This window comes from Lacerta agilis, chromosome 10 (genome assembly GCF_009819535.1).
Source record: "Lacerta agilis isolate rLacAgi1 chromosome 10, rLacAgi1.pri, whole genome shotgun sequence".
Lineage (NCBI taxonomy): Eukaryota > Metazoa > Chordata > Lepidosauria > Squamata > Lacertidae > Lacerta > Lacerta agilis.
This window is the reverse complement of record NC_046321.1, coordinates 30,417,690-30,475,852: the sequence shown is the minus strand read 5'-3', so window position 1 is coordinate 30,475,852 and position 58,163 is coordinate 30,417,690. Positions and strand designations below refer to the sequence as shown.

Sequence of the window (58,163 nt, the reverse complement as noted above, 5' to 3'; positions counted from 1 at the left end):
ATTTTAGAAATAATGTGAAGCATCTTTTCCCCAAAGAAGTCTACGAACATGCAGCTCCACCTTGCTTGAAAATGTGAGCCTCTCTCTCTCTCTGCAGCCTTTCCAGCATAGGGGAGAGATACCGATTTAGGTTTTGGTGAGAGAGTCCAGTGCCAGCAAAAGGTAATTTTGAGAGAAGCCACCTACAGATGAGCAGAGATTACTCATAGGGATGGGTTGTGCCAAACTGATTGCCATTTATGATCTGCAACTATAATCCCTAAATTTCCCCTCTACTGTCTGCAGGCCTCCTGTATCTCCTGTGTATTGTTCTAAAAGAATGCATTAAAGATTTGGCTCCTTTTATATCATTTTGATTTGTTACAGAGAGACTCAAATAATGTAAGGGAACAAAGCCCACCCCGTGTTCCAAATACCTTGCAAAGGTTCAGAATTGATTAGATTGAAGCCAGGTTAACTGGGCATCATCTGGCTTCTCTATTAGCTCATTATTAGATGTTACTTTACCTCTAGCAAGAAGATCTCTCATCTGATAGATGCGCCTCTCCAGTTTTTTTAAAAATTCTCCATATCTATCTTCCTGTCTGAAAGACAGGTTATTTTAACAGCAGAGTGAAAACAAGGAATATATGTACAAGGCTCAGGTATAATTTACCCTTCAACATTTTGTATAAATCTTATGCAATGGCTCCCAAGTACTCTCCCTCTTTCACAATTCTGTCCCAGTAAGATATTTTTAAATAGGAATGTGTGGGACGCGGGTAGCGCTGTGGTCTAAACCACTGAGCCTAGGGCTTGCCGATCGGAAGGTCGGTGGTTCGAATACCCGCAACAGGGTGAGCTCCCATTGTTCGGTCCCAGCTCCTGCCCACCTAGCAATTCAAAAGCATGTCAAAGTGCAAGTAGATAAATAGGTACCGATCCGGCAGGAAGGTTCGAAAGCACGCCAAAGTGCAGTTTGAAAGCACGTCAAAGTGCAAGTAGATAAAATGGCGTTTCTGTGCGCTGCTCTGGTTCCCCAGAAGCGGCTTAGTCATGCTGGCCACATGACCCAGAAGCTGTATGTGGATAAACGCCGACTCCCTTGGCCTATAGAGCGAGATGAGCGCACAACTCCAGAGTTTTCCGCGACTGGACCTAATGGTCAGGGGTCCCTTTACCTCTTAAACAGTTCTAAAGTTACTAAGTGTGTGTTTGAACAACATGCATGTCTTCAGCAACTATTCCTACCTATGGGCACCACAACCCAACATCCATTGATACAAAATGCAGCAGCTGTATCTTAAGCTTACTGCTTCTAATGAAAAGTACACACAGAATACAACATAATTTGTGTTTTGCATGGAGTGTACAAGAGTTAATTTCTATGATGTTGGTCTGCCATAGTATAAACAAAATAAGGTGCTACTGGAAGTAATTTATTTTATCTTAAGTAAGTTAAAGTCACTTTTCTTAAAACATTTCAGTAGGGAAGGGTCGGGCAGATCAAAGCACCCAGGCATCCCGCTAAGTAGGCGGGTCACCATAGGGACGACCTGTACCCGTTCAAAAATTCCTCTCACATTAGCAGTGAGGACCCGGGCGTCACCCCGGATCATTATTTTCCTTACTCATAAGTTTAAGGCATAAACCTTATCTCTGCAGCGAAGGCAGGTAGTTGAACGCAGCAGCTTTCCAAGTGAGGATGAGCAAAACACAGCGAAGCCATGGGACCACACCAGTCGCGAAGTACAACCTGACGTTCTCTTATCCGGGGCGCAATTCGTCAAACAAAGACAAAATCCCCCCTAACGGGTGCAAAAACAACCCCTCGCGCGGCCACCGGAGCGCATGCAAATGAGCACTCGCGCTGCGAGGGATTATGGGAATTCCTAAACCCTCGCGAAGTCCTTCGCCAGCGTCGCGAGAAAATCCACTTCCAGTGGGAAGGAGAGGTGGGAGGTTGCGGAGGGAGAGGGCGCGGCGACACCGGAAGCAGTTGGTTCTCACGTCCGGGCTTCGGTCGCAGCGACTTGTCTCGGGGCCTAGCGACAACATGGCGGACTTGTCTCTGGACGAGCTGATTCGGAAACGCGGCGTCAGTGTGAACACGAAGGGGAGGTGAGCCGTGCAAAGAGACTGGCAGGCGGAGGGCGGAGAGGCCGCCATTTCCCTGCGAGGGCTTCCCTTCCCCCCACGTCGCTGCCCAGAGGCGGGATCCGTGCTCTGCTTTGGCAGGATCCGGCTGGGGATGTGCACTCGGTGCTCCGATTGGTCCGCTCTCCTGTCAGTCATCGCCCACTGGAGCGTTCGGTTCTGCTTGGCCGTTATCGGCAGTGCAGTGTCCGAAGCCGTGTCTGTGGGTTTTGCCCCATAGACGTGGGTCTGCGTGGAGAGGGTGCAGCACCCTCCTTCCGCAGGTCACTCGGCGCCTTTATTGTACTGATTCTGGCGCTTTTTCCCTGAGGGCGGCCCAAAACATTTTGTGTATTCTAAGTGGGGCATCTTGTGTGCTGAGATGGGACAGTATTTGTTTCGAGGTGACAAACTATGCGCTATGGCATACAACCAGTAACTGATTGTTGAGACTTTTGGGGTGGCTTTGTGCATTGGGCCACCCCTGCTTCTTCGCCTTGTGCAGCATACAAAATTATTGGCCTTTGCTTTTCATACTGCCAATGTTTCTGTTCCTTAACTCTTCTCTTTTTTGCTACTTTTACACTTCCTTTGACATGCAAGGCGATCTACAGCTTCTATAAACCATTGTTCTATTATAAGATTGAGCCGTTTCTGAAGAGGATGGTCTGTTGTGCCTTCGGTTGAATTCACTGCTGGATAACACAAGTTAAATCCACAAAATAGAGGGCATGCTTTAGCATGGGAAATGTTGCTTAAGTAACATTGCAGAGAAATATGTCTCATTGCAGAGCATTTAGATAAATAACTTGACATCTTTGCTTACCTGCAGGGAAGAGGTCACATCTTTATAATGTTGCTGCCAAAGGCCACCATTAGATTTTTAGCTAGCTCTGCTAAAGCTAAAAAGAAAAAAAAAATCAAATCAGACTTCCACACTCCCAAGGGAACAGGCGGCACTCACCTTTTGTTCTGATTCTTAGACAATGTCCACCAGTTTGAGTGAAAACACAGAAGCAAAAAACCAGCCAACATGTTCTTTTAAAATATAGTTAAGAATTAATTCTGATTTGCCCCTTTTCCCTCCTATAAAAGCATGTTTTCCATTTCCTATCAGGATGTTCTATTGTAATTGAAATGTTGCTTGGTAAGCTGACTAGATTTCAGTTACATCTCTTAAATTCCCTGTTATGTGTATGTGTATATTCAACCCTGTATCCCATTTCAACCCATTTTAACAATATTCCATCATTTTGGTGTAGTACATGCATTCTTCACAAACACAGATCTATGGTTGAAATGTGAATTTCAAATTTTGAAAGCTATGAGGGGCAAGCAATTCTATCTCTTACATATTAGTTGTTTTCCAAAGGAATGTATGTATATTAGATTATCCTTGTCAGTCAACTTGTATAATAACATAGGATTCCATTGTTGGCATTTCAGACGTCTTAGTGTCTTCCCTTTTCTGTCACCAGCTCCAGCCTTCTCTTGCAGTTCAGATTTTAAAATCTCTGAACCTTCAATTTGGCCTCTTCTGTCACTTGGTGGAACTGTTGTGTTAGATCATAGAATCGTAGAACTATAAAGTTGGAAGGGACCTCAAGGGTCATCTTGTCCAACTCCCTGCAATGCAGGAACCTCAGCTGGATCGTAAATGACAGGTGGCCATCCAACCTCTGTTTAAAAACCTCCAAGGAAGGAGGGTCCACCATCTCTCGTGGGAGTCTGTTTAGTCGGAATCCATGTTTACTCGGAACTTGAATTCATTGGTTTGGGTGCTAGCCTCCGGAGCAGGAGAAAACTGCTCCAGCCCTTTAAATATGGAAGATGGCTATCTTATCTGCTCTCAGACTCCTCTTTACCAGGCTAAACATACTCAATACCCTCAATCATTCCTCATAAGGCTTGATTTCTGGACCCTTTATCATCCTGGTCACCCTCCTCTGCACACAATGCAGCTTAACTTCTTAAAATGCAGCAGTTTGTTTGCTTTTAACACCTGACATTTCTGTTCCAGGCTGAACACAAGGCCATTATTTGGTGGTAGACCTCGAATTGGAGTTCAACAAACTTTTCTAAGCAGATCTGCCCCAAGTGTTGGTTTTCAGAGGACATTTGATGCACGACAGAAGATTGGCCTTACTGATGCCCGACACAAAATTGGCGTGAAAGATGCCCGGGAGAAACTGCTTCAGAAAGATGCCAGGTTTAAAATCCAAGGGAAAGTGCAAGACGCCCGGGAAATGCTGAATTCCCGAAAGCAGCAAGTGACCAAAGTTGTTGATGCCAGAGAGAAGATCAGTCTGAAAAGGAGCGCTCCTAGTGCAGCCATTGTGAAAGCTGCTGTGGAAACAGTTGCCCCTGCCATGAAGATCACAAAAACAATTCAAGTAGGTTATAGTCAGTATCTCTGCAGTCTATTGTTGTCTCTCCAGCACTGTTCTATGTTTTGGCAGCTCCTGGAGCACTAGTTGCATGTATTTCAAGGGAAACAGTTGGGGAAAGCATTAATGCAGCATTATATCAAATGTGTAATACAGAAAACGAAATCTATGAATCTGAGTTCTGAAATTCTGCTTTGTTTCATAATCTGATAATTAAAAGTAGAGATCTTAGTTCTTCCTTTAAGCTTTGAGTATGGCATCATGTTAAAACAAGGGATTTCACTGAAATCTTTAGATGTTAATGATGTGTCTTTCTCTCCCCATCACAGCAGAAGGCTGCAACTCCATTGCTCACTCATCCTGCATGCATGAAGGTCAACATTGTGAACAATCACACAAACAAACAGGTGCGTGCCATTCGGTAACAGAGTGGAGTTGTGTTTAATATTTATTTCATTTATTTCAGTTGCTTCCAGTGAAACACCCTGAAGTGATTTTATGTTTGATTTCAGAGATTGGCATTATAAATTAATTTAAAAGTTTTGCTTGCCTTATGTAATATGTTCACAGCCTACAGGCTGAGAATGTTATTTGCATCCATTCATGCAACTCACAGGTTCCCATATGTATAGTATCTTGCAGTGACAATTCACAAAGTGAATTTGCGGTGCCTTTGGATCTTACCCCTACATTCTTGTACTCGCTTACTACAATCCTTTCAGTACTTAGGAAATAGCATTTTTAACTTCTGATCTCTATGTCTACCTATTTTGATGTTATTGGCCAATCTTGTATTATCACAGTACACCTGCACAGGAAAGAAATCCTGTTTGCTCTGTATGCCCCTGGCTAATCTTTCATGTTACAAAGTTGTTGGGCAGATTAATGCTTAGAGGGATTGAGGAGACTCTGGGCCAAACTGAAAATTATGGCAAATGTGTGTCTGCATGTAATGTAATTTTTTTAAAAAAAATGCTAATTGCCACTAATTGGGAGGGATGCAGATTGTGATGGGTGGGGTATTTAACCCATCCCACACTGTGATCTTAAGGAAATTCCCGCTTTTGAAGCTGCTGTTTACATTGGGAGTAAGGTTCCACTGACTCCTGTGGGAACTTTCTGCACAATGCAAATTGTAGCAGGGGAGGGAATTTCACTTCAGATGATGACAGGGAGGAAAAGGTTACATTCCTCCCACATGGCACAATCCTGATCCTCACCCACATCTGCACATGGATATTTGCATTTTAGAAATTGTGCATGTTAAATGCAAAGGTGCATTTAATATCATGTTTAGATTGAGTCTTCAAATTTGAGTTGAATTGAACAGCCTGAGGTTCCTGTATTACAGGGGGTTGAACCAGGGATGCCCAATCAGTAGATCGTGATCTACTGGTAGATCCCCAGCTGATCCTGGTAGATCATGGGACCCTTATTGTGTACAAAAAGTTATGGGGGGGAAAGCTAAAAAAACTGTGCAATCCTCCCCCCAAAAAAGCTCAACAACTCTGGGCACTTCTCTCCTAAAAAAAAGCTCAACAATTTTGGGCAATCCACCCACCCTATGCACACTCCTCCCTCCCTCCAATGACAATGACAGTTTTTTAATACTGGGAGTAGATCACAGTCTCTTGGGAGTTGGATATGCCTGATCCCTTCCAAATTTACAGTTCTATGAATGCTACTTAAGAGTCCTTTTTATTTTCACGTCCTGGTATTATGATGCAGCAAATCAGAGTGGCTACATACATGTATTTGCTGGGGCATATATTCAGAAAAACCTATTAGTAAACATGTATAGAACTGTTTAAGTGTATCAGTCTAGAATATCTGTTTTACATCAGCAACCAGAAACCTCAAATCAACCACTTGCCTTTATGTGTTACTTGGGTTTGTTTGTTTGTTTTTAGTCCCCGTATGATGTAGAAGATGATGAAGAAACTGTATCTCCCCTTCCTAATAAGCAAATGAAGATCACTGCCACAAACAGCTTTCTGCACAGTGCGGTAAGGGTCTGTCTCATTAGCTTCTCCACTCCCTCTACTTCCCAGTGGACATGTACTTTGGTTGTTTTGCATGTGCTCTGTGCTTGTATTGCCTGGACTTGCTGGTTCCAGGTTTATGGTATTCTTGCATTCTTTTACCCTAGAGCAGGACAGCAGATTGCTGGCCCCTGGGCCAAATGTGTCCTATAACAGATTCCCATCCAACCCATGCCCCATAAAGTGAGCTGTTGTGGAGGAATAGATCTCTGTTTGCATCCCAGCAGTCTGCTCTGTTTCTGTGCAAGGTGCAGAGAAACAAAAGAGATGGGAAGTTAGGGAGGAAAGGGGTTTCTTTGTCCACTGCCAATAGTGGCCCTTGTCCACTTTCCCCCATGGAAATGGGGCTCTTTAGAGCTCCAGCATCCCCCAAGCTACTGCTTGCACCTGTACCAAACAGAGTGGCAATAGCCTGCACTACTGGCAAAAACAAACTTGCTCATTCTCCTGCTCTTGGGTATGCAGTTAGTCTTTCTTCTCTTTGCTCAGGCAAACGAGTAACTGAAACTGTGTTGTGTCATTTGACTTTTTCTAATCAGAACAACTCATCCATACTAATCATTTTCAAAGCGTTTCATGGCAGAGTGTTCTGTAGGCTAAATGCATTGCCTGTCTTACATAGGGACTTTATTTTATAAAAGAAAGATAAATAATATTTTATTTACACTATCTGTAGTCAGGCTGATCATGTGCCCTTACTCTTGTCCTAAGCTAAACCTCCAAAAGTCCCTAGGCAATGGAACTGTGCCACTGGGATTAATAGGAATACTCTGGTTGAAATAGAACCTGGATTGCTGCCTAAATTTGATATTCTGGATTTAGGTGTTTGTTTGTTTTTTAAAAAACAACTTTGAAATGGACAACTAAAATGGTGTGCAGCAATCCAGAATGGATTTATGCTGTGACGTTAAGGGGTATGGTATTCCGATTTTATTTATGAGTAAAGTACCAAATAAAGATGACACTTCCAGCACATTATCTCACATTTTACCAAGATAGTAGTGACTACCTTAAAACTCTGGGTGGTTTCTGCCGTTTTTAGACCCTAGGGACCTAGTTTTTGAAAGATTCTTTCAAAGTTCTTTAGCTTATGTCCACTTACTTGAAGTAAAATCCATTGAATGCGGTGAGACTTCTTTCTAGATAAACATGCATAAATACTCTGTTAGTTCATCCTTCTCGTCTTAAACATTTCTTGCATACGTTATGATTTTACTACATCACAGTTTCTCTTCTTCTCCAGACAATTAATAAAAGCTTCGTTAAGGGTCTTAGTACAGATCCTTATTTTCCCAAACTAACAACCTGATTAGTTTGACCTGATTGATCAAAAGTAGTTGTGCAATGATAAGGTGGGATGGGGGGAGTTTTCCTAACTTGTAAAATAGTTAAAAGTTAATAATGGAATGTACTGTCTTTACACAAAATATGAAATCTGTTTTCAATACTTGATAATTCAAGTATTTCTAACATGCAACAATTAACCAGTGTGCACAAATACTAAAAGGAATTTTTGAATGCATTAGCTGACTTCAGGGGCTGAATAGTCTTCTCTACGTCACATTGGCTTTGTTTCTAAGGTTAAATGTTTATGGAATGGGAAATCTTGCTGGGTAGCTGCTGCTTAGAGGAGGAGGAATTAGTTCTGCTTCTGGCATTTGCAGTATTCAGGGATTTTGGTTCTCCATTTACGTAGGCTGGACTCAGTGGCAACAAGTTCTCTCTGTCAAAGACAGTCCCCCTCACGAAAGTTGTGCAGAATGATACCTATACGGCCCCCACAGCTCCACCATCCCCCATCCGGACAAAGGCCCTGACAAACATGTCCCGAACCTTGGTGACCAAGGAAGAACCCCCCAAAGAGCCACCACCAGTTGAGGTGAGTCAAGGAAACAAATATCTTTTTGTGGCCACTACAGCTTCCTATTCTGGATTTTAATAACAAGTAGAAGAACAAACCCTGTTCGAATACAGCTGAATGGAAAAAATTCTTTCCTTCTTCCAGAGAAAACGGTGGAATTAGACATGGTAACTTGAAGAACTGGTAGAATCTGAAACCCATCTGCTTCTCATGCTTGCTGTGCAGACATTTGTCATATATGATTTCTTGTTGAAATATTCTCAGAGGTTAACAGAATCTACCAAAAACAGTAGAAATTAAATTCTGAAGGCTTGATTTTGCTGAATCTTATCCTTGTCTTTTCCCCCACTTCCTCAAAGCCCTGTTTACTTTGATCTATCTCCCTGCCCCCCATGCCAGACTGTATGCATGTGACGCATTTGTCTGTTTTTTGGCAGCCGGCCTTCAGCCCATTAGAAGGTACTAAGATGACTGTGAATAATCTGCACCCTCGAGTCACTGAAGAGGATATTGTTGTGAGTACTGTATATTGTTGAAATCAGGGATTTGCTTGTGTCCTGTATCCGTTTTCTACCCAATGTTTATAAAGTACAATAGGATATGTGCTTTCTTGGGAGAACCTGGAGAATCTTAGGTGGTAGCAGTAAGGAGCTAGGTAGATGTCTGCAAAAGCTCCAAGACGCCTAAATATCTTCAGAAAAATTAATTGACTTCAGAGCAATCTAACGACTTTGAGGCGAGCCACTCCTGTGTGTTTCAGAATTGCTCTCCTGAATGAAGTCCTAGCAGGCTCCATTGTGTTCTTCACACAGTAGGAAAGTTTCCAAAGTTTGTGAAATCCAGAACAGTTTGCAGGCAGTGCTCTGACGGCAGGTTTACTGTCACATTCCCTCTGACTTTTGGTGTGGGGGAAATGATCCCAGTTAGCTTTAGTTAAACTGGATGTTCCATTGCTCTACATCAGGCATGTCCAACTCCCAAAAGACTGCAATCCACTCCCAGACTGCAATCCACTGGCAGTGATCTACCCATTGTCATTGGAGGGAGGAGGAGTGTGTGTTGCCCAGAGTTGTTGAACTTTTTTTTTAGGAGAGAAGTGGGGGGGGGGGAGGATTGCACAGAGTTTTTGAGCTTTTTGTATGATGTCAGCTGAGTGACATATGGTTGTGGCCCAGGAAGAACAGCAGAGCAGACCAAATATGGGAGGCTGAGTGGACCTATCTTACGAAGTGTGCATGCACACAAAAGCTCATACCAATAACAAACTTAGTTGGTCTCTAAGGTGCTACTGTAAGGAATTTTTTTATTTTGTTTCAACTATGGCAGACCAACACGGCTACCTACCTGTAACTAAAGCTTTCCCCCCGTAACTTTTTGTACATGATAAGGATCCCGCGATCTACCAGGATCAGCTGGGAATCTACCAGTAGATCACGATCTACTGGTTGGACATCCTTGCTCTACATGTAGTTTTCTGAGGATATACGGGACGTTAGGAATGCAAGGACTTCTTCATGTAATGCATGAGAAACTTTAGGCATTCACTCTCACAAGATGTGATTATTAGATCATGTGGCTTTTAAAAAGGAGCAGACATAGAATAGAAATAGAAATACTTTATTGTCACTGTACCACATGTTTACATTGAGATTAAATGAGCCCCCCCCCAAATCTCTCAGTCCTTGTTACACTCTATGTGCTGTCATACAACCACCGACCCCGAACGTCAGCTGCAATGTTGCTGTCTTCCACTCAGCAGCCTCATGGCCCACAGGTAGAAACTGTTCTTTAACCTGTTGGTTCGGCTTATCATGCTACATCTCCTGCCCAAGGGCAGGAGATTAAAAAGGTGCTGGCCAGGGTGTGAGTCATCCCTGAGAATGTTCCTTGCTCTTCTGAGGCAATGGTCTTCTGTGATAACATCTAGCGGACTCAGGGGACAGCCCATGATGTCTTGTGCTGTCTTCACCACCCTCTGTAGGGACTTTCTGTCCATGGCTGTCAAACCAGCGTACCACACCGTGATACATTATGAAAGAACACTTTCTATTGTGGACCAATAGAAGGAAAACATTAGTTGTTGTCTAACATTGTTCTTTCGCAAGACCCTAAAGAAATGAAGTCTCTGTTGGGCCTTCCTGACCACCTAGGCTGTATTGACATTCCAAAAAATTCTTCACTAAGATGGACTCCCAGGAATTTAAAGGAAGAGACTTTCTCCACACACACACACACACACACACACACACACCCGCCCGATGTACAACAGGGCTAGTTCTCCTCTCTTCCTCTGAAAGTCCAACACCATCTCCTTTTTCTTGCCAATGTTTAGGTGCAGATTGTTCTCTGAACACCATGTGGTTACCTTTTCAACCTCCCCCCTGTATGCAGATTCGTCTCCACCTGTAATTAAACCCATTATGGTGGTGTCATCAGTAAACTTAATAATTGCAGTAGATGGGTCGGATGAAATGCAATCATATGTGTACAACGAATACAGGTATGGACTTAGCATGCATCCCTGTGGAGTGCCAGTGCTGAGCTTCAGGGAGGTAGATGTAACAGGCCCGATCCTCACTGTTTGTGTCCGGTCTCTCAGAAAGTCTTTAATCCAATCACAGATGTTAGAAGAAAGGTCCAGGTCTCTTAACTTTCCATATCTGTGGGATGTGGCTCTAATTGTGGATAGCTACATTGAACCTCAATTTATACTATCTTTTGGGTAATAAAGTACCTTCATACTCTGATTCTATTACCTAACACATGGATTATTGTGGGGTGGGAGTGAGGGAGGGACCTCTGGCCCGCAGACTTAACTAGGTCCACTCAGCCTCCCATATTTGTTCTGTTCTGCTGTTCTTCCTGGGCCACAACTACATATCACTCAGCTGATACCATACAAACAAAGCACCTGCTGCAAAGGAATAATCAGGAGCCTTGGAGTGTGTTCCCTATGTTCCTTTGCAAGTGTTGTTTGTGTTCTACACTGTTCAGATTGGGTGCTGAATGCAAGCCATACTGCTTTCACCAGGGTCAGAGCCACCTGACAAATGACATCAGATGATTGACAAGAGAGAAGCCTGGGTTATTGGTCAATAGTAGCAGATGGAGAGTCAGCCACAATTTGAACTGGTCCTGTGGCCAAAAAGTTGTTTCCCATCCCTGACCTATATCTATCTGACTGTTGTTGGAAACAGAAGGCTGGACTGAGTGTTCCTCTGTGTGCTCCAGCAAGGCAACTTCTGTGTTCTTAATGTGTGATAGTTCAAATATCAGAGTTGGCAGCTGTGGCCTTGACTTCCACACTAAATTCCACACTAACAAGAAATGCTTACAATCGCTGATACAGTAGCAAAGATGGGCTAAGTTAAATAAAGCTATACTGTACTTTGCTCTTTCCTCAGGAGTTGTTCTGTGTATGTGGTGCCCTAAAGCGAGCCCGTTTAGTGCACCCCGGAATGGCTGAGGTGGTGTTTGTGAAAAAGGAAGATGCCATTACTGCGTATAAGAAATACAACAACAGATGCTTGGATGGTGAGTGTGAACCTCATGCAGAACACAGAAATGTTTTACTTCCCTGAAGGTCTCAGATGGTACTTCTTCTGTGTGTAAGAAGTCAGGAAATGTATCAATTAATTATTAATGACTGCCATGAGGGGCTGAGCAGTTCTTAGACTATTATTGTATCAGGTGTTTAGAAGACACGAAATTTGCTCATATTGGAGTGAGAGAGATATTGCAGGCACATAGATGATAACTTGCCCCTACACCAACTTGATATACAGCAATACCAAATTTGTGAGAATTAATGCTATTGAGAAACTGCAGAGACTTTGCTGTTTCAGAGTTTGTGTAAGTAGTTAGGGTATTGACATGAGGAGGGATATTGGTTCATTTTGTCCTTATTTTTATTATGTATTTTGTGTTTTTATCTTGTATTTCTTTGCTGTGACTGCTTTGAGCTTTGCAGATGCAGGGCAGTATACAAATTTAATTAATAAAAATAATGTATCTCAGAATAGAGAAGCTTAGGCTCAAACTGTGTATAATGGTGGCAAATCTGTGGATTCAAATCCAGGGATCTTGTTTAATGAGCAGAATGGATGCACAGTGAAAGAACCTATACCACTTTCCTAAGGTTTAATGCTTGTTTTTGTTTTTTTGTTTTTGTTCTTTTCCATCAGGCCAGCCGATGAAATGCAACCTTCATATGAATGGGAATATCATCACATCAGACCAACCTATCTTGCTGTATGTGCATATGGGTTTATGTTCATAAAACTGTGGTGTAACATTTTTGCTCCTTCACAAGGTGCCATATAATTTTTGTACCCAAGCAAAATACCAAACAAGAGTTTGTTCATATTCAGATTAAAGCTTCTTTACTAATTTTCCTATATATCCAGCACTGCTGTTCAGATTATCATCTGTATGAACAGTTGTTCTTTCATTCAAAATATGGCAGTAGGCTTCTCCCAGCCTGTAATTGCTTGCTTAATAATCAGAACAGTTTTGATTCAGCAGTGTAAATTGATCTGCATTTCACCATTTAACAATTACTGATGGTGGAGCTCCCTGGGGTTCTCTGTTTTCTTCTTCTTTTCCCTTTCCATGACTTTTTATACCTTAATCTGAAATCCTGAAAAGTACACTTGGCTTAAGCTAGCTATCCAGGCAATGGATGTTAATTGCTGAAAAGAGTAAGCTCTGCTGCTTGACTTGACACTTGTTCTGTTGTGAGGCTAAATAGTGTATCTCTTGTTGTTCTCCCTAGTCGATTGAGTGACACCCCCTCAGTGAAGAAGGAAGGTGAACCACGTCGGACAAGTGTAGGAACCGCCTCAAATCCACCAGCTGAAGTGGATCCTGACACCATTTTAAAAGCACTCTTCAAATCCTCAGGGACCTCCGCCTCTGTGCAACCTACAGAGTTCAAAATCAAACTTTGAGGAGTGGCAGGCAAGGAATGGACTGGAAAACTTGTTGAGCGTGGGAAATAGGGAGACAAGTGTGGGAACACAACCGATGTTGTGTTTGACCATGCTGAAACCTTTGTTTTTCTACAATTGCTACCTTCCTGTACAGTAGTGTTCTCCCTAATGTATGTGTTCTGTTTTCATAGTTGGAGTTTTTGTCCACATATTTCTAATGGAATAATCTTCCCTCCCTCCAGTGATATATCACCAAGCTTAGAACATTTAACTCTTTTTTTCTTTGTTTCAACCACCCTACCTGTATCCAGCCAGTGAAAAGTGCAGCTAGCAAAGGATGTGAGTAGCATCTGTTTGGCACTTGCACCCTTTGAGTGAGAGATGAAAGTCCTTTTTGCTTTTTACTGATGATGGACTGCATTTCCTTTTCAATTCAACTCTCTCTGTGGCGGAGGCCAGGATTTGGTAGCGGTTTTATCTGTTATGAAATTGTAAAATTAGTGAAGGAGAAGCAGCAGCAAATGTTCTCTTCGTTCAGCAGCTGATGAAAGGGACTGTGAAGGCAATGCAAATAGGTATAGGCACAGGAACATAGCACGTCTTACACTTCATCATCTTCCTTTGTCGTCGTAATAATCTGCTAGTGCACTGAGAGAAAGAAGCATGTGCCCTGGCATTGGTGTACTCTTCAGTCCAGGAAGTCTCACAGATGCTCTCTTTGTGAGAATGCATGGGCTTTCTTTCACTTTGTATCATTTACATTGTGTTTTTACTATGAAATTATGTATTGGGCAAGAAGAAAGTGTTTCTGGCTTCAGCAATCACTTCTCATGCCTGATGCCTTAGAAGCACTGCAGTGAATATTGGTCCTCATTCGTTCAGTCCTGACAGATTCTGATGCACCACTATGTTTTATAGCACCTACACCTTTCTTGGAAGTTAATGACACCCAAATAAACTCCAGTGATAAACCCCTAGGAACTATTTCTACAGGGCATCTGTTTTTACCCTAAACTACCTTATCCCCGAGTGTAATAGTCAGGAAAAAGTCCAGCCTCCTGCTCTCTTGGAATTGTCAGTTCAGTACTCTGTTCGGGCATGACTGCTGCTACTGTACAGCACTGTTGTTTATTTTTCTGCACTGGGAAATGGTGGGTGTCTCGTAGTTCATATAGAGGAGAATCTACCTATCGGTTTGGCATAGAACAGGGATAGCAGGAAAATGAGTTGCCTATAGCAAAGCAAGGATGATTTGTTTTTTGGCCATGCTGAATTTCCTCTGACATGCCAGTCTTTGCTAAGACAAAAACATACTTCCTTTTTTTAGCAACCCATTTAGTCCAGTGAAAATGGAAAACTGACAAGGGTTAGGAATTAATTGCATTGGTTTTATACTAAATAAACATGCAGATACTTGTATGGGGGCTTGCATTTTATACTTCCAGCTACAAGATGAGAGCATTGCTGTTTATCTGTGCTAAAACCCTGCAGTGTAATATATCTGCTTTCTTCCATTGTAGAACCTGGTGCTCAGTAGATTCTACATTCCTTTTGCTCTTTGTTCTGTACAGTTTCTTAGTTTCATTTAGCAGTTACACACGTTATGTCACACAATAAACCTTCACAACATGGAAGGCATTTGCTTCCCAATGGGTTGTTTTAAATCTGAATTACTAATTTAGGACCGATCATAAGTTCACCCTTACTGGGGTGATGTGCTTATGAACAACAAATGATATTTTGTGTAGAACTGCTGTTCCCTGTACCTGTGTTTCATTAGCAGTTGGTTACAGGGGAAGGGAAGGTTGGGGCTGGAGGACATTATGTATTATGTTTCTGAATAAACGTTTGTTATACAGAACCTGTATTTTGCCCTGCCTTCTTGGGTTGCAAGGAAATTACTGATTAGTCAATAGAGTCCTGTTGGTTTTTCACTTTTGGGAGTGCCTGCCAGCAGAATCAAATAATAAAGCTTTCTGTGCATTGTGTCTTTTAAGGCTGCTGCTGGGGGCTGCCATGTTTGAATTCTCTCCCATGGAGATGGGAGGGGAGAAGACCCAATTTCCTGACATGCTATTCTTTATGTGCAGAAAGATTTTTTTGTACGGAATGTTTTAGAGGTCATGAGAGAATATCAGTAAATAAGAAAATAAGAATATCAGTAAATGAGAATATCAGTAAAGAAGAAAGCAGGATTATGTGGCATAAAAATAATATGCTATTTTGTCTTCTATGGAGCTGTTTTGTTTGACTATAGACTTCTATAGCATTTTGACAGGTTTGTCATGTCCTCACTCATCTCTGTTAAAAGAAGAAATGAAATAGAAAAGCATTAAAAAACAGACATGTTACAAGGCTGTTTTGATCTAATAAAAAGACTTGTAAAGGTTTAAACATAGTGGTTCTGAGCATAGCAAAGGGACAAACTGAATGACAATATGATTTACCATCTATATTTTTAGCTGGTAAGATTTCTCATTACTCATTAAGATAGCTGTAGAGATTTCACCACCACCACTTCGTATGTTTTAAGTTCAGCTGTACTACTTGGGAGAGTATGTGAGGAAGCCAAGGTTTAATTCAGAGGTTCCCAAACTGGTCTGTGGACCAGCAGTGGCCTTTGATCTTTGTTCAAGTGGCCTTTGGCATGTCCGCATTAAGTTTTAATTGTATGCTATTGCTTATATTTTAAAGGGACAAGGGTGGCGCTGTGAGTTAAACCACAGAGCCTAGGGCTTGCTGATCAGAAGGTCAGCGGTGCGAATCCCCACGATGGGTTGAGCTCCCGTTGCTCAGCCCCAGCTCCTGCCCACCTAGCAGTTTGAAAGCACGTCAAAGTGCAAGTAGATAAATAGGTAGTGCTCCGGCGGGAAGGTAAACTGTTTACGTGCACTGCTCTGGTTCGCCAGAAGCTACTTTGTCATGCTAGCCACATGACCCAGAAGCTGTACGCCGGCTCCCTCAGCCAGTAACGCAAGATGAGCACTGCAACCCAAGAGTCGGACACGACTGGACCTAATGGTCAGGGGTCCCTTTACCTTTATTGCTTATATTGCACTGCAGTTTGGATGCAAAGTGCGATGCAATAAAATACAAATGAAGCAAAAACAACAACAACACAATTTAAAAGTATATAGCATCTAGCAAAGCACACTTAACATCAGGCAGAAAAAACCATTAAATTGCCAAGACCCTCAGCGATTTTCATGGCGGGGGGCGGGGAGCCACTGGCTTAATTTGAATCTGAGCTCGGGTTTGGCGCCTGTTCCCTGGGCGCAGCTGTGACCACCGAGCAAAACGCGAGGATGCGCGTGAATCTAAACTCGGCTCCATCATACCGATGGAGCTCCTGCGCACGCGCACTTGAGAGAAAACCCCGCTGAACCCAGCATGCTTTGCTTCCCAGCAAGCTGGCATAGGATTGCGCTGGAGCTGGAAGGGCCGCGCTAAATCGAAGAACGATTTAGAGAGTTGAGGTTGTGGCTATTTTTCATAGCACCCAGACCCACCCCCCGGGAATTAGGACTATCTCCTTCATGCCGCCCACACTGGAAACCCTGAAGAACTACTCCTCCCAGAAACCTTTGCGGCTGTCCGTCTTGGGCTACCAGATGACGTCACTTCCCCCCGTCCGCTAAGATGGCGCCGTCCGAGAGGGCGCGTGGGAAGGGTTCCGAGCCGGCTGCTCCCCTCGGCTATGCGGGTGAGCAAACGGAGGGGAGCGGGGTCGCCGGCATAGCGGTTCCTCCGGGGCCGCGGGGGGGGGCCGCTAGGGGGTGGGCTCGCCACCTTTCAAGGTGTCTCCATGGCTCTTCTCTGGACTTGCAGGGCGACCTCCGGGCTCGCTCTCCGTGCTGCCGGTCTCCTGGCGTCTCCCAGGGCTGCAGCCGCCCTGCCTTCCGCAAGGAAAACCGCACTCGCCATAGCTCAGGCGTTTCTGCAAGATTTTTGCCACTAAGGCACGAATCTCGGTGAGGCGGCGACGCAGAATTATGTACAGTATTCGAAGAGCATTATTGGGGTGTGGGGGTGTGTGTTTGTGCCTCCTATGGGGAGCTCCGTATAGAGAAATTCGGATAAATTATGGAGAGAAATTCGACACTTTATTATTGGATCTGTGACTAGGCAACAGGTTCTCACACCACTGTCCCCAACTCCCCCCCAAAAGTAGCGTTAAACAAGAGTGTTTGTTCTTTCTAACTCGCTTCACGTGGAGGTGTGTGTTTTTTAATAGTTTTTGAATGTTTTAAAGCACAACCATACTGCATGCAAGTTGATAGGCCAGGACGTTTCTGCACAGGTAGCTGAGCTTTGGATTTGATTGGGGGGGGTAGGGTCAGGATCTGGAAGAGAAATGGCGTTTTGCTGCAAAATGAGTGGTGCTTTGTATGTGGGATTTTGGGTTGGGCAAACCCAACTGCCCCATCTTTGGTCTCCCAGGCCCTAGTCCAACACTCCACACCATGGGGTGGATTGCATGTTTTTTTTTTTTACTATGAAAGATGCATTTGGGTGAGGGAAGCTGAATCCTCTTTCTGAACTGTGCTCCATTGCTTCAGGCACTTTTGTGCCAGTACAGCTCCAATGTCTGGAGTGAACAAATTTGAAGAAGAAAAAGACTGAAGTGATGCAGCACAGTGACATAAGGTGAAGGAAGAGGGCTTAGCTGCAGTCACCCACACTCACTGTTACTTTGCCCCCATTCACTTGTAGACACACCAATAAACAAACATTTCTAAACGACATTGGCTGGGTAACATGATTAGTGTCTGCAGGCTGTTGTCTTTGATGTATCCAAGTGTCCTCCAGGTTAATAGTTATTTGCTCCACAATTTTCCTTTTAGCTGTTCCAGTTAAGTTCTCTGAAGAGCATCATTTCCCTCACTACCTCTATGTAAAGGAGCACAAAGTCAGGGAGGACACAGATGTGAAGAGACCTCAAAACCGCACTCTTTTTGTCTTGAATGTTCCCCCATATTGTACAAAGGTGAGTTTATTGGGGGGAAGGGAAGGGCCCCGGTGACCTGTAAACTTGGGACAGCCAATAAGACAACAAATATTGATATTTAATTCGGAGAGCTGCGGAGAAAATGTAGAAGAGAGAGAATGGTGAATCTGTGTGTTCTTCTGGCTTGGATAACATGTTTGCTATTTTTAAAAAGCATATCTCAAAAATAGTAGACATACACAGCTCATAGGTTTTGGGAAGACTAATCACTGGCTATTGGATTGCATTTGAGTTATCTATCAATGCAAAAAATTACCAGGGACAGCTGCATTATCCTAGTTGTCGGGTGTTCTTAAAATATAGGCTATATGAGTATCTGCATAGGAGATTGTAGTTACTGGCCTGCAACTGGTTGTTAGATGTAGATGACTAGGTAGGGTATGACTGAAGAAGCTGCCTCATACCTAGTCAGACCATTTGTTCTATCTAACTCAGAAATTGTCTGCTAGGTAGCTCAAGAGTTTCAGATAGGACATTCCCATCCATACCCAGAGATGCCAATAGCTAGAGACCAATGGGATGAAAAGGAGGCAGAAGTTAAAGCTTATGTAAAAGAGTTAGAATTGCTTTGAAGAGGATAGTTAGGTTAGGATATTAGAACTCTTATTAACTATTCTGTACTTATGCTGGATATTATGTTCTATAATAAATATATGTTGAGATATACTAACTGTATAAGCCACCCAAACACAGATAGTTAAATCTCTGTTAGTATATATCACCCAACATATCTTGTGTGGATATGCTCAATTAAGCATGCAGATGTGGCTTGGGGAACCTTTGGCTCTCCTGATATTGTTGGACTACAACTCCCCTCATCCCATGCTGGTGGGGATTGATGGGAGTTGGAGTCCAACATCTGGAGCATCAAATTTTCCCCAGCCTTGGTGTAGAGCAGGGTTTCCCAAACTTGGGTCTCCAGCTGTTTTTGGACTACAACTCTTATCATTCCTAGCTTGCAGGACCAGTGGTCACAGATGATGGGAATTGTACTCCAAAAACAGCTGGAGAAACCCTGGTGTAGAGGAATAGTCTTCCTGCTCTCTACGACGCAGTAGGTGGTGGCAGCTTGAGGGAGACTCTGCAGACCAGGCATAGGCAAACTCGGCCCTCCACATGTTTTGGGACTACAACTCCCATCATCCCTAGCAGGAGTGATGGGAGTTGTAGTCCCAAAACATCTGGAGGGCCGATTTTGCCTATGCCTGCTGCAGAATAACTGTGAGTTAATTACCAAGTGACCTTCAGGGACCAGTGCCTTGTAGAAGAACCCTGGAATGTGAATTAATGTTTAATTAATATGTGAATGTGAATCAACAAGATTGGTAACCCTTCCTAGCTTCCTGTTCCTCAATTATTACTACTTTTGCCATGGGAAAGAGAAGTTAGCAAGCCCAAGTCCTTAAAGGAAAGGGGCAGAACAGGGCATACTGTTGAGGGCATTAAAAGGTGGGGGCGGTTTTCAACCAGGAAATGCCAAAGTATCAAGTACAGATATTAGAGAGGTACTGGTAACTAGCCCGTGAGAGGGAAAATAATGGGGATGATTTCAGGTTTCAGGAAATGACCCTCTTATAGCCATGAATTGTTCTGAATTTCATTTTGTTGCTTGAAGGAATGTTTGTCCAGGCTGTTCTCGGGCTGCTGTCCTGTACGCTCCGTGGAGATGTGTGACAAGCCAAGTCTGGGAGAAAAGAAAGAAATGCCCAAGACGAAGTTTTTCAACACAGAAGCGCTTCAGGTAAACCTTGAACCCTTGAGCAAGGGTGGAATTTGGAAAGGTGGGTGGGAATGTAGCATTTTGGGGGTGGGGGGAAGCACTCTTAAGAAAAGGACCAGAGCTAATGCTTGACTCCCTGTTACAGCAGCTTGGACTTCATTCCCTGCAAGTTCAGCCAGCCTTGCAATTTGATGCCTGCCTGTGTGTCAGGCAAAAAGGCTGCTACTTTAACAATACCGAACTGCACTGTGGAGTTTGAACATACCCTCTCCCCTTTCCCAAGCAATATAATGGGGAAAAGGCTTTCATCAAGGAAAGCAGGCAGTGCACATGGCATTTGTTTCGTGGGTGCGTGTTCAGCTCTGGAGGCTGTGCACGGCCCTCTTTGCCTCTTCCATGTTTAAAAACCCAGCAGCACACATTCAGCTGGACCCAGAGCTGAACCTCAGAGGCAGCATGTATGGCTGGCTCTCTTTTTTCATGTAAAAAGAGATGAGGGAAGGGAGTGGGGAGAGCAACAGGGATGTGTTTTCCCCTTTGAGTGGGTGTTTCAGTGGCTGGCTAAACCTCTCATTCTTTGGATTGTATGTCAGTGAAAATAACCCAGTCCATAATCATGGGCTTCTTGCTTTGTAGGGGTTCAAGGTTGCTTATGTTGTGTTCAAGAGTCCTGCTGGGGTGCAGGCTGCCAAGTCCTTGTCAACAAAAGACCCCTTGGTGATATCTTCCAAAAAGCACCCTGTGCAAACGGGCATTCACAGTAAGTTAACCACAAATGCCTAGAAATTCCCTCTTTCTTCCTGGGCTGGCCTTCAGGTGTGTAAGGATTTAGTTTGTGGCTGGTGGAGAAATTTGAGTGTTGTACAGGCTGGGCAGACCAGGCTTCAACTCCCCATATGGCCATGACGCTCACTTGGCAAATTTCTCTCTCAGCCTAACAATCCTCATAAGAGCTGCTGTGCAAGATTTGGGATAAGTGTAGGGTGGGGAAGAGCTACCCTGAGCTCCTTCATGAAAGAATTGGACAGAAATAGAATACTGATATACCAGCCAGTGTACACCATACTGGCTGTAAGTTTCAACAATGTATGTGCATGTGTGTTCGCACACTATTCGTACAACACTTATGTAGGCCACACACACTCACCTCACTAGACATGCAGTCACTCAGCACTTAACACAGAGAAAGAGAGAGAAGAAAGCAAGCATTTCCAGCCCTCTCCAATCCATCACTGGAGTGAAGGTGAGGGAAATGCCTGCTACTCTTAAAGAGCAGGCAGAGGATTTTATCCATGATTTCAGCACAGTGGTGCTTGGCTCTAAGCTCACAGATAAACAATCCCTCTGCCTGTTCTTTAGAGAGGATTCTCTCTCTCCATCTCAGATTGCTCTCTGAGGATCAAGCGGAGGACTTTATCTATCACCAGATCAGTAGACCAAGAGCAGGTGCTGGTGGATCACTTCCTGCAGCTTGCCAGGCTAGATCTGGGCCGCAGGTTAGCCCCCGTTTTATAGCATTGTTAAGGACAGCACTTCCTGTGAAGCACATTAAGGTAGCAGCAGCATGTCCCAACTTAAATGTATGGGCATGGAAGGAATCTCCTTTTCCAGAGTCCAGGGGCAACCTCAGAGTATAGGGGAAACTGGGCCTTGTTATAACAATAGGATTGATTTCAATAGGCCTTTGGCCAATTAATATCCTACAGCCTTTTAAATGTATCTGTGGGAAGGAGGGGTATTGTTTTGTTGTTTTGGTTTTACTACTTGTGTTTTATCTTTTATTCTGTGAACTGCCCTGGGATCTCTTGATGTAGGGTGGAATATAAATTATGTAAATAAATAGCCAAGTAGCAAGTGGTTTGTGCAGTGGTATTTGGTATTTCTTAACTGTAGGTGCCTCTAGTAGGAACTGTCAGTCACCTGCCAGCAAACCACTGCTCATTGACCTGAGAGAACAGGGTTTGCCATCACAGATAGGCATTCAAGTCCAGCATGCTGTCATTCTTACAAGTAGTAGTAATTGAAGTTTGATCTTGTTGTCCCCCACTGTTGAGTCCCTGGTTTCAATTGTATTAAGAGGGCCTCTAAAGTTTCCAAAATTGTGTTTTCTTCTTTTGGTGTCTTGAACACTTTTTGCACTGAAAACTGATTTATTATTTTTTTGTTTTTATCTCAGAATGGATTGCTAGATATGCAGCTTCAGTTGTGGATCCTGCTGAGCTCAAGACAGAAGTGGATGCTTTCATGCAGGCCTATGACAAGAAGGTTGCAAAGGTATGCATTACTGAAAATGTAATGGTATTAGCAAAGCATGCCCTTCCCTTGAAGGGTCCTTTGGATTCATCCTCAACTGTCTGGGTTATGATTAGCATTAGCATTGACTGGGTAGAGACTCAGTGTGATGTAGTGATTAGAGTGCTGGACTAGGACATGGAAGACTAGAGTTTACATACTCAGCCATGAAGCTCACCTGGTGTCTTGGGCCACTCATCAGCTGATGAGCAGGGATTAAATCCTGCTGACTTGGCTGCGTGATCCTGTTCCATGTTGGGAACAGGGTGTGCAGCCAATGCAGGAGTCAGCCCTGTTCTCCACCAGTGATGTCAGCTGATGGGTGGGCATGCTTTGAAGGAAATGACCTTGTGACCCACTGGTGGGCCAAGATTTGTCTGTTGGCTGGAGGTTCCCCACCTCTGGGGTGAATCTAGAATTGAAATGTTGAATGGATCACATTGTCTATATTTCCAGGTTACTGATAACACAATCCTGCTTTCTTCAGAAAGCCCTTTTCACATGGCAAAAGGCTTCGCACTGGGCTCTTTTGCTCAGGGGCTGTGAAATTGGGCAGGGCACCTTCTGAATTATAAACAGCATTTCTGAGCTCGGGTAGGTCTGGGTGATGTATTGATACATTGTCCAAAACTGGATTGAAGTCCGTATTTTGATATTGGGTTTCATAGTTATTGACCTGGCAATATATTGCAAGTCTGTGTGTGTGTGTGTGTGTGTGTGTGTGTAAAAATCACAATGAGGGGAAAACAGTGAAGCTAGCCAATGCCTTAATAGTCATCCTTATTTCAGACATTGTGATATATTGGTATATAGTGATGTTTAGCTGGTGATATATTGCCCAGCCTTACCCAGGAGGAAGCTGTGAGCTTAAAGCAGCCTCTCCTGATCAGACGTGAGCTTGCTCTTTTTATTGATGCAGGAAGAAGCCAAAGCTGAGAAGGAAGATGGCATCCCGGATGAGGAAGGGTGGGTGAAGGTGACAAGGAAAGGTCGAAGGCCTGGGCTCCCACGGACAGAGGCAGCCAACTTGCGGGCGCTGGAGAGGGAGAAGCGCAAAAGGGCACGCAAGGAGCTGCTCAATTTCTATGCTTGGCAGCATCGTGAGACCAAGAGGGAACGTGAGTCATATCCTCTTCATCTGCTTTCTCAATTCTGTGGAATATTTGATGCAAGAGAATGTCATCTAATTTGAATAGCATACCGTATTTACGTGAATCTAATGCGCAACTCAATTTTCAAAATCTTGAAACCAAAAAAGTATTTGCTGGCACCATTAAATCTTAACACACACCCTAATTTTTGTGATGTACTTTGGCCAAAAAGTGTGCATTACATTCGAGTAAATATGGTAATGGTATTCTTTGCCAGCTTGAATGTTGGTGAAAATGTAAGAACATCTGGAAGGAGCATAGTTGGCTGTTTACTGAACAGTTGTTTTGTGGAAGGGCAGATTTTTAGCTTCCAGCATTCTTCTGAGTGCTTTTATTTCAACAGTAGCATGTTCTCATTACTATGCTTGCTCAGCAGATGTCTGCAAACTTCGCCATTTTTAGGTATCAAACCATCCCAGAACTTGAACAGTGGGGAAAGTTAACTCAAATATGCTAGAGGAGCTTTTTCCTGCTGTGACACTGGTTCTTTCTCTGCCTCATCCAGCCTCTCCTTTTTGTTTTTCAGACATAGCTCAACTGAGGAGGAAGTTTGAAGAAGACAAGCAGAAAATTGCTCTCTTACGGGCGCAGCGGAAGTTTCGGCCCTACTGAGTTGCAGATCTACAGCTATTCTGAAAAGAAAGCCACAGTAAGAAGTTCATTGCTGGGATAATTTTGACTTTTTCTCCTTTCCCCTCTAATATCGCCTGGAGTGTGATGGATGCAGCAGACAGATGAGGGTTTGGAAATTAAATCATCTTGTTTGCTCTGACGCTGTAACAATGACAGTTCATAAGCTGCCTTCTTCCTCTGTGAGGAATTCTAAGGCTGCTGTTCAAATGAAGCAGACATGTAAATATTTGTTTTTATATTTGTGATATACATCAGGTTTCTTGTTCTCGTCATCTTCACCAATACACGACTTCTATGTAGGTATTTTTACTGAACAATTTGTGTGCCACACAACCGTCAAAGAACAGCTGCTTTTCTAGCTTGTACAACCCCATAAGAACCTTGGAAAAGCAGACCTGTCAGAGGCTTATTTTGTGAAGCCAAAAAGAACATCTCAGTAAAATTTCTCCTCCTCTATTAGTCCCCTCAACCTGTATCACCAAACAATAAATTCTTTTGCGAGATCGAAACTGTTCAGAGCATGGGTCGATAAACTAAGGCCTGCAGGCTGAATCAGGGCCAATTGCCTTCTAAATCCTGCCCGTGGACGGTCTGGGAATCACCGCATGGATTGCTAGCGTGCACGTTCTTTCCTTCTCCATCCCATGGCAGCGGCAACACTTCCTTCCCTCCCTCCTGGCTTCTCCCCGCCCTGCCTAGAAGAGGAAGGGGGCTGGGCTTTGTTGGTGTCAGCACCTCTCCGGAGCCCTTTCGCGTGCCGCTCATCGTCCCGCCACCAGCCCCTGCCACTCGCAAGACACAGGAGCCGCGTTTGGCTGATCACCCCTCTCGAGCAGCTGCCATTTAAAGCGAGCCCTTTCACGCACCGCTCATCGTCCCTCGTTCATTCCCCCCCCCAAAAAAAATATAGTCCGCCCCCCCACCCCCAAGGTCTGAGGGACAGTGAACCAGCCCCCTGCTGAAAGGACCCCTATCTTAGAGGTATTTTAAATTATATGGGGGAAAAGGTACCACTCCTACAAGTGCAAGCTGCGACAAACTTAGTTTTAATACCTAAACTAGCATGAGTGGCTAAAATGTTTCCTTCACTGAACTAACAGTTGTTACCTAGTTAGAACACCAGGTTCTGGCCCAGAAAATCATAATCCAGGACATGAATTAACATTTTAAGACAAATCCACTCACCCAACATATGTGTATCTGGACTAAGGCACTCATGAAGAACTGAATCTGACTGAGCCATTCAGTAGAAACAGAACAAAGAATGGTTCGTGCTAAATGTCTGTGCAAGCTGCCCCCACCGCGCCACAAGGTAGTTGTGCAAGATGCTCTGCAGGTAGTCCCATGGCATCCTCCTCAGGACTGATTCTTTCTAAGGCATCCATCTGTTCTCTAGGAAGGGTTAGTCATGATGGTGGAGGTAGGCACTGCTTACAGGCTGGCTCTGGGTTTCTGGTCCTTATTTAAGAAGGTGTTGATGATCCCGGCCACGACTTGGGGCTCATTCAGGTGGACAAAATGATTGCCAGCAACTTCCACAAATTGGTAACGCTAAGAACAAGGGAGAATACAGTGAGAGATGGACCATGGGAAAGAAAACCCAGAAATATGGAACAATGAAACTTAACAGAAAAGCTGTTAAATGCTAGGAGTAGGGAATTGTAATAGGGGGGCTAGATTAGTCCATCCAGAAGCATCTACAACTGGCAGCAAAAGGGTCAAAAGCAATTCAGTAGCTTTATTGAACATTAACCACACCTGTGTTCAGTGCGGGCTTAAAGACAATATCACATTCTGTATCTCACATGCAAGCTCATTTTGCATAATTCTGCTTCAACTCCGGGGGAGAGGCAGAGAGAGGTAAGGAACCTCTGCACACTGGAAATGCTGCTCAAGCTACCCTGTTCTTTCCTCTCCCTGACCCCTTCCCCTCCGTTTTAGTCCACCTTTCCAAGCAGGAGGCTAAATCCTGGTCAGCCAAGGCAAGCAAAAATAATGATGCATTTGGGGAGCATCGCAGAGCACAGGAGACATGCTCCTTTCTTTCTTTCTCCCCTGTCATTGTTACAATCTCCACACAAGGGATTTTGACAGTTGGGTGGAGCAACCTGCCTGTCAATCATGTGGCATCAAGTTGTCCTGACCACCTGTCAAGGTTGGCCAGCAGGAAGAGACCAGAGGTTCCCCAGGCCCACTACAGCCCCTTAAGCCTCTCTCATAATGGGGGGGGGGGGTGTATCCAGCTGTACTACTGCATCATTTGCCACCCTCCCTCCCAACTGAATACATGGAAACCCCAAGCGAGAAAAGCAGCTGCCCAGCAAAGCCAATGCAAAACAGCTCGGAGCAAGTTTGTGTTCCCTCAGGAATTGCACTCACCTCTTTTAGGCTGGTCCTGAATGCTTCCTCAAGTGGCTCTACAAAGTATGGGGTGCTACCTTTAGGAGGATTGGTAAAAATCCCATTTTGTGCTCTAGAATAAAACAATCAGCTCTTAGTTCTGGTTGCAAATAAGAACACAAAGTTCAAATAATCTGCATGATAGAAATTTCCCAGAAATAGAAGAGGGTGCTGGATATTGCATTAGTTTTGTGGATAACCTGAACTGATCTTTCTCACTTGTACCATTGAAAAAAGGATAGACTAGATTTGGGGTGTATAAGGTGTTACAGTAGGGATAGCACTTCTGGGGTATTTTGTTCACCTTTGGTCCCCACCCTGCACTCAGTTCTCATCTGGGCCACCTAGAAGCACGCAACAGTGGTCACAGTCCAGAAACTGGCTGGCTAAATCAGGCGAGTGCAGCTGCTGGGTCTCAAATCCTCAGCAAGTCAGGAACTTCCCCTGCATGTGGACAGGCTCTGGCAGATGGAGTGGATGAGACCAATAGTGGGTCCACCGGCAAGAAGGTGGTTTTTGCACGCGGTGCAGAGAGAAGTGAGAGGCAGGTAGGGCTTGTCAACCTGGAAAGGGAGCCATCTGGGAGAGGGGGGAAACTGATCCTAAACCTCCGTTGCTTTGCAGAGTATCTTCTGGAGATGAACAGGCTAAGGAGCAAACCCTGCGCAAATCCAGAATGGATTCCCTAAGACGGCTGGATGGTGCCCTGTACGCCTCCTTCCGGCAACTACTGCAGCCAAGCTGGTGCCAAACGTATTGCTCTGCTTCCCTTTGGACCACATTAGTGAGGCCGAGAGGGGGGACGTCATCTGGGCAGCCCAGAACCTCCATACACTGCCCAGGGTTGTGCCACGGGAAGGTCACTTAAGTGCTGCTAACACAGCAGTTTGACTTCACCCCAGAGGTGCACTCCATTGTCCCTCAAGACAGACGGATGCCAACAACAAACTAAATTGGCTAAACATGTGGCTAAGCTGGTATTTACCACAAGCTCAATATATTTTCATGATTTTTAAAGCAGTGGTGCTTCGCGGACCCAGGTGGAAGTAGGCCTACTGACAATAGTAGGACTTTATTGGAAGTAAACGTGTAAGACTGCACTGCACTTCAGTACTACTCTGCAACAAGGTTTAGGCACTACAGGAGTGCTCTAAGGAGGACTGATTCGGTCTTATGCTTGGGGCTGATCAGTGAAGCAATCCATTTTTCTTCATTCTCTGCCCCTGACCTTTTCCCCTCTCAGGCAGATCTAGGCACTGGTTACATCTGCATGTCACTTACCTGATCATCAGTATATCAGCCTCGATTTTCTTCAGGATGGTGCAACATTGATCCAGAGACACAAAACTGCTGTTCTGCTGCATATTGATATAAAATGACAAATAAGGAACATAATTCATCTAGTCTGTTTGACTGGCTTAGCACGCAAGGGGTTTCTTCTAGAACCTGATAGTTTTCATGCATTCCTGAAAATCAACCCAATACTACGCTGCCCCTTTATTCTGTATTGGCGGAGAGAAAGTGGAGCAGGTCACCCCACTTTACTCTCTGTTGCCAATCAATGGGCAGGGGGGCATTAGGAGGTGCTCCACAAATGGCATTGTTCTTGCCAATACCTGGCCACAGGTCAACAGTCTTTTGGTCCTAAGGTGATTCACAGGAGACCCACTGAAATACCAGTTGTCTACAAAAATGAAGAGCCCTACGGAGTTAGCCAGAAATAGGTGGAAATTAAATATTCCCATGTTCTGCAATCTAGCCAACAGGCTCTCACTGCAATTTTTGTGACAAATGAGGAAACTAAGGTTAGAGGACCAACATAAAAGAAGCTAGCCCATGCCTGAGCAGGGCTCTGCTCTAATTTATGTACCTCCAACACCCTTTGGGTGGGTGAAAAATACAGGGGGAAACATTCAACAAAACTAGATCAGAACTTACCACAAGGACCCTTAAATCTCTGTTATAAACCAAACCTAGAGAAAGAGAAGAATCACATCTCACATTTTGTACAACTTTTTTTCCTGCAAACTTTCCCCCAGCTTCTTTCTCAACACAGCTGAGGGGGACGGATGTTATTCTATAAATGGTAAGTTTAACTGGCTGTCACAATTAAAATTTAAATACGTGGAAAGAGGACTGCAGAGTGTTCTGTAAGAGGATGCACAACTCCTAAAAGACCAGGTTTATATTGGTGGGGGCAGGGGGGTGTCTCCTGGACACTATGGAAGCTTCACAGGTGGTGTTGGTGACTAAGAGTGCCTTTTAGCAGCCTAGGCTGTTTCATCATCTGTGACCCATTCTGCAGAAAGTGGACCTTGCCTCAGTGGCACATGCCCTGGTTACAGCCAGACTGGACTGTATGGGGCTGCCTTTAAACATGATCTGGAAACTTCAGCTGGTACAGAACACGGCACTAGGATGTTTGTGGACAACAGGCACTCAGAGCATATAGCACATATTCCATTTCATTTGCATTAGCTAACTGTTTGGGCAAGGTTATTTGAAGATGGGCCTTAAGAATGGCCTTGCAAGGACCCGCTCAGAGATTGTGGCCAAAATCCACCAGACTGGCGAACCCTCAAGACTGACATTTTCAGCGCCTAAGAACTCCCTCCCATAAGTAGCACCTCTGGACTGAAATGGGTTTTAACTTAGACCTTGGTAAACTTCTTAATTTCAAACTGCTGCTGTTTTTAAATTTTGTAATTTGTTTGCTTTATTTGTATAGCTTTTATGGTTTCAACAATCCCTTCATAAATTGCCTTGGAAGGCAGCATGTCAGTACTATCATACAAACAAGATAAATTCTGAATATTTGGCCACAGAATGCACCACTGATTGTGCTAGATCATTTTAGATCTTCAGGCAGAGTCAGACCACTGGCCAGCTAGCCACTAGTGCAATGGGCAGCAGGTCTCTAGTGTCTCACACAAGACTGCAACAGTCCCCTGGCAACAAATATGCCAGCTATTAAACCTGAGACCTCCCATGTGCTTTGCCACCAAGCTCTGCTCCCCTAATTGCAGGTTCGGTGAAACACAACCAACAGGCATCTCTTTGTATCAGCCTCTTACCTCCTGCCACCTCAGAAGCCCCTCGCTCCATCAGTACCTTGGCACTCTCTTCTGTTAGATGGCTGTTTGCTTCCAATAACCTAGGCAAGTCAAGCAAAACATGTACAATTTTGCCAGTAAGATGAAGGCAAGAACTGCGTTCTTGGTAATGCCGCCACAACTAACCCTTATCAAATGTTAACCAGCCACATTTGTCCATCCTGAATCTATGTTCAGCTCTTGTACAACACTGATGCCTTGTACACTTCAGAAAGCATTCAATGGTGATGCAATCAAACTGGACTTGAGAAATCACTGGTATGAACCAGGGACACCAGTTATGTTCCTTTGGGGGGGGTGACGAAAAAAGTGGGTGGTATTCAACCAAGTTTTACTCAAGAGTGGAACCACTGAAATTAATGAACATGACTAAGTTGCTAAGTACCTATGTTCTGAACACCATTTCCTTGGTTGTCTTTTTTTTTCATTCTAATATCTTGGTTTTGATTCTGCAAGGGAGCCAGTATGATGCAGTGGTCAGAATGTTGGAGACAAGGGTTCAAATCCTCACTCAGCTGTGAAGCTCACTGGGTGACCTTAGGCCAGTCACTGCCTCTCAGCAATAACCTACCCTCACAGGGTTGTGGGCATTAAATGAGAAGGAGGAAAATCATGCACACCATCTTGAGCTCTTTGGAGAAAAAGGCACGATATAAATGCAATAAATAAAATAAAAGAATATTTCCTTTTTCAGAATAATGGATTTGGCAGCTATGTTTGGCAGGACCCCCAGGGACAAAACACCCAATGGTTGCCAGAGACCAAAGAAGGGAACTCACCTCTGAAGGGCTGCTTCAGGACTGCGTACTTTGGGGGAATGGTACTTGCTGGTCTCAAAATTCAGCAGTTCCTCAATTACCTCCCGCTGGGACTTGCAAATCTTCTCCACTTCCTATAAATCAGACGTAGTCATCTGCTTTCAGAAGTCTGTTACACCCAAAGCCCCTCACAAGGTATACAAAACAACATTAGTATTAGCTTCTTGGGAAGGCAAGACAAAAGTAAAGGAATTTATAAGCATTAGCTCTTTCTAGGTACCCTGACACCACTAGGCCTCACTTCCAATGCCATGGTGCCTTCTGACCTCACCTCTAAACGTGAGAAAGCATCTCTAGGGGTAAACAGGAACCTCGGCTTCTTTTCTGCATGTAATCCTGGGCCCCTTTGATAACCCTGCCAACAAGAGAGCCAACAAACAATAACAGAGCCTGGGCGATGGCTTTTGTGAGAGGAAATCCTCCTAGGAACGAGAGCCAATTAAATTCCCTGAAAGTCACACACAAATGTGTCCTGATTAAGCTTATGTCATTCTGTGCAACCAGTAAACATGGGACAGGACTAGGGCTGGGCGGTATATCAATATATCGTCCTAAAGCAGTTTGAAGTCCATATTGTGATTTTTGGTTTCATAATTTTTGACCTGGCAATATATTGCGAATCATGATGTGTGTGCAAAAGTCACCTTGTGGGAAAAACTGTGAAGCCAGTCAATGCCTCTACCTAGTTCCACCCTTATTTAGCTCGTGACATATCATGGTGTTGAAAACCAAATATCGCCCAGCCTTAGACAGAACACTGCTGTATTAGTATAATAGACCTCTTAGAGACCCCCGAGTTATAGATCAAATTCTTTGTATCCCATCACTGGCACATGCAGTTGCTAATTTTGGGAGAGAAATGCTTTTTGTCTACACATTTTGACTGACCCCAAGATTGCCACGAGAGCTGGGTTAAATCACATCCCAGAAACTTAAGCATGCAAGTTTGCCTTTCACCCACTGCCTCTACAATTGCAAGAAATACTTTCCAGCTGGAAAAAATATCACTTAAATTTTAATTAAATGTTTATTTTATATATTGCTCTGCCTCTCTCCCAGTGCAGGAGCCAAGATGGCTCACAAGATATATGAAAACATTTACTTATCTATTTTCCAATTAAAGCCAGCACTTAAAAGACCTAAAAGTGGCAGTGGTAGAAAAGTATCATCATGTGGGGAGGTAGCAATCACCTTTCCTCATTGCTGCTTTTCAGTAATTAACACAACTCTGGGAATGGCTCTTTTCAAAGTTAATTTATCCACTGGCTGGTCCTAAATCTACACGTGATGCTAAGCCTGAACTGTTGGCTCCTCCCAACAGATTCACAGAATTGTAGAGTTGGAATGAATCCAAAGGGTCGTCTAGTCTAAACTCTTGCAAAGCAGTAATCAGAATAACCACGGATTTCCAGTTTCTTTGACAACATATTCAGAGCGTTGTGCCTCTCTTCTTTGCAAGTCTGCCTCATAACTCTGGAAATCTACAACACTAAAGGAAAGGGGTGTGAGTTCCCTAACAAATGGATAATGACTGCTGTACTTTTCCGTGTATTAGACGAGGTTTTTCCCCTCAAAACAAACATCAAAAAATGGATTCTTATCTCATTATAAGAATCCAAAAAATGGATTCTTATCTCATCAAAGACATTGGATTCTTATCTCATTATACATGACAAAGCTATTTTTAGCCATCTCACCCCTTGCTTTTTCCTGTAAGACCAATTGCAGTCGTTAACAGTCGTCAACAGGTTTTCCACACCTATCAGCCAATCGCTCATTCCCACTACCCTTCTGAGTAATACCCCTCCCCACTCTCTCACTATATATAAGGGTCTGGTGACTTCTTTTTCAGTGTATCTGAAGAAGTGTGCATGCACACGAAAGCTCATACCACAGAGCCTAGGGCTTGCTGATCAGAAGGTCGGCGGTTCGAATCCCCGCAACGGGGTAAGCTCCCGTTGCTCGGTCCCTGCTGCTGCCCACCTAGCAGTTTGAAAGCACAACTAAGTGCAAGTAGATAAATAGGTACCGCTCAGGCGGGAAGGTAAACGGCGTTTCCGTGTGCTGCTCTGGTTCTCCAGAAGCGGCTTAGTCATGCTGGCCACATGACCCGGAAGCTGTATGCCGGCTCCCTCGGCCAGTAACGCGAGATGAGCGCCGCAACCCCAGAGTCGGACACAACTGGAACTAATGGTCAGGGGTCCCTTTACCTTTACTATCATATTGGGATGTGGGTGGCGCTGTGGGTTAAACCACAGAGCCTAGGGCTTGTCAATCAGAATGTCGGTGGTTCGAATCCCCAGGGGTCCCTTTACCTAAGGTGCTACTGGAAGGAATTTATTTTATTTTATTGTTTCGATTATGGCAGACCAACACGGCTACCTACGTGTAATCCAAAAATGGGAGGGCGTCTTATCCATAGTCAGTGCATTTTGGTGTCGTGGGATTTGTTGCTTCCGCTAGCCTGAGATAGTCAGTGGTGTTATTAGTGGCTGCAACAAGGGCTGGCGTGGTTTTGCTGCTGCTGCGGCTTCTGGCTGCAAGGGAGCAGCTGATAGGCGGGTTTTGCGTGCGTGCAGGGCAGCGCAGATCTGACTGGTGAGTGATCTCCAGAGACAGTGTGTCCCGCGTCACAGACTGGCCGTCTCTGCGGCCGGAGGTGCCCAGCAAGGGCTCGTCGCTTCCCACAGCCCCAGCATGAGCCATTCCCTCTGTGGGGAGCCGAAGGATAATATAATAACGAAAAGGAGATGATCTGCACTCACTGCCCTCTTCGTCCTCTGCCTTTGCCGCCTCGCTTCGCCTCAGCTGTTGCTGCCGCCACGGCTGCCCATTGCCACCTTCATGTTCTTCTCCCCGCACCCCTCCCCCACTTCCCTCAATAAATAAGAAAGCGTGTGAGCAGCCCCAGTCACCAGCGAGGAAGGCAGGCAGGCAGGCAGCAGCACCACCACAGAGCAAGTCAGTCCGTGGCTGGAGGGGGAGGAGAGAACAGAGGGCGGGAGTCACCTCACAGCAACGCAATGGCGTCCCTCCTCCTCCCCTTCCTCGTCTCGGGCTCTGCTGGGTTACATTGCTGCCTGCCTGAGGGAAACAAGGGCAGCAAGAAGAGGGGGAATGAACCGGGGGGGAGCCATTTTCTTTCGTTTGCGTCCCCAAAAATAGGGGTCGTCTTATAGATAGGGGCGTGTTATACACGAAAAAATACGGTAAGTCATTGAAGCAAATAGCAAACAATTTGCACTTGCCCAAATTGCACGGGGGGCTGCTCAACTCACATCAGGGTTCCAACCCACACCTGTGATTTTAAAAATTGCTAATTACATAAATTGTGTTTAGCGTCCAGCCTAGGCCTGAGTGCAGCGAATAGTTGTGGTGCTGCATCTACAGCAGCAGCCCTGGGCACTGTCAAAAGGGCACAAGTATTTTGTCTAACCTACCTGCCATGTACCCACTAGCCTTCCACCTTATAAAGGAGGGCAAAGGTGGGCTGCCTCCCATATGCCCCACACCAGGCTCAACACTACCTCAAAAATAACCACCTTCTATTAGCAAGTAAACTTATATAGCTTCTTCAGTTCATGCCATTTTTTTTTTGCAAGGGTAGGAAAAAAAATAGAATTTAACCTGAGGTGCAGGATAAAAACCATAGGATTCCACCAGGATCAGCTTGTCCACCAGTTCGGGGAAAATACAAGAGAACTAGGAAGACAGAGGGGAAAAGAAAGGAAGTTTAGCTCGTTTACCCCAGGAACAAAAAGTGTAATTTCTATCACCTCTGTCTAGATAGCATTTCTTATTCTCTTATGTGTTTGTCACAGAAAGAAACTGTGTTTTGAGAAGAGACATTTCTATACAGGTGAGTTCTGCAACAAAATGTTGCAGTGTAGAATACTCCTCTGGAGGATGGTCTAGTCTTTGTCCACTTCCTTTGGTTTTCTATTAAACTTCCAACAGCCAGACAGCATTCCATGCCTACTGAGCATGTTCAGTCTTCACTGGGCTATTTTTTATTTTTAAAATCCCTCTCCTATTAAGAGTTTGTTTCCTAAATATGTTTTTGTACTTCTGAAAAGCTGAGGGTCTTGAGCCTGCCAACCCGTCCCTCTTGGAGATGGATGGTGCCCGTTTGGCAACATAAAGACCAGCACTCGGAGAAAGGAGATTGCTATCAGTGTAGATAAATGGGACCCACAGCACAGTGTTGCAGTCTATGGTGCTGCTGTTCAAGATCCTAGCCCTTCTATTCCTACTTCGCCACCCCAAAATTTTCTCCTCCACCCCAACTCAGTCAGCATGGTATGGCCATTCAATTCTCATTGGGCTGTTCCGGGGGGGCGGGGCGGGGCGTGTCTTGTTGTTTTTCCTTTTTCTAACACACTTCTGCAAACCACAGAATTCTTCCAAGCCTTCTGATATGTTCCTCTTGTGTATGGATGGTGTTGTTCTTGCTACATAATCAGTGGCACTCAAACCCTGAACACTGCAAATAGAGGGAATAATGAAAATGCCCAGAGAAGAATATACTCACCATGCCTGCAATACTCCCACCTGTAGGAAAGAAAAGGAAGTGGGGTTTATATGAACACAGAGTATGAACCACACTGACCACCCATATAGTCCAAAGGGTATAAACTGACCAGCAATGAGAGAACAGGAACATAATTTGATAAGTGAACAAACAAGGAAAGGGGGAGGGGGAGAGGTGCAGTGATTTGCCAAAGAGAAAGAGAAATGGCAGGAAGCTGAGGATTCACTTATGTGTGAGAAACACCAGCTTCCTCAGGGGACAAGAGTCACTTACCCAAACTGTGGCCCATAAGGGTAAACCGATTCCATTTCATTGCTAAAAAGAGAGAGAGAGAGCAAAGGAGAGGCTGAGTTAAGACCAGATAGCCCAGGTTTCACAAGCCCCCAGGCAATCAGCAGCATCACAATATAAACATTAGCCACATCACCGCTCAACTTGGTGCTTCTAGATATTCTGCACAACTCCCAACAGCCACAGCTAGAAATCATAGTGCAAAACATCAGGAAGGCACCAGGTTGGGGAAAGCTAGTGTAGGCTGTCACAGGCAAGAGACAGGTAGGTCGCCATGTTGGTCTGACGCAGTCGAAATAAATTTAAAAAAATAAAAAAATTGTCCAGTGGCACCTTAGAGACCAACTAAGTTTGTTCTGGGCATAAGCTTTCGTGTGCATGCACACTTCTTTACACCACTTCTTCATATAGGTATGTGAAGAAGTGTGCATGCACACGAAGGTTTATACCCAGAACAAACTTATTTGGTCTCTAAGGTGCTACTGGACAATTTTTTAATTTTTTTATTTATTTCGACAGGCAAGGGAGTCCCTCTAAAAGGGAATGCCTGATTGAGTTCTTTGAAAAACAGGCAGCTAACAAGCTGCACAGGAAGAAATGGATGTTCCTGGTTAAAAGGGGGTGGGGCTTAGGAAATGGTTACGGCTGCAATGGGAGCCAATACCCTAAATTACACTGGGAATGTTCATAGATGCTCAGCTCAAACAACAAGGCTCTGTCCTATGCACAGTGGCTGTGCATTAGCATCTGAGAAGGGCATTCACAATGATTAACTAGGGCACTATTTGCCTTCCACAACAAAAAAACAGGAATGATTTCAAAGCTCAATGCCTACTAACCGGTTTTACCGAACTAGATTAAGGTGAAAGGTTTCCACCTACTCTTGAGAATTGTTAAACTGAGAATTTGCAACCTATAAAACTGTAACTGTGTGTATGTGCCAGTTTTGACTAGTGCTTTATTTTAGAGGCTTTGGAGCCTGTCTAATTAAAGCAAGGGCTACAAAGTTTTATGTCTGGCCTTGAAAGTGGGTTGGGGAGAACTTGCTGGCTTCGGTTGACCAGGAAATGTGAGAGAAACTGTCTTGAAAGCAGCCAAGAGATCCAGGCCACTGAGAAATTCAAACTGCCTACAGGCTACAAACAAATCCAACAGGCTCACCTGCTGCTACCCTGCGCACGTCACCCACATAATCCAAGAAGTGATAGACTGCCCCAGGTGGGCGGTGGGATGACAGGCCGTGTCCTGCAAGATCAATGGCCATGTAGTAACAATCTGAAAGAGAACAAAGGGAAGAGAAACAAGTCAAGTGCCAAACCACACTCCTGTATAACATACTACAATTTCATTGTATTAAGTTACTTGTGCACCACAACTATTGTTAGCCAGCTGTTTAAATAAAGAAATAAACAACACAGAACCCAATGACGAATCCTACCTTTGGGAAGTAGGGGGATGAGCCTGTTGAAAGTGTTTGCATTGTCCAGCCATCCGTGCAAACAGAGGACAGGGCGGCCTTGTGGAGATCCCCATGCCTTAGCTGCGATGTGGCCCCAGGGGACCACTAACTTCATCTCTGAGATCATGTCTGAAATGAAACAACAGAAGTGTCTCCTGGTGATGATAGTGTTACCAGAGAAGGCAGCCTCACCTATGTCTCATAACCCCTGGAGACACCAACGCTGATCAGTGTGGCATAATGGTTAGTGTGTTGGACTATGACCTGGGAGACCAGGGTTTGAATCCCCAATCACTGGGTGACCTTGGGCCAGTCACACCATCTCTCAGCCTAACCTACATTGCAGGATTGTTGTGATAATAATTTGGGGAGGAGAACTATCTGCACCACCTTGAGAGAAAAGGTGGCATATAAATGTAATAAACAAACAAACAAAAAGTCGATAAACAGATTCTGGCCCCGTGCATCCAGTCACTGAAACAAATATATCAGGTAGTGCAGGTTTGTCTGGCTGGCTGCCTCCCCCCCCCCCGAAAGATTGTAAAGACTGTGTTTTAAGGGAACATTTGCTAGCCTGCTACCCTCCAGATATTTTGTAATGGCTGCGACTGACAGGAGCTGTACTGTAGTCCAAAACACCTGGAGGGTGCCAGGTTAGTGACGGCTGTTTTAGGGCATGCTTTTAACATTATCTCCCCACCTCATGGAACTGAGTGCTACATGGTGCTACAGTTTCAAGTCATTCTAGTTTTTCAGCATCTATTGCTTGCGATCGTTTTATGAGCCCTTATTGTATATCATATACATTAAAATACTTTTTTTTTCCTTCCCCTGGGAGAAAAAAAAAGGGTGAATGAGAGAAAGCACGCAATGAGAAGTGAACTGACAACTGATCCTGAACTTTCCCCTCCAATGGTACAATTGTCTTGGGATGTGGTTGCTCCACTGGTTACCCGGCACCCCACTGCGGTCACGCATAGTTCCCATTTGGTCTTTGCTCCTGTCTGGCTTCTGATCCAGTAGCAGGGGAGGTCAGAGTGACCCTGCTATCATGGTTAGATCAGTTCCCAGTGAAGTATGGGCTTGGGACGGTCTGCCCCTAGGGATATTTGAAACCTGACAATGATTAAGGGCTTCTTGACTCACTGAGTTTCTGCTGCTCTTCCCCAAAGTTCCAGAAGCTTCTCAGCTGATTGCCAGGCAGAAGATTAGCTTAAGGTCAAAGGCTGACCCACCACACCCCAAGAAAATGTCTCTGAGCAAGAGGAATGGTGCTTGCCTTTCCTGCCTCAGCCAACATGAGCCATCATTCTTTTACACTCACCCACTGATGAGGGCTACCAAGTCCAATAACAATGATGATGATGATGAAGGTTTTATTATTTATACCCCACCCATCTGGCTGGGTTTCCCCAGTCACTCTGGGCAGCTTACAGAACATATAAAAACACAGTAAAATGTTGCTAGTAACATCTAAATTTATGGAATGCTGATTGAACACTGATGACATTTCACAAGTCTCAATATTCAGGGTCTTATTCTCAGTTTGCAGTGCAGCCTTTGCCCTCAAATGGTTTAGATATGTGTGTGTGTGTGTGCGTGCGTGCACACACACACACACACACCACAAACGCCAATAGAAAGCAAAATTTACTGCACAATTAACCATTTGGAAGGCTTTTCAAGGCCGCCTCAAACCAAAGCCTGGCATTGAGGTGGAACCTTTAGGCGTCTGTTTTGCCCGGGCTCACCACTCCCTTCTCACAAGAACCAACAGGTGGGAAACAAGACCCCTGCTTCAAACACCCAGTATGTTTACGAGCACAATTCAAAGTGTTGGTGTTGGACTTTAAAGCCCTAAATGGCCTCAGCCCAGTATACCTGCAGGAGAGTCTCCACCCCCATCGTTCTGCCTGGACACTGAGGTCCAGCTCTGAGGGCCTTCTGGCGGTTCCCTCTCTGCAAGAAGTGAGGTTACAGGGAACCAGACAGAGGGACTTCTTGGTGGTGGCGCCTGCCCTGTGGAATGCCCTCCCATCACATGTCAATGAAATAAACAACTATCTGACTTTTAGAAGACATCTGAGGACAGCCCTGTTTAGGGAAGTTTTTAATGTTTGATGTTTTATTGTGCTTTTAATTTTTTTTGGCAGCCACCCAGAGTGGCTGGGGAAACCCAGCCACATGGGCGGGGTATAAATAACAAATTGTTATTATTATAAAAAGCAGCCTAAGTGGAAATGGTATTTGTAAGTCAAGGACAGTATGCACTCCCTCCATAGAGCACAGCTGACATCAAAGCTGAGAAATCGTGTTGAGGGACCTACTTAAGCCCCTGCACATGTCCCTGAGCTTCCTCTTTGGGCCAGCGCATCAGAAACCCACCCACCTCTCCCTGTATTTAGGGCTTGTGCTTGACCTTGCTATGCCGTCATGTGTCGCCTGTCGTCGGGACGGGGCACAGCAGGAATTTTCCCCACTTGGCCGATTGGCTGGTGCCATTTGGGTTTCGCCTGCTGCGTAGCAAATCATCACAACTTGTAAGGTTGCAGATAGGCTCTGGTTCAGGTGATGGGGTGGCAAAACGCTCTAGCCATCCCTATGCGAAGGGTATTCCATTAGAGGAATCCAGGGACTCATTGGTTTGGTTAACCCTGAGAGGGGTTGTGCCCGTGCCCGAGTCCAGGGGACATCTGGGTGGTGGACTAGCCTGACCCCACTTTCCGCTGTCCCAGGTGTTCACCCCAGGCTGACCTATGCTGGTGCCCTGGGTCAGCGCTACCTGTCACGGTACAGGGAGCTCGTCGAACCAGAGCCTATGCAACCACTCACTTTTATGTAATCAATAAAGTTGTGGCCTAAATTCTGCCAAAAACCAAACCAAAAATCTGCGTCATGTGTGAATTTATTTAGGGGGTGATTAAAAGGTCTAAACACGCAATCAAGTTTAACTGCAGATGCCTAAAAGTTACCAATAAATATTTGAATCAATGCTATTGCATCAGTACTTATATAGTTATTGTGCAAGAGAGGAGGAAAATGAGAAGATGAGGCAGCCGCAGTTTACCTGCTTGAGCTCCCTTTGACCTCTCACACCCTTATGCAATGCAGGATACAACATCGAAGGACTACTGACTAACCTACTTTTACTGCACGCATTCTGTGCCCGTATATCCTATTAATTTTCTTAATTAAGCTTAATTTCTAAAACAAGCCCACTGGGGTCAGGACTATCAATAAAGCGCAATAAAGTTATGAATCTGTACCGGCGAGTGGATCCGGTGGCAAAGGTCCGGGTCCGCCGCTGCACATGCTCAGAGGCACCCTCTTCTCTCCATTGCGTCTCACACAGAGCCCCAGCATAGAATTGTCGAGTCAGACGCGGTGGACTTTGCAAGAAGTTGTGCAGCCCGCGGGCCTGCCTGGCTTGCCGTCACCAAGGGACGCCCCGTAACAATCCTGAACACTCAAGAATGCGCCTTAAAGGCTCGAAGAGTGTCTGTTGGCGTTTTCCTACTAGAAATACAGAACTGGACAGGCCCACGGAGGGGACTTTCTCCCGTCTCCAAAGCTGCTGACCCAGCGCCAACTCTGTCGAGCATTAACGAAGTGGAAGACTGAAAACTCTGCTTAATAATTAAGAGGGGAAGAGTAACGGCGCGAAAGTACGAGGCACCGGACCCGCAGGAACCGCTGCAATGATCCGGCCAAGTCACTCACCGCGGGACGCAGATCTCTGGCTTTCAAGCTGTGCGAAGAAAAGCAACTCTCTCTCTCCCCCTTTTCTCCCCCATCTGCAGCTGCCGGAACCAGAGAAAAAGACTTCCCTCTGTGCGGCGAGATGCAAAGAGCAAGCTTGCAGCTCTTAAAGGGACCGAGCGCTCGTTCCTTCTGCCCTTTCCTTGCTCTGCAATCCCTTTGAATGCTAGGAATTCAGGAAGCGCCCTGTGCAATCCTATGCAAGAATTAAATCCTATTTTCACAGCGCCAGCTTGTGCATGTTTACTTGGAAGGAAGCCCGATTGTGCCCAATGGGGCTTACTTCCAGGTAGGTTTGCACAGGCTAAGACTGCGTAGAGGAAATCTCATTGAACATTGCCAAACTTGCTTTCCAGTAAATATGATTGCGTGGGGTTGCCTTGTAAAATCTAAGTTGTAACTGGGATGTTCGATCACGACCACGGGCCTGAAAGGAAGCTGGCTTATGAAATGGTGCAAGGAGAATCATGGGTTGAAATCAGCATTCATCATGGGTATAGCTTGAAATGTGCAAAATATTTTACCATCGTTTATATACCAGTATTTCCACTGTTTTGCGCTGTCTGTCACATGTACAACTATCTGCCTGTTGGACAGAAGCTGTGTGTGTCCAAGGTGCAATGAGTCCCTGGCTCTCTACGAATAATTTTGTTCCCTTGAGCTGACCTGGAAAATCTGAGAGGATGGAGGATGAGGCCTTTGGGGACGTTATAGCTACCTATTTAGCTTCTCTGACTGAACTAAACTGCTGCAGCTTGGATACTATCTGTTTCCATCCCTGATACTGGGTACCCTAGCATTCACACACCTGGGTGTGTGCCTATGCATACACATTGTTATCCCTATAAGCACTGCATCCAAAACCTAAATTTCCTGGATATATTCAAGCCTTCTTGTCACAATGAGAGACATTTTGCTCGTAACAAAATATATTGAAGCTAACAGCTCCAATGGTCCAATGTAGCCCCCCCTGGTGGCCACTGCAGGTGAGTTCAGCCTTGAAAGTTGAATAGAATACTGTATTGCTGTCCCGTTATAATTGTTGTTGTTCAGTCGTTCAGTCGTGTCCGACTCTTCGTGACCCCATGGACCAGAGCACGCCAGGCACGCCTATCCTTCACCGCCTCCCGCAGTTTGGCCAAACTCATGTTAGTAGCTTTGAGAATACTGTCCAACCATCTCATCCTTTGTCGTCCCCTTCTCCTTGTGCCCTCCATCTTTCCCAACATCAGGGTCTTTTCCAGGGAGTCTTCTCTTCTCATGAGGTGGCCAAAGTACTGGAGCCTCAACTTCAGGATCTGTCCTTCTAGTGAGCACTCAGGGCTGATTTCCTTGAGAATGGATAGGTTTGATCTTCTTGCAGTCCATGGGACTCTCAAGAGTCTCCTCCAGCACCATAATTCAAAAGCATCAATTCTTCGGCGATCAATTCTTCGGCCGTTATAATTAGCAAGCAAAAAGTGATGGGAAACAGCAGGAGTCACTAAGGATTCATACCAGCTTCCAATCCACAGTGGTACAGTAAAAAGGCTCCATTCTCTTGTTTGCAGCAAAAGCCATGTGGCCAGTGAAACATTTTCATTTCTGAGCTGGAGTTGTAGCTGCCAACTTTCTTCTAGCAGTGCCCTGGCCTGCTGCCTTTAACTGTTGTGTCATCAGAAGCAGATGAAATGTCCTCTACTTCTTGTGCATGCCAGGAAAAGCTTTACCTTCTGAATTCCTGTTGGCACAGAATTTATGGTAGGGCATATGAGCCTGGCCAGAACGAAGACTGCGGACCAGTGTGGAAAGTAGTTATTGTTTCTCCTATTCACATTTGTTTAACACAAATGCATGGTTCCCCACACTTTTTGAGAGGAAATTGTGACAAGCAAGGCTTGGTGCAAACACAGCTCTAGCTTAATAGTCCATAGAAACATCACCTGTCAGGCTTAGCCGGCAAATAATTGAGAGGTTGCCCGACATTGAATCAACACTTGAAAATCTAAATCAATCCTAGTAAAATTCATTTGCAAAGATTATTTTGAATGGATCAGGTGTGTGTGCTGTATTTAGCAGCTTTCCCATGAGACCCAAGTTCCACTAAGTCAATCAGCTCTTAGTGGAACTCGGACCTTACTGGAAAGCAATGAATACCACACACCTCTTCATTCAAAATAATCCTAGTAAATGATTTTTACTGGACAAGCTGAATGATCTAAGCATCACATCATCAACGAGGGAATCAATGTTCATTTAAGGGAACAGGCTCGGAAAAGTGAATGTAATATACTTAACAGAATGTAATATACTTAACAGATGGAGCATCAGATTAAGCATCAACAGGAAATCTCTTGTGAAGCAACATCTCCTGCATTCAGAGCCAGACTTACCCTTAGCCAGAGTGAGGCAGCTGCCTCAGGCAGCAGCTGTTGACAGGCAAGGAGCAGCAGGGAGGTGATAAGAGAACAGAGTTGTAGCCTATGTGTTGCCTCCAAAGAGAGCCCACTGCCCTCAGGTGCAGCGACCCACACTGACCCACAAAAAGAATCATAGAATCCTAGAGTTGGAAGAGACCACAAGGGCCATCCAGTCCAACCCCCTGCCAAGCAGGAAACACCATCAAAGCATTCCTGACAGATGGCTGTCAAGCCTCCGCTTAAAGACCTCCAAAGAAAGAGACTCCATCACACTCCTTGGCAGCAAATTCCACTGTCGAACAGCTCTTACTGAAAGGATTGAAGTAAGATGAAATTGTCATTCTAAATGTACACCCATGCCATCCTGTCCATCTCGGTCACCAAATATTGTGGGCTGTGTTCTATATATGTGTGGTGACAGGGCGAGAGGGAGGGAGGGAGGGAGGATGGAAAGGTGTCGGTGCCCGGATCCTGCTGCCATTTCACCATTCTTGCTATATTTATGAATAGTATTTATTTTATTTAACCAACTTTATATAAGGACATAAGGAGAGCCTGCTGGATTAGGTCAATGGCCCATCTAGTCCACCATCTTGTTCTCACAATGGCCAACCAGATGCCTGTGGGAAACTGACAAGCAGGACCGAAACAGAAGAGCACTTTCCCTTCTTAGGAAGGTGGGGGAGAACTTATTAAAAGGCAAGTGCCTATCATCTCATGCTTCATTCTATTTACACATTGACGCTCCTGAACTCTTACCAAAAAAAAGGTAGAAAAATTGTAAGAACCATAAATTTTATCATAAAATATAGTCTGTATTATCTCCAAAATGTCAGAAAATAAAACTGAATTCCCTGCACACGTTTCTAAATAAAACACATTGTCTCCTGTGAATCGAGCTATTAAGTGCATGTTGCCCTGAGGCAATACCTGGCCTGGGCCTTAGACTTAACAAAAGAGTGTGGAAAGCTTGGTGATGTGTTTCCATTCCATGGTAACTAATTATTAAAGCATTTTCCCTGAAGTTTTCTGAATGGCTAACAGAAGTGTTGCCAGCTTTGAGGGGGCAAGGTGCTTGCTTGGGGGGAGGGGGGAAGCTACCATGACCACACCCCTCTTCTCCCTGCCTCCCCTCCACTGCTTGTGCCCCACTTTTTGTTTTTACCTTGGGTGGTCACCTGCGGTGGTGGTGGGAGCACACTTTTCTTTGCTAAGTGTGCCTTCCTCTTAGCACATTTCTCCCTTGCGTTCTGAGTTCAAGTGTCTTCAGAGTCCATGACACCTTTGATAAAGGCTGTTCTCCTACTGGAGCGCTCGCAGGGCAGTGTTTCCCAGTTGTCGGTGTTAATACTACATTTTGTTTAGATTTGCCTTGAGACAGTCTTTAAACCTCATTATGCTTTCCATTTTTCAGTTTGGAATAGAGTACCGGGTAGTTGCTTTGGAAGATGGTAATCAGGCATCTGCACAACATGACCAGTCCAACGAAGTTGATGTTGAAGAATCATTGCTTCAACACTGGTGATCTTTGCTTCATCCAGTACACTGATATTAGTTCGCCTGTCTTCCAAAGTGATGTGTAAGATTTTTCAGAGACACCATTGATGGAATCTTTCGAGAAGTTGGAGGTGGCGTTTGTAAATTGTCCATGTTTCACAAGCATACAGTAAGGTTGGTAGTACAATAGCTTTGTAAACAAGCATTTTGGTTTCCCTGCGAATGTCCCGGTCATCAAACACTCTGCATTTCAATCGGGAGAAAGCCGCACTCGCAGAGCTCAGGCGATGCTGGATTTCAGCATCAATGTTGGCCCTTGTGGAAAGATAACTGCCTAGGCAGGAGAAGTGATTGACATTTTTCAATATTACACCTTTCAGTTGGATTTGTGGCGCTGCAGAGGGGTTATTTTGCACTTGTTGGTGCAGCACTTTGTTTTTTTGGATGTTGAATGACGGGCCAAGCTTTTCGTAAGCTTCTGCAAAGATATTTAGGATGGTTTGGAGGTCATCCTCTGAGCATGCGCACACTACGTTGTCATCAGCATACTGCAGCTCTATGACGGAAGTTACGGTAACCTTACGCTTAGCTTTCAGCCTGCTCAAATTGAAAAGCTTTCCATCTGTTCGATATATGATTTCTACCCCAGTGGGAGTTTCACTGCCCAAGGCTGCATCTTCCCGCCATTTTAATCATAATTCACTGCCACCCCTGTGCCCAGTGGCAGCAGCCAGCTGAGTTAATCAGAGGCTGCAAGACCACTCTCTTGCTGCTCCAGGGCCCTCATTGGCTTCACGAGCCCCAAAGGAGGCATCTGATTGGCTTGGTTTACTGCCATGCATTTACCTTGGGGCAGGCATAGCCATCTTCAAATATTCTAAAGGGCTGTCACATGGAGGATGGAGCAAGCTTGTTTTCTCCTGCCCCGGAGGCTGGGACCTGAACCAATAAAGTAACAAGAAATTCCGATTAGACATCAGGAAGAACTTTCTGGACTCTCTCAGAAGTTGGTGGACTCTCCTTCTTTGGAGGTCTTTAAGCAGAGATTGGATGGCCACCTATTATGTACTAGTTGAGATTCCTGCATTGAAGGGGGTTGGATTAGATTACCCTCAGTGTCCCTTCCAGCTCTATAATTCTGCGATTCCTAGTGTGCACCACTGCCACTTGCTGCTGCAGACTCTCTGGTGTAATTTGGGGTCTCCTGGGACCTCAAACTAGTGCTCCATAGTCTGGTTCTAGGTGCTGCAGAGGGCTAGAACAGTGTTTTTCAACCTTTTTTGGGCAAAGGCACACTTGTTTCATGAAAAAAATCACGAGGCACACCACCATTAGAAAATGTTAAAAAAATTAACTCTGTGCCTATATTGACTATATATAAAGTAATTTTTCAATTTTTCCCACGGCACACCAGGCAACATCTCGCGGCACACTAGTGTGCCGCGGAACAGTGGTTGAAAAACACTGGGCTAGAAAATACCTGAAAGGGGATAAAGGCAGGCCAAACAGCTGGGTGGGTGGTCTCCCTCAACTTAGATGTTGTAATCTAGATGCAAAAGAGGATGTGGCTTCTGCACCTTTAATAACAAACCTGCTAACGTTCCATCTTCTATGCTGCTATTAAAGGTGCAGAAGCCCTGTCCTCTCTTGAATCTGATCACTCTCATTAGGTGGTGTCCAAGGGCTAGGGCTTGCCTTGCAACATTTCTACTTTTGTTCTTTGAATAGCAGAAACACATAACAAGCTACTTTTGAAATCCCTCAGTTTCAAAAGAAATTTGTTGTGTGGCAATGTGAGGGGTACTGTTTGAGAAACGGAAGCCAAAAGGCTCCTTGTGCACATAGAACATGTTGAGCAGTTTGGGGGTCCTGGTCTACACAGATTGGCTGATGGATTAATGATAGCACTATCAATGTGCATGGTGCTTCAAGTATTAGAGGACAAGTCCCTGCCCTGAGTAACTATCAATCTGAAACACAACAGAAGGGAGCTAAAACAGAGAAGGACATGAAGACAGAGGTATCCAAGTCTGATGAAGGTGGTCTTGAATTCATGCCTTGGTCAAACCAACAGTGAGCATTCAGAAACACATAATCTGCTGCTAGAGAACACTAGCTCAGCTCCATTGTGTTTTTGCTTTCCTATATCGTCTCTCAATCTACAACTTGCCCATGGCTGACTATCAAGACACTGCAAGACCAGTTTCTCTTCTGCATCCTAATTCAGTCAAAATAATGCTCACTGGTTAATACATAACACCAAGAGACTGACCTCTTCTGTGTGATCTTCTACCTAGCACCAAACATACACATACCCAGTGCCTAGAATCTCTCTATAGTATTGAGAATGAGCAATAGGGGTTTTTGTCCATAACTGACCTTGGACTACCCCCTCTCTGAATGCAGCACGATTTCAAAAGCACTTCTATTGACAGATGCATTATTGGACTGGCTTTTTCAAATACTGGCTTAGTGCAACTCTGGAATTCATGAACCTTTGGACTTTCACACATTTTTGGACAAACTGGTCCATAGACACTTTGCCTAACTTACTCCTGGAAGCCACTGTTTGGTGATGACTTTGCACCACTGTGCTCCATGGTGTTTTCTTGCTACAATCTGGGAACATGAGCTTCATTTGACCTTGGATTTACCCTCTCATGGAGGATCCCCGTTCTCTCTTCTGCTGAAGTGCTTTTGACAAATTGCAAGGAAGGAAAGTTTAAAAAATAACCAGCACCCTCCCCCACCCCTAATTTCTCCCTCTTGTCAGTGCTGCCAACTCTCACCCTTTTCTCTCCATATACACTACTGCATTTGGCTCACTGCTGCTTCCCCCTCCCCCTCCCATCTGGGATAGTTTTTGGTAATTGGTCTTGCAGTTGCTCCATGAATAAAATCCTTTTTCTGGAAAAGCTCTGATTTCCTCTTTCCCTCCCAGGAATTGTATAGGATACTCTATATTACTGAAACTACAGAGTTCCTCATGTGCTCCTACTGATCTGGGGTGCCAGCTGCACTGGACTGACAGGAGTGTGTTCTCCAGCACAAATAAAATATTAAGAGTGGCAAAAAGCAAAGGTTTCCATACCAATCATCTGGCATCACAATGACATCAGGTGGCCCATTTTTGCCCATGTGGTCTGCAATTAAACCGGCAAAAGCACAGCCCTGTGCTTTGCAAGCACTGATGATCAGCTGATTGTTGGGGCTTACAAAGCACCATATAGGGGCTTTACTTAGGGTTTTGCAAACCCTCTTTCTGCTCAGCTTTGTCTTTACCTGCCCTATACCCAGTGCTTTTCTTCGGGGGGGTGTGTGTGTGCTGATACTCACCATGACGTTGTTACAGTAAGTGCCACGATTTTGACCAGTGTGTGTGTGGGGGGGGGAGGTGCCAGTACTGTGTATCCTTGAGTACCCCCCAGAAATACCTGGCTTAATTCGTGACCACTCTGGCACCACAGCAAAATCCCACCAGCCATTTGGGTTCCAGATGGGCTTCCTATCTGAAAAGAAAAGTAGGTTGCAGACATGTACAGTGGTGCCCCACTAGACGAATGCCTCGCTAGATGAAAAACTTGCTAGACGAACGGCATTCGCTAGCGGAAGGCTGCCCCGCAAGACGAAAAAGTCAATGGGGCTGCCTCACAAGACGATTTTATGTTTTTTTTGCGGAAACTAGCGGTTTGCATTGGTGCTTCGCAAGACGAAAAAATTGCTCTACGAAGACACTCGCAGAACGAATTATTTTTGTCTAGCGAGGCACCACTGTATAGGGACATAGGGATCAAACAAGCATGGTAACACATTTGGACAGGGAGAAATATGTATCATGGGCTTTGGTTCTTTCTCCACCAGCATCAAAACGGAATCACTTTCCTGGAAAGCCTTTGTCACACAGTTCCTTAATGAACTGGTTTGGTCCCAGAGAAGGAGGGGAGGAGCTTCTGTGAAAAGACCCACTAATCTGCTTCCTGGCAGGAGGAAAATTGGCTCAATCTTTCACTTACCAAAATATAAGGATTCTTAAAGGAAGCTGTAAAGAGAAAGATGTAGTGTAAATCTACTTATTAAAAGGAGCTACAGCCCTCTTTCCTTTTTTAAACAACCCCAGGTATATAGCGGTGTTACAATTTTTTAATGAATATATTCCAAATAATATTTGGGAAATGTTACAAACAGTGTTTTTCTTCTTCTTCTGGGGGTACTCCAGGGTATACAGTATCAGCAGCTCCCCCCCCCCATGTTAAAAGTGTGGCATTTATTATAACAACCTCATGGTGAGTAGCAGCACCATATACACTGGTTACAAGCATATTTCAGATGCACTGTATTTCATTATTATTTTGAGATTTCTAGCTTTTGATAATTTATCCAGAGACTCAAAATCCTAGGCAGCAATTGCACAAGTAGGGTAGAAACATATGGAAACCCAGAAACCATCTGATGACTCAGGAGGATTGTTTTGTCTCCTTGGCAGGTGCTTCTGTCAAAGCCTTGGTTGATCTCTGGAATCAAGAAATGGCCTGGGTGGTTGGCAGAAGGTACTCCTTAGCACTCCCACCCACCAGGCAGAACTTGGGGTGATGAAATGGTAGGTGTGATGGAGACCAGAGATGGAGAAAACCTCATGAAACCAAGGAGGCTTGGACTAGAGTTTATGTTAGGAGCTCTTGCGGTAACGAATTCTAGTTTGACTATGCATTGTGTAAAGTAATACTGTACTTCCTTTTGCCTGTTCAGAATCTTCTAACATTCAGCTTTACTGGATGGTTGTGGGTTGTAATACCGAGAGGGAGAAAAGTTTCTCTCTGCCCATTGCCCACCCACCCCCACCCCACTTCCTGAGTCCCTGTACAATTTGATGCAACTTGGATGCCACAGAGCAAATCCAGTGGATGGAACTTCATCAACTGCATGTCATTAATACTTCTCAGTTTGTGAAGTCCGATGATGTGGAAAGGATACATAGGAGGTACAAAGTCAACTACCTGCAAACCTCAAGTCTTGCCTGCTTTTGATGGCTGCCAAGAGTGCTTTTGGTCACTCTGGACTGGTGTTCCAGCTGCATCTGTTCCTAGAGAAGTCAGATCTATCTAGTGCCAATTTTCTAGAAAAAGAGGTGCCAGAACTCTCCATGAACACCTCCCTTGTTTTCTTAGAATCACAATGGCACCCACCAGAGAGGTGCTGGAGCAGAGTTCTGGCTGAAAAAGAAGCCCTGGAGCTATCCATGGTGACACCCCCTTCTGTTCTATCAAGACCAGATTACTCCAATGTGCTCTACATGGACCAACTTTGAAAAACATCCAGGCATGGGTCACTGGCCCACAATCTGATAGTATGTTAACAGGAGCTAGTTCTTGGGGAGGGGGCACATTACACCTCTGTTAGAATAGTTGCATCTGCTTCTGGATTGTTTCCAGGCACAATTCAAAGTGCTGATTTTTTAACCCTTTAAAGCTGAAAACAACTTGGGCCCATTATGTTATTCTATTTATTTTTGCTTCTGCTGCTGATTTTATTTTTGATTGCTACTAATATTATGGTAACTGTGCTTTTAATGTTACTGTCTGCTGCCTTAGGACCAGAGTGAAAAGCAGACTAGAAATACTTAAAATGCTGCCTTCTCCCTCTTATGAACCTCCCTGCTCTTTAAGACCCTGGCTGAGCGAGCACATCCAGCAGGTACATAGGATAAGGTGCTCTCTGTGGCAATAGCAACAGTATAGAACTCTCTGCCTAGTAAGGCTTGACTTTGCTCTGGCTCTGATGACCTGTCATAAGCTTAAGAAGATATGACCTTCCCTGTCCTGCCACTGCCCTGCATGCTTGAGATTTTACTGATCGCTTGTTTTAAGGGATGCTTAAGTTGTTGTGACCTGTCTTAAGTTTGTTACAAGACTTTGTTTTTTTTAAGGGTGTTGTTGGAAGTCCCCCGTTGAACATTTAAACAAAAAACCTTGAAAGGTGGGATAAAAAAATGTGTGCTAAAAATAGAGTAGTTAATAAATGTATTTAAACTGAATTAATTTATTGATTGAATCATTAAATAGCTACCGGTTTCTAATCCTTGGCATTAAATTTGCTTTTGTAGCTTGTAGGATTTTGCTTGCCACACTCTGTAGCAGCCTCAAGTGCACAGAGCAACTAGGACATGTGACCTTGGGCCAATTGCTCTCTCTTCACTTAACACAGGATTGTTGTGAAGATTATAAAGTGTTTTGTGTGATTGATTGATTGTGTGTGTGTGTGAGAGAGAGAGAGAGAGAGAGAGAAAGAGAGAGAGAGACACCCTTTATGTTTCCTTGAGCTCCTGGAAGGAATGGCCAAACATTTTGCATTGTACAAAATTAATGGAATTTTCTCAGATGGGGCTGGAACTCTTGACGGGCCCTGCTTCTGCGCCGAAATCCTTACAGTGGAAATGCTAATTATCAACTGGCGGTCATTAATGCAAGCATTTCCCCTCATTTCGAACATGTGTTCTTTTGATTTTGCATTAATGGGCACCTTCTGTTGCGTCACACGGGCGGGGAAAAGAAGCGGAGTAGGGAAGAAGCCCCCCTCATCTGCGTTTCTGAATAAGGGGGGGGGGGCAATTGCGAGTTGTCCCTTAAGTGCCCATTCCTGGAACGAGGAACTTTGAAGCCGGTTCCTTGGGCAGCGCGCGAGTTTCCCGCACGCGACGCGCTGCAAAACTGCTGCACCCCTCCTCCCACTCCGCCGGGAAGCCCGCGCGCCGGGAGCTGGAGCTGCGCGTTGCCCTCGCTCGGAATGGCTCCGCAGTTCCCAAATCTTACTCTTCATTTGGTTCCTTGTCTTATTTTTTAGTACTCGATTTGGGGGGGGGGGGCGGCCGGGATTTTTTTCTCCCACCCTTCACTGCAGAAAGAAATCGAGAGGTTTGGTGGGGGTTTAACTTTACCCCCATTAAACAGCCGAAGAGAAGCATTCACAGTTTTGCAAATTGAGTACATTTCTTTCTTCGTGCTGAAACCTTTCAGGGTTCTCCAGCAAGAGGAAAGCCAGCGAAAAGATTCGCCTGCTTTGTAGCAAAGTGCAATGAAGTAAGTACGCAAAGTTCCTTTTTGTTTTTTTTGAGCTGCTTCGGGAAAGACGGGGGCGGGGGACTGGAAGCGGAGTTTTTTTGGCGGGGGGCTATAGGGAATATCTGGTTCCCCTACCAGTTAAGCCACCGACGTCATGAAGGTAAGAGAACCAGACTGAAGCTACAAACCCAACCCCACATACCTGGGAGGAATCCCCATTGAATTCATAAGACTTACTAGAGAGTAGCCGTGCTTGGGATCCGGGTGTAAGCAAGTTAAGTTTGGGTTTCCTTGAAATCGAAGGTGCTGGTGTTAAATCCTGACTGGGACCTAAGTTCAATGGACTTAGTCTGGATCCAGCCCTATATCTATAACTGACGGAACTGGCTGTTCTCCTAAGTGTTGCTGTTGTTTTCCCGCGCAAGGCTTTCGGATCGCTGCCGAAGCACGCAAACGGGGCCAGCCGCGAGCCCCGCAGACAAAGCATTCGGCTGCCCGGGCGCCGCCAAGGCAGGCAGGAATGCCGCGGAAGGATCCGCATCTGGGACCAATTAGTTGGGGATGTTCCTGCGAACTGATCTGGCGGCGGGAACCGTGCGGTGGAAAGAGACCTGGTTCCCCAACTCCCCCCCCCTTCTGTCTCCCCCCCCCCCGATGGAAAGCTGTGCTGTTAGTTACCCCTGCCTGCTTCAAACGGGTTGTTTGAGTCACATCTCGGGAAGGAAGCAGTGGCTAACCTCAAAGCCTTTTTTTAATAGCTCCTGGAGATGAAGAGAGACTGCAAAAGTAGTTAAATAAGAACAGATGTTGGTGTTGCAAACACCGTCCCCTTGATTTAGAAGTCTCGACTTGATTTAGAGCAGCTAACCCTAGAAAGCTGTAGTAGCCAACCAGATGCTTATGGAAAGCTCACAACAAGTAGGACCTGAGTGCAATAGATACTCCCCACTTGTGGTTCCTAGTAATTGGGACTCTGCCTTTGGCATTGGAAATAATAGCCATTGTATCTTCCATGGATTTGCGTAACTCTCTTTTAAAGCTCGTGGTTATTACTGCATCTTTTTAGGAGCCAGTTCCAACATTTAGCTTCATTGGATGGCTGTGGGTTCTAATATTACAAAGAGGGTGAGAGAGAGCCTGCTTTGCATCCACTTTCTTCATCCTCTGAATGGTCTTCTTCCTGGTCTTCTTACCCCAGATGTTTACTTGGAAGAAGGGTCCTCTTTCTTCACTGAGACATATGCCACTTAAGTAAGTATGCATCTGATTGTTGTTTTAAAGTCTTTGCAATGTGACTTAGAACAGTTTGTGTCGCTTCTGTGCATTGTGCTACCACTTCAGGGGCTCCCACTTGAAATAGGCTTGCTAAACCCAGGCAAGTTCACTGCGAACCCCTTGAAGTTCTTCTTCAAAGCTTAGAAAAGCATAAAATTGGAGCTGGATGGGGCATTGGAGAATCCAGTCCTGTGCTTGGTGCTGGATCTTGTAACAAACACATCCCTGAGAAATGACTGCCTAGTATTATCTTGCCATGCCCTGTTTTAAACACATAATCTGCTTTTATCAAAGCAAGTGTTAGTTTGTTGGTCACTTGGAAGCCTGCTCTTCAGTTGCCAAGTAATCTGAAAATAATTGTAAAATGCAGGTGCTGTAATACAGGTAGCATTGTAACTAGTGTTTTTATTCAAAATATAATTATATTTTGAAATACAGGAATTTCTATGTATGGTAATATTGGATTTGTTAGCAGGCTCTTGGCTGTAAGCTGGTACTACTGAATGCTTAATATTTATGTTGCTTGTGTCACTCCTGAGTAATTGCATTATATGACACAAAGGATGGGATCGTTTGGAGCAGGACGCCAGTTACCTAATACTGTTGCTTAGCACTTGGAATACTGTCTACTGGATGCTACACCTCAAAAAGGCTTTTGTGGAGCTGGAGAAGAGACTAGAGCACCTTCCCTGTGAGAAATTAAAATGCTTGCGGATTTTTGGTTTAGAAAATTGATTTGATTGGGGAAAGTGTTTTCTTCATCTCTCATGAAATTAAGAGCTGAATCTTGGGAGATATAGGACAGACAAAAGGAAAGACTTCACAACACATTTCAGTATTACAAGGTGACGGTAATGGCTGCCTCCTTGGATGGCTGCAAAGGCTCCTCCTAATCAGGATAGCTCTGTTGCCCCCAGTATTGGAGCCCACATGCCTCCGAATACCAATAAGTGCCATTGCAGTCATCGTTCAAAACATCCTTCGCCTTTCCTTAAAATGTGCTCTATTGTCAGTATTTTTGTCACTTTATCTGCATTCCTAAAATGGCGTTCTAGTCCTAGAGATGCTCTATGTGCTCCAAAGTGCTTCCGTTCCATTAATGCGGGGGCAAGATGCTAGGAAGGGTTAGGGGAAGGGTGAGATTTCTTGGGCATGAATTTTGAGTGAGTTCTCCCTTAGTAAAACATATAATTTGGAGCTACTATGTTCCGTGTTCCTGTGTGAAAAAGTGGGGTCATGGGGATTTACAAAGTTTGGACTATATCCATTTGGTATAATATTGGTATTTTGAGAGCAGGTGACTAATGAATATGAACATATCTATGTTCTCAAGAGAAGCTGGAAGGTTGCCATATTTCAAAAAAGTAAAATTGTTAATATTTTTTTTTAAGAAAAAAGCTTTTGGAGGGAAACCTATCCCAAAAATAGTGATTACTCAAATGTTAATACACGCAAAACTTAACACTTTGATGAATAAACCATCTGCCATTTTGTTCGGATTGAGAAATAAAACAAATGAACCTCCTTTGGCTGCATTGGCAACACATTCCTATAATGTTCCTGTTCAGTCACAGAACTGATGCATAACCCCGAGATTCCTACATTCCTACCTTGTGAATTGATGCCAGTGGCATAAATTAATAAGTCAAAGGTAGCATCTTTCCTTAAGTGTGGAACCCATGCTTATCTTTCTGTAAGGACAGCTGACTCCATTCTGAGATTGAAGTGGTTGCATAGAACAGATTACTGCCTCAAATAACCATGATTAGATTCTTCATTGCTGTTTTATACTTATAATCAAATGTCTCATAACATTGCAAGATTGGCAAATATGATTATTTCAATCATATAATTCATTTATAATAATTACTTGTAAACTAACTAAATAAAAAAGGTAACATGCATTTGGAGGTGCTATCGTTTTCTCTCTCTGCCTTTTTAATCAGTGTGAAGATATCACAGGCTTTCTCTGGTGGTTTAATTATAGACTGGCAGCCCCTCTTCATGGCTATACTTCGTTGGGGAGCTGACAGTCTGTTAACAGGAAGAACCTCTGATACGAATTTGAGTCAGCACACTTCCAAGAACTGCTTTCAAGGTACTTGATAATGCATGTTCTCTCCTGTTCTGCTTTGCTGCTTTCTCCCCTAGTATCTCTTAACACTTTTTGGTGTTTGCAGCTTCTATAGTTTAGGCCCTCTTTATCATTTTTGCTATTTGTTTATTTTTTAAAAGTATTTATGTACCACCCTCTCATAGAATATCAGGATGGTACACACGTCTTATACACGGGGTCGTGTTATACACGGAAAAATACAGTATCTTCAAAACAACCCTGTGAGGTAGGTTAGGTTGAGAGACAGTAACACACTGAGGTTCCTGAGGGGAAATTTGAACCTTGGTCAGCCAAATCCCAGCCTAAGGGCTCACCCACATGGAAGCTTAATGTGGATTGAAGTAATTTGTGTATGTCTCTCTCTATCTCTGATTTTTTGTGGTGTCCACACAGCATCCTCATCCTAATGACAGCTGCTACTTCTCCCCACTAAATTTGGATTTCCCCAATCCACAGATAAATCTCAATAAAGGAAGAAAACCCAGTGTAAAATCACATGCTACTTGCCCATGAAAACACTGTGCATTGGGGGGGGGGGTGTTATTTAAATGTGTGGTGATGTTTTTCTGTTGCCACACCCTTTACTTCCATAGTGTTTTCATCAACCCAAAGGAAAGGATGTGGCCTTCTCTTCTTCACTGGTTGTTATTTTTAAAATGTTACTGTTGCACAGAAGTGCTGTATTTAATAATAAATAAATAAATAAACAGCTTTTGCTGGTACAGGAAGCAGGAAAGGAAAATGAGAGTAAAGGAAGCGGTAGTCTTTCATGCAAGCAGCTCCAGATCCTTTCCTGGTTTGAAGCAACATACACTTTTTTAATAAAATATTTTTTGCTCTTGTTTGCAAATCTAGTATATCTTCAGAGCAAGAATTACATTTTAAAAGGTATGGGCAAACTACTTGGAGCAACACAGACACATTTTAAACTTGCTTTTACTGCTCTTTAGTGTAAATCTGGCATATTATGTATTAGGTTGTTTTTTAGTCTTGGGTCTATATCTGTTTTTAATGTTTGTCAATCATTTTGAGTTCATTTATTTTAAGTGACATAATAATAGTATAAATGTGGGCCCACTAGTTCATTTATTCCTATTTCACAAGCAATCCGTGCCTTTTGTCTCCAGCACCTGCAGTTGGAAGTATACTGTTTCTAAATAGTTTTATAGGCACTGAAAATAAGATTTAATAAAGTATATTATTGTTTATTTCTTTACACCATGATATAAGACGTTAAGAAAAAAGTTTGATGGTTCTTGGAAATGTGGAGAAATTATTCTGAAATGTGTGTTAAAATTCCAAAGGACAGTGGAAACTTCAAATTCTGCCAGAAGCTGAGATTGGGGCAGTTATGAGCTATTTTGGTGCAATTCATAACTATTGTTATTCATGCCAGAACACTGAAGGCAACCATATTGAAATAATCATTCTTTGCTGCAAGAGACTAACAAGGCTCCTTTCACCAGCCTGGTACCCTTCAGGTGTTTTTGACTTAAATTCCAATTGTCCCCAGTCATCTGAAGGGCACCAGGTTTGCAAAGCAAGTATGGACTTCTGAGGTAGAGAAATAAACTACATACTAGTGCTCCCCAACTTTCTATTTGTTTGGTTTTTACAGTGGTATTTAGATACAGCTGCTTCTGTCTTCCATATGCTGTTGTTGTTGTTGTTGTGTCTGACTCTTCGTGACCCCATGGACCAGAGCACGCCAGGCACTCCTGTCTTCCACTGCCTCCTGTAGTTTGGTCAGACTCATGTTGGTAGCTTTGAGAACACTGTCCAACCATCTCGTCCTCTGTCGTCCCCTTCTCCTTGTGCCCTCAATCTTTCCCAACATCAGGGTCTTTTCCAGGGAGTCTTCTCTTCTCATGAGGTGGCCAAAGTATTGGAGCCTCAGCTTCAGGATCTGTCCTTCCAGTGAGCACTCAGGCCTGATTTCCTTAAGAATGGATAGGTTTGATCTTCTTGCAGTCCATGGGACTCTCAAGAATCTCCTCCAGCACCATAATTCAAAAGCATCAATTCTTGGGCGATCAGCCTTCTTTATGTTCCAGCTCTCACTTCCATACATCACTACTGGGAAAACCATAGCTTTAACTATATGGACCTTTGTTGGCAAGGTGATGTCTCTGCTTTTTAAGATGCTGTCTAGGTTTGTCATTGCTTTTCTCCCAAGAACAGGTGTCTCTTAATTTTGTGACTGCTGTCACCATCTGCAGTGATCATGGAGCCCAAGAAAGTAAAATCTCTCACTGCCTCCATTTCTTCCTCTTCTGTTTGCCAGGAGGTGATGCTATTGCTTACCTTAAATTCACCCCTTCCTTTTGCCCAAGTAAGGGCCCAAAACTTATCCTCTCATTTGTATATATATATTTTTTGCAGGACTGAATACAAAGACAGTGGTGGCATCTTCCTGTGATTTGCAGGCTCTCTGTGAGAGATGATCGGAGAGAAGGCAGATGAACAAACTCGGCAGCTTTTCCGCTTCACAGAGGCAACACCAAGAGTCTCCTTTTAGCCCAACGTCAACCAGATTGCTGTCTCACTACCGTGCATTTCATGATCATGAATGGGAAGTGGTGGAACGGTCGCTTGGCCTCCTGCAGGCCAGTGGATTTTACTGGGGTCCTTTGTCTGTTCACGAGGCCCATGCTAGGTTACTGCAAGAGCCGGTGGGGACCTACTTGCTGCGAGACAGCTCTCAGGGAAACTGCCTTTTCAGCCTCAGTGTCCGGATGCCGTCTGGACCCGTAAGCCTCAGGATCTCTTTCCGCAAAGGTTACTTTTGGCTGAAGGAATGGTTTTCGGACTCTGTATTGAGGTTGCTTGAACTAGTGGTGGCAGGAACCCGGACTAAACCCCTCCACTGCGATGCAATGGGAGAAGCTCCTCTAGTATTTTCCGAGCCCCTCTGCAGGGAGCATAGGGCTGTGCCCACGCTGCAGGAACTCTGCCAACGCACCTTACCTGCTTCCAGCAGGACTGGGCAGGGCAGTTGTTGGACTCTACCTCTTCGTTGGCAACAGAAATGCCAAAATGTGTGTGGCGGGCAAAAATACGCAAATATTGATGATGCCAATGCGCTAACAGAATGAGTCATTCCTTTTCCTGCTTTCTTAGGGTCTGTTTCAATTTCCTTTTATAGGATGGAAGTAAACATTGCCTTTCATCCACAACTTGGTATTCCAGCTGCCTAAGCCAGTCTTTCCTGATGGAACATTGAAACTTGGTTTCAGAGATCTGATGCTGAGATAGGACTTAGTGTGTGGAAGTTGAATGCTGATCTCTAGAAAAAAGAGAGGCACTGCTC

At 44.5% G+C, this 58,163-nt stretch overlaps 4 protein-coding genes and 1 non-coding gene across 12 annotated transcripts; 3 read left to right on the top strand and 2 right to left on the bottom strand.

The window, feature by feature from the left end:
- Positions 1-1,477: 1,477 nt before the first annotated feature.
- LOC117054612 lies at positions 1,478-1,627 on the bottom strand. The gene has a single exon (XR_004427522.1). It is a non-coding gene; the product is annotated as a U12 minor spliceosomal RNA (small nuclear RNA).
- Positions 1,628-1,944: 317 nt separating this feature from the next.
- POLDIP3 (DNA polymerase delta interacting protein 3) lies at positions 1,945-15,197 on the top strand. Of its 3 annotated transcripts, none has more exons than XM_033161751.1 (9): positions 1,945-2,100; positions 4,136-4,508; positions 4,832-4,909; positions 6,413-6,508; positions 8,241-8,423; positions 8,843-8,920; positions 11,810-11,939; positions 12,590-12,656; positions 13,180-15,197. In XM_033161751.1, the coding sequence occupies exons 1-9, from the start codon at positions 2,036-2,038 to the stop codon at positions 13,352-13,354; spliced, it is 1,245 nt and encodes a 414-aa protein (XP_033017642.1). In that variant the 5' UTR covers positions 1,945-2,035; the 3' UTR covers positions 13,355-15,197. The 3 variants fall into 3 exon arrangements, with proteins under 3 accessions (XP_033017642.1, XP_033017640.1, XP_033017641.1); XM_033161749.1 differs by having other exon boundaries at positions 1,949-2,100; positions 4,835-4,909; XM_033161750.1 differs by having other exon boundaries at positions 1,949-2,100; positions 12,590-12,670; positions 13,180-13,321.
- Positions 15,198-16,948: 1,751 nt separating this feature from the next.
- Positions 16,949-24,649, top strand: RRP7A (ribosomal RNA processing 7 homolog A). Its single transcript, XM_033162726.1, has 7 exons — positions 16,949-17,039; positions 18,181-18,323; positions 19,960-20,085; positions 20,701-20,824; positions 22,241-22,338; positions 23,276-23,474; positions 24,034-24,649. The coding sequence occupies exons 1-7, from the start codon at positions 16,976-16,978 to the stop codon at positions 24,117-24,119; spliced, it is 840 nt and encodes a 279-aa protein (XP_033018617.1). The 5' UTR covers positions 16,949-16,975; the 3' UTR covers positions 24,120-24,649.
- A 516-nt stretch (positions 24,650-25,165) lies between these two features.
- SERHL2 (serine hydrolase like 2) lies at positions 25,166-52,014 on the bottom strand. 6 transcript variants are annotated; one of them, XM_033161527.1, is made up of 13 exons: positions 51,700-52,014; positions 36,732-36,881; positions 36,455-36,568; positions 35,276-35,317; positions 35,003-35,022; positions 34,099-34,173; positions 30,743-30,826; positions 30,433-30,545; positions 29,615-29,694; positions 28,479-28,513; positions 27,822-27,898; positions 26,520-26,613; positions 25,166-25,691 (listed from the first exon to the last, which is right to left on the bottom strand). In XM_033161527.1, the coding sequence occupies exons 1-13, from the start codon at positions 52,001-52,003 to the stop codon at positions 25,572-25,574; spliced, it is 1,308 nt and encodes a 435-aa protein (XP_033017418.1). In that variant the 5' UTR covers positions 52,004-52,014; the 3' UTR covers positions 25,166-25,571. The 6 variants fall into 6 exon arrangements, with proteins under 6 accessions (XP_033017418.1, XP_033017421.1, XP_033017422.1 ...); XM_033161530.1 differs by lacking the exon at positions 51,700-52,014 and adding an exon at positions 46,961-47,107; XM_033161531.1 differs by lacking the exon at positions 51,700-52,014 and adding an exon at positions 42,803-42,833.
- Positions 52,015-57,312: 5,298 nt separating this feature from the next.
- On the top strand, positions 57,313-57,948 carry LOC117054132 (suppressor of cytokine signaling 1-like). Its single transcript, XM_033162637.1, has one exon. The coding sequence runs from the start codon at positions 57,313-57,315 to the stop codon at positions 57,946-57,948; it is 636 nt and encodes a 211-aa protein (XP_033018528.1).
- Positions 57,949-58,163: the final 215 nt, after the last annotated feature.

Coding starts and splice junctions, on each gene's coding strand:
- POLDIP3 (XM_033161751.1), top strand. CDS start 2,036: ATGGCGGACTTGTCTCTGGACGAGCTGATTCGGAAACGCGGCGTCAGT. Junction 4,910..6,412: donor ACAATCACACAAACAAACAG/GTGCGTGCCATT, acceptor GTTTGTTTTTAG/TCCCCGTATGATGTAGAAGA. Junction 12,657..13,179: donor TCAGACCAACCTATCTTGCT/GTATGTGCATAT, acceptor TGTTCTCCCTAG/TCGATTGAGTGACACCCCCT.
- RRP7A (XM_033162726.1), top strand. CDS start 16,976: ATGGCGCCGTCCGAGAGGGCGCGTGGGAAGGGTTCCGAGCCGGCTGCT. Junction 18,324..19,959: donor TTCCCCCATATTGTACAAAG/GTGAGTTTATTG, acceptor TGTTGCTTGAAG/GAATGTTTGTCCAGGCTGTT. Junction 23,475..24,033: donor TCGTGAGACCAAGAGGGAAC/GTGAGTCATATC, acceptor TTTGTTTTTCAG/ACATAGCTCAACTGAGGAGG.
- SERHL2 (XM_033161527.1), bottom strand. CDS start 52,003: ATGCGGATCCTTCCGCGGCATTCCTGCCTGCCTTGGCGGCGCCCGGGC. Junction 29,695..30,432: donor CCTGAAGCAGCCCTTCAGAG/GTGAGTTCCCTT, acceptor TGACTTGCCTAG/GTTATTGGAAGCAAACAGCC. Junction 25,692..26,519: donor TCAGGACCAGCCTAAAAGAG/GTGAGTGCAATT, acceptor CCTTGTTCTTAG/CGTTACCAATTTGTGGAAGT.
- LOC117054132 (XM_033162637.1), top strand. CDS start 57,313: ATGAACAAACTCGGCAGCTTTTCCGCTTCACAGAGGCAACACCAAGAG.